The sequence below is a fragment of the Bos indicus x Bos taurus genome, chromosome 26, assembly GCF_003369695.1.
Source record: "Bos indicus x Bos taurus breed Angus x Brahman F1 hybrid chromosome 26, Bos_hybrid_MaternalHap_v2.0, whole genome shotgun sequence".
Classification (NCBI taxonomy): Eukaryota; Metazoa; Chordata; class Mammalia; order Artiodactyla; family Bovidae; genus Bos; species Bos indicus x Bos taurus.
The window spans coordinates 45525890-45597978 of record NC_040101.1 but is presented as its reverse complement, the minus strand read 5'-3'; positions in this window follow the sequence as shown (position 1 = coordinate 45597978).

Here is a 72089-nt window from a genome sequence, read left to right as displayed (position 1 = left end):
TAGCGTCAGTCATGTCAGACTCTGTGCGACCCCACAGACGGCAGCCCAAAAGGCTCCCCTGTCCCTGGGATTCTCCAGGCAAGAATAGGGGAGTGGGTAGTACTATATAACCCACAAATCCTCTGCTGCTCTTTTCTCCTTTGGCCTTCATTCTTTCCCAGCACCAGGGTCTTTTCCAATGAGTTGGCTCTTTGCATCAGATGGCCAAAGTATTGGAGCTTCAGCTTTAGCATCAACCCTTCTAATGAAAATTCAGGGTTGATTTCCTTTAGGATTGACTAGTTTGAATTCCTTGCTGTTGAAGGGGCTCTCAGGAATCTTCTCCAGCACCACAATTTGAAAGCATCAATTCTTCATTGCTCAGCCTTCTTTATGGTCCAACTCTCACATCCTCACATGCTGCTGCTGCTGCTGCTGCTAAGTCACTTCAGTCGTGTCTGACTCTGTGTGACCCCATAGACGGCAGCCCACTGGGCTCCGCCATCCCTGGGATTCTCCAGGCAAGAACACTGGAGTGGGTTGCCATTTCCTTCTCCAATGCATGAAAATGAAAAGTTAAAGTGAAGTCGCTTAGTCGTGTCTGACCCTCAGTGACCCCATGGACTCAGCCTTCCAGGCTCTTCTGTCCATGGGATTCTCCAGGCAAGAGTACTGGAGTGGAGTGCCATTGCCTTCTCCCATCCTCACATGACTACTGGAGAAATCATAACTTTCATGCCTAGGAGGCTGTAAATTTTATAGACTTATTTATAAAGAAGAATATTTAACTGTAAAGATTCCTCATTAGAAGACAATGTTCCTAAAGTAAGAGATACATGAGCCCTAGGCTGAACAGTTTCTTCCCTGTGGAAAGAAACTCCATAATAGCAAGATAATGGAGGAGGCTGGGCTCTCTCAAATAAGAGATAAAAGACCATATACTCCTTATTCTTGAAGTTAAGAAGACCTCCCTGCCTACACATGAGAGGAAAGGCTCACTCAGTTCAGTTCAGTTCAATTGCTCAGTCGTGTCTGACTCTTTGCGACCCCATGAATCTCAGCACACCAGGCCTCTCTGTCCATCACCACCTCCCAGAGTGCACTCAAACTCACATCCATCGAGTCAGTGATGCCACCCAACCATCTCATCCTCTGTATTTCCCTTCTCCTCCTGCCCCTAATCGCTCCCAGCATCAGACTCTTTTCCAATGAGTCAACTCTTTGCCTGAGGTGGCCAAAGTACTGGAGTTTCAGCTTTGGCATCATTCCTTCCAAAGAACACCCAGGGCTGATCTCCTTCAGAATGGACTGGTTGGAGCTCCTTGCAGTCCAAGGGACTCTCAGGAGTCTTCTCCAACACCACAGTTCAAAAGCATCAATTCTTCGGTGCTCAGCCTTCTTCACAGTCCAACTCTCATATCCATACATGACCACTGGAAAAACCATAGGCTTGACTAGATGGACCTTTGTTGACAAAGTAATGTCTCTGCTTTTCAATATGCTATCTAGGTTGGTCATAACTTTTCTTCCAAGGAGTAAGTGTCTTTTAATTTCATGGCTGCAGTCACCATCTGCAGTGATTGGGGGTCATAAAAGGAAGCATCACCTTATAAGTCCTGATGTAACTACCCATAGGTCTCTTTGCTAGAATCCATCTTGGCTAAAAGATGGGCATGCACATATGGGAGGACCCTGAAACATACCAAATGTGGACTGAAAGCCAGGCAAACCCAGATGAAATGTCCCATAAAACTAATTCAAACTACTATGACAGCATGACTCTTTCTCTCTCTGAGTCCAGTTATTTCTATACACATGTACTGTACTATTTTTTCTCCTAATAAATTCTTGTTTTACTATTTTCCATCATTGTGGGAATTTTTTTTCTACAAAGCCTAAGAGTCAGGGCTTTGTCACTGACCACTGGTCTAGTGGTTAGGATTCAGTGCTCTCATTGCTACAAATGACCTCAATCTCTGGCCAGGAACTGAAGCCCTACTTCAAGTTGCCACAGGCTGAGGCCCCCCAAGGTCATTCCCATTTGATCTTTTCTCTCTTACAGCATATGCTCTACAACAAACCAGTATTGAAAGTCTTTTGTATGCAATCTGGTTAGATGTCTGTCTTTAGTTTTATTTTAGAAAGTTAAAAGGAATAACATTACTAATTAAAGAAATATATATAGGTGAAGGATACAAAGTTCCCTGCTAAGTATAATTGACATCACAATTATAATTTGAAAGGTCAAAAAGCACTTTAAAATGGTTGAATCAAGTACAGAGCAATTGATCTCATATAATTATATGTATTTAGCAAATGGGATATTCCTTTTATCATTATATTAAAATCTATATTTCACTATTCAAAACTCTCTGCATTATACCCCAATTACTCTACAAATCTAAAATTGTTCTAAAGATTCAAATATATTAAATCTTTAAAAATACTTCCTGCCCAGATATTATAGTTCCTTCGCATATGACTTTATTCCTCAAGTGGAAGGCAAGGCAGAAGTCTACTGAGGAATTGAATTCATGATATCAGTCAACATCTTGGGAAGAAGTCAGTGCTTTCCAACCTGATCTATAGATTCAGCACAATTCTAATCAAAATTCAAGCATGTGATTTTGTGGATACTAACAAATGACTCTACTCTTTATGTGAAAAGTCAAAAGACCCAGAATGGCCAACACAATATTGAAGAATAAAGTTGGAAGACTGACACTACCCAGCTTCAAGATTTACCACGCAGTTTCAGTAATCAAGACAACATGGTATTGGTGAAAGAAAAGGGAAAAATATATCAATGGAACAGAGTGAAGAGCCATAAATAAACTCACACAAATATAATCAACTGATCTTTATCAAAGGAACAAAAGCTATTCAATAGAGAAAGGATAGTCTTTCTAACAAAATGTGCTGAAAGAACCAACATCCACACTCAAAATAAATCTAGACTCAGATCTTACACCTTTCACAAAATGAAAACAAAATGGATCATGGGTCTAAATGTAAAATGCAAAACTTTGCAATTCCTAGAAGATAACAGAGGATAAAAATCTAGGTGACTTTAGGTTTGGTAATGACTTTCTAGATATACCACCGAAGATATGATCCATGAAAGAAGAAATAAAAAAGCTGAATTTCACTAAAATTAAAAACTTTTGTTCTGTGAAATGCAATGTTTAGAGGATGATAATACAAACCAAATGTTGGGAGAAAGTTTTTGTAAAACATGAATGTGATAAAAGACTTGTATCCAAAATGCACAAATGACTCTTACAGTTTAACAACAAAAAATTCGATTTAAAACTTGGCAAAAAGATCTGAATAGACACCTCACCAAAGAAGAGAGATGGCAAATGAGCATATGAAGAGGTGCTTAATATTATATATCATTAAGGAATTTCAAATTAAAGCAGAAATAAGATACTATAACACACCTATTAGAAAAATGAAGTGAAAGTCGCTCAGTCCTTTCCGACTCTTTGCAACCCCACGGACTGTATTCCACCAGGTTCCTCTGTCCATGGGGATTCTCCAGGCAAGAATACTGGTGTGGGTTGCCATACCCTCCTCCAGGGGATCTTTCAACCCAGGGATTGAATCTTGGTCTCCTACATTGTGGGCAGATTCTTTACCATCTGAGCCACCAGGGAAGCCCAAGAATACTGGAGTGGGTACCTTATTCCTTCTTTAGGGGATCTTTCTGACCCAGGAATTGAACTGGGGTGCCCTATATCACAAGTGGATTCTTTCCCAGCTGAGCTACCAGGATAGCTAAAACAGAACTTTGACAACACCAAATGCTGAAGAGGATATGGAGCAACAGGAATTATCATTCATTGCAGATAGGAATGCAAAATTGTACAACCACTTTTTAAGACAGTTTGGCAGTTCCTTGCAAAATTAAACACACTTCTTTAATATCCAGCAATTGCACTCCTTGGTATTTCATCAAGTGGATTGCAAACTTGTGTCCACAGAAAAATCTGCACACAATTTATAGCAGTATTATTCATTATTGCTAAAATCTAGACATGACAAAGATGCCCCTCAGTATATAAATGAATAAGCTAATAGAACTATGTACATACAATAGAATAATATTCAACCATTAAAAACAATAAGTTAGCAGGCCTTGAAAAGACATCCAAGGATCGGGATCATAAATGCATATTGAAAAGGGACATAAGTCAATCTGAAAATGCTATGTAATGTATATTATTCCAAGGAAGAAATGGGCTACACTTTGTGTTTCAAAACTATGATTTTTAGCATACAGAAGTTTTTTGAAACTAAAGACTTGAATGAAATTATGTGAATAGAAACACTAAGGGAATGGTAAAAAGACAACTGGTGGCAAAGGGCTCAGGGAGAGGGAGGGAAGGAAGACTAAATAAATGAAGCAGAGGAGGTTTTTTGAGAGGTGAAACTGTTTGATAATGTGATAGTGGATACTGACATTATTTACTTGTCAAAATGCATAGAACTGTACAGCACAGAGTATACTTTAATGTAAGCTATTAACCTTAGCTAATAATAATGTATAAATATTGATTCACTAATTATAACAAAGGTGCCACACTGATGTAATACTTTTTCCTAATAGGAGAAACTGTGAGGAGGCAGAGAAGGTATATGGAAACTCTATGTACTTTCTGTCAATTTTTCTGGAAATCTTAAACTGCTCTATAAATAAAGAAGTTGACTGACTCATATTCTTGGAAATTTAATTTAAATGAGATCCTACACTAAAAGTGAAGGGCAAAACTATTTTATCCTGTAGAAAAATCAAATGCCATTTTGAATGTAATGTTTTTTCATTTGCCCACTCATTTATGTATTCTAACAGTGGAAACAGTGTCAGACTTTATTTTTCTGGGCTCCAAAATCACTGCAGATGGTGACTGCAGCCATGAAATTAAAAGACGCTTACTCCTTGGAAGGAAAGTTATGACCAACCTAGGTAGCATATTCAAAAGCAGAGACATTACTTTGCCAACAAAGGTCCGTCTAGTCAAGGTTGTTTTTTCCAGTGGTCATGTATGGATGTGAAGAGTTGAACTGTGAAGAAAGCTGAGCACCGAAGAATTGATGCTTTTGAACTGCGGTGTTGGAGAAGACTCTTGAGAGTCCCTTGGACTGCAAGGAGATCCAACCAGTCCATTCTGAAGGAGATCAGCCCTGGGTGTTCTTTGGAAGGAATGATGCTAAAGCTGAAACTCCAGTACTTCGGCCACCTCAGGCAAAGAGTTGACTCATTGGAAAAGGCTCTGATGCTGGGAGGGATTGGGGGCAGGAGGAGAAGGGGACGACAGAGGATGAGATGGCTGGATGGCATCACTGACTCGATAGACGTGAGTCTGAGTGAACTCCGGGAGTTGGTGATGGACAGGGAGGCCTGGCGTGCTGCGATTCATGGGGTAGCAAAGAGTCGGACGACTGAGTGACTGAACTGAACTGAACTGAATGGTATTAATTGAGCACCTAATAAGTGATATGGTATTAAATACTATGTGCTAGTCATTGAATATATTGTAGTGAAGTAGATGGAGATCTCTGCCCTCAAAATGATTATATTAAGGAATACAGGCAAGCAATCACACAATCACAATAGAACCTGCTCATAGGGGCTTCCCTGGTGGCTTATACAATAAAGAATCTGCCTGCAATGCAGGAGACTGGGACTCAATCCCTGGATCGGGAAGATCCCCTGGAGAAGGAAATGGCAACCCACTCCGTGTTCTTGCCAGGAGAATCCCATGGACAGAAGAGCCTGGTGGGCTAAAGTCCATGGGGTCGCAAAGAATCGGACACGACTGATCGACTATGGTTTTCACTTTCACTTCAGTATTGTGGAAGGGAAATAGCAAGGCACTAAGAAGATCCCAGGCTTCCTTGGTGGCTCAGAGGTTAAAGTGTCTGCCTTCAATGGGGGAGACCTGGGTTCGATCCCTGGGTCAGGAAGATCCCCTGGAGAAGGAAATGGTAACCCACTCCAGTATTCTTGCCTGGAGAATCCCATGGACGGAGAAGCCTGGTAGGCTACAGTCCAGGAGGTCGCAAAGAGTCGGACATGGCTGAGCGACTTCACTTCACTAAGAAGATGCCAGGATATGAATAATACCAGGTGTAAGCCCAGAATTGGGGTAAAAGGGAAAGATCTGGGGCGGGGAGAATTTAGTAGATGGAATTAGCAAAGAAGATAAGAGACAGGGAGAAAAATTCTAAGCCTAAGGAAGATCTGTTTCTTGAAATATTGATGTGTGTGTAAGAGAGAGAGGAAGAGAGAGATGGAGAGATGGCAAATGATGATGATTTGAGCATATTCGTATTTGAACAAATAATTCTCCATTTAAGCATGGAAACTGAATTGTACAAGGAGATCAATTAAGAGTCCATTGCAGTAATTTCTGCAAGAAGATAATGGCAGACTAAACAGATAGTAGAGGTGATGGTGATGGAAAGTAGTACACTAATCAACAAATGTTTACAAAGTATGTGCTACATAAGTCAGCAATTGGATATGGGAAGTTAGGAAGGGAAATGTATCAAGAATGGCTCCAGACTTCCCTTCTGGTTAAACTGAATAGGGGACAGTGCCCTTCAGACAGTGCCCTTCAGGGATATGGAATACATGAAAATTGAATTATGCAGGTAGAAGATAATGAGGTTTGTTTTGTTTTTCATAATGTAAGCCTGTAATGTAAGCTGGGGATAAATATTTGAGAGATATAAATGGCAAATAAAGTCATAGAAATGGATAAAATTACAATGAGATTCCCTTTTGAGATTAATTGTATGAATTGAAATGGGAAAAACCTCAAGGAATTTCAAAACTTTGGGGGAAAAAAAATGACCTTTCTGAAAATTTTACTGGAAGTCTTTTCAGACTAGAAGCAAAAATAGGAAAGCAAACAAATCTACAAGAGCAAATGCCTCAGCCAATTCTGATTTAACCATAAAGATAATTCAAAATGTTTGCATATACTGATACATTGTCTCTCAAAACATTTGCAATTGCAAAGACCCAAAAAGTGAGCTTGATTAGGAAAAAAAAAACAAAAAAATCTACTTTCAAATTGGTAGGTATATTATAAATATATTTAAAGTGTTAGTCACTCAGTCATGTCCAACTTTTTCAACCCCATGGACTGTAACCCACCAGGCTCTTCTGTCCATGGAATTCTTCAGGCAAGAACACTGAAGTGGATAGCCATCCCTTTTTTTCCAGGGATTTTCCTGGCCCAGGGATTGAACCAGGGTCTCCTGCATTGTAGACAGATTCTTTACTGTCTGAGCCACTAGGAAAACCCTATTATAAATGAATAGTTATATATAAAAGATAGTTATTATATCTATAATAGCCTCTCATATAATTAGAAATGTTGTTTCCAAATTTCAATGCATTGCATATTAGACATTTTTTTAAAAACCTTGGCAGATCCTTAAAAGAAATAAGTAGAGTGGAATGAAGTTTAGTTGAGAAAATTCCTCTGTAATTTTCTATCACAAAGCTTATCATCTGAAGTACACTGAAGCTTAATCCTGATTATAGAACTGTTTGTCACAAGATTACATTCTTAACCTTGTAACTAAAACAAATTAAATTGTACCAGATTCTCTTTTGCTGCAGTCAGTGGCAGAGGGCTGGATTTATGATGCACTATTTTCTCTACTTTTTACAAGCTTTCTTACAGGAATTAGGTGTTAGAATTTTATGGCCTCATATGGCCCCTGAAAGATAACACTAAACTGTGTACCTTTGGCCTTTTCTGTGTTCTGTGATTTCACTGAATTGTCTTTGTGATTCTTCCCTTTACAAGGTATCTCAGCAGCCAAAGACAAAAGAGAAAAGGGTGCTGAAAATGCCATTTGTAACTGATAAGTGGCCAAAGACAGGCAGTTCAGGCTTTTATTTCTCAGCAGCCAGTTTCTCAAGTTGATTTTTCATCCTTTAAACAGTCATTATAATGAAAACTAAACAAAGCTTTGAAGTATTTCATAAAGAAATTAATGTCATTGTTACAAAATCCAAGTTCCTACTGTTCCTTGAATAATGGGCCAATAAATCAAGAGGTGTTGGGGTAAGAGATTGTGCCTATATTAGGAAAGCCAGCAAATGAAGATGGCAGACTACCATTTCCTCCAAGTTATGTGGAATTCAGACTTCTTTTACACTCAAAGGAGAGGAGTTGTAGCTAGTTGTTGCAAACTTCTTGGTGCTGACCAGACCCCAGAGGGGATGTGATAGTCCTTTGTTTTTACTCCTATCCAACTATATCTGGTCAGGACATTTCTGGAAACCTCCAACAAGATAAACATTATTTTCTGTCCTAAGATTTTTATGTCTGAGTGAATGGAAAGAGTTATATCTTTAAAGTTCCGAGCCTTGAGAAAGGGCTATTAAGTATAATTCAGGTTCTAAGCAACACTCTTTTACAAAGGTGCAGAGCCACCATAACTAAGCACAGAGCACAGTGGGTGGAGCTAAAGGAATAAATACAATATGGAGTCAGGTTTGTTCTCTGTTACACCATTAGAAGGTGTGATTTTTTTCTGTTTTCCTTGATTTATAGAAGAACTTCTGAGCTAGATAATCTGTTAACCTATAAGTCACATAAAAATCAGGGATAATTCCCTCACAGTTCCCATGCATTTGTGATATCACCAGCTATTATTTTTAAAATTAAGTGGATCCTGTCAACGTGCCAAGCATGCAAGTGCTAAGTCACTTTCAGTCATGTCTGACTCTTTGTGATCCTATGGATTGTAGTCCACCCAGGCTCCTCTGTTCATGGGATTCTTCAGGCAAGAATACTGGAGTGGGTTGCCATGCCTGGCAGGCTCTTTACCACTAGCACCACTGCCAGACACTAATGATACAAAGAGGGAAGAGCTAACACCTATCCTACTCAAACTCTTCCAGAAAATTGCAGAGGAAGGTAAACTTCCAAACTCATTTTATGAGGCCACCATCACCCCAATACCAAAACCTGACAAAGATGCCACAAAAAAAGAAAACTACAGGCCAATATAACTGATGAAATAGATGCAAAAATCCTTAACAAAATTCTAGCAATCAAAATCCAACAACACATTAAAAATATCATACACCATGACCAAGTGAGCTTTATCTCAGGGATGCAAGGATTCTTCAATATCCGCAAATCAATCAATGTAATACACCACATTAACAAATTGAAAAATAAAAACCATATGATTATCTCAGTAGATGCAGAGAAAGCCTTTGACAAAATTCAACATCCATTTATGATGAGAACTCTCCAGAAAGCAGGAATAGAAGGAACATACCTCAACATAATAATCAAACCCACAGCAAACATTCTCCTCAATGGTGGAAAATTGAAAGCATTTCTTCAAAAGTCAGGAACAAGACAAGGGTGCCCACTTTCACCATTACTATTCAACATAGTTTTGGAAGTTTTGGCCACAACAATCAGAGCAGAAAAAGAAATAAAAGGAATCCAAACTGGAAAAGAAGAAGTAAAACTCTCACTGTTTGCAGATGACATGATCCTCTACATAGAAAACCCTAAAGGCTTCACCAGAAAATTACTAGAACTAATCAATGAATATAGTAAAGTTGCAGGATATAAAATCAACACACAGAAATCCCTTGCATTCCTATACACTAATACTGAGAAAATAGAAAGAGAAATTAAGGAAACAATTCCATTCACCATTGCAATGAAAAGAATAAAATACTTAGGAATGTATCTACCTAAAGAAACTGCTGCTGCTGCTGCTGCTAAGTCACTTCAATCGTGTCCGACTCTGTGCGACCACCTAGACGGCAGCCCACCAGGCTCCCCCGTCCCTGGGATTCTCCAGGCAAGAACACTGGAGTGGGTTGCCATTTCCTTCTCCAATGCATGAAAGTGAAAACATAAAGTGAAGTCGCTCAGTCGTGTCCGACTCCTAGCAACACCATGGACTGCAGCCCACCAGGCCCCTCCGTCCATGGGATTTTCCAGGCAAGAGTACTGGAGTGGGTTGCCATTGCCTTCTCTACCTAAAGAAACTAAAGACCTATATATAGAAAACTATAAAACACTGGTGAAAGAAATCAAAGAGGACACTAATAGATGGAGAAATATACCATGTTCATGGATTGGAAGAATCAATATAGTGAAAATGAGTATACTACCCAAAGCAATTTATAGATTCAATGAAATCCCTATCAAGCTACCTATGGTATTCTTTGTAAAGAGCTAGAACAAATAATTTCACAATTTGTATGGAAATACAAAAATCCTCGAATAGCCAAAGCTATCTTGAGAAAGAAAAATGGAACTGGAGGAATCAACCTGCCTGACTTCAGGCTCTACTACAAAGCCACAGTCATCAAGACAGTATGGTACTGGCACAAAGACAGAAATATAGATCAATGGAACAAAATAGAAAGCCCAGAGATAAATCCATGCACCTATGAACACCTTATCTTTGACAAAGGAGGCAAGAATATACAATGGATTAAAGACAATCTCTTTAACAAGTGGTGCTGGGAAAACTGGTCAACCACTTGTAAAAGAATGAAACTAGAACACTTTCTAACACCATACACAAAAATAAGCTCAAAATGGATTAAAGATCTAAATGTAAGACCAGAAACTATAAAACTCCTAGAGGAGAACATAGGTAAAACACTCTCTGACATACATCACAGCAGGATCCTCTATGACCCACCTCCCAGAATATTGGAAATAAAAGCAAAAATAAAAAAATTGGACCTAATTAAACTTAAAAGCTTCTACACAACAAAGGAAACCATTAGCAAGGTGAAAAGACAACCTTCAGAATGGGAGAAAATAATAGCAAATGAAGCAACTGACAAACAACTAATCTCAAAAATATACAAGCAACTCCTACAGCTCAACTCCAGAAAAATAAATGACCCAATCAAAAAATGGGCCAAAGAACTAAATAGACATTTCTCCAAAGAAGACATACAGATGGCTAACAAACACATGAAAAGATGCTCAACATCACTCATTATCAGAGAAATGCAAATCAAAACCACTATGAGGTACCATTTCACGCCAGTCAGAATGGCTGCGATCCAAAATCTACAAGCAATAAATGCTGGAGAGGGTGTGGAGAAAAGGGAACCCTCTTACACTGGTGGTGGGAATGCAAACTAGTACAGCCACTATGGAGAACAGTGTGGAGATTCCTTAAAAAACTGGAAATAGAACTGCCTTATGATCCAGCAATCCCACTGCTGGGCATACACACTGAGGAAACCAGAAGGGAAAGAGACACGTGTACCCCAATGTTCATCGCAGCACTGTTTATAATAGCCAGGACATGGAAGCAACCTAGATGTCCATCAGCAGATGAATGGATAAGAAAGCCGTGGTACATATACACAATGGAGTATTAGCCATTAAAAAGAATACATTTGAATCAGTTCTAATGAGGTGGATGAAACTGGAGCCTATTATACAGAGTGAAGTAAGCCAGAAAGAAAAACACCAATACCGTATACTAACGCATATATATGGAATTTAGAAAGATGGTAACAATAACCCTGTATACGAGACAGCAAAAGAGACGCTGATGGATAGAACAGTCTTTTGGACTCTGTGGGAGAGGGAGAGGGTGGGATGATTTGGGAGAATGGCATTGAAATATGTATAATATCATATATGAAACGAGTCCCCAGTCCAGGTTCGATGCACGATACTGGATGCTTGGGGCTGAAGCACTGGGACGACCCAGAGGGATGGTAAGGGGAGGGAGGAGGGAGGAAGGTTCAGGATGGGGAACACATGTATACCCGTGGCAGATTCATTTTGATATATGGCAAAACCAAGGCAATATTGTAAAATTAAATAAAATTAAATTAAAAAGAAAAATAAAGAGGCTTTCCAGGTTGCTCTGCTGTTTAAGAATCTTGCCAATGCAGAAGGTGCAAGAGACTGCGGGTTTGATCCCTGGGTCAGGCAGATCCCCTGGAGGAGGAAAAGGTAACCCATTCTACTATTCTTGCCTGGAAAATTACATAAACAGATGAGTCTGTCGGGCTGCAGTGTATGGGGTCACAAACAGTCAGACATGATTGAGTGGCTGAGCACACAATGACATAAAGTTATTAATAAAATGTATAGTTCTGCTGAATGTATTTGATATTATGCAGAGATGCTGTCTGAAAATCAGGATACACACAAAATTACTCTCTTCAGTAACAGGATTTGTGATGAAGTTTAAAATTCCAGATTCCCTAGAGTTGTGGAAACAAGTACTTTTTGTGATGACTCCATTATTATATGTGCAATCGACAGCCAACTACTTTAGTTGTCTGGGGTATTCAACTCTTTGGAGTTAAGAAACAGGCCCAGGTGATAGCTGCAGGGCCCTTTCAATATTTAGATTCTTTGATTCATTGCTGTCAAGATGCAACCCTACCCCAAAGCTACTTTCTGTTTATCCATATTTTATCATTCCATGAATATGATTCAGATTGTGCATTTGCGTTCCAGGTAAACATATGGGCAAAGGCAAACATACACACCACACTCTTTAAATTGTTAAATAAATAAATGACAAATCAGCCATTTTGATACTGAAAATAATGCATTACTAAAGACTGAGGTTGGAAGGAAAAATAACCTGAATATGAATTACTTTGAGATTCCCTTTGCTTTGAAAATGATCTCCAGAGGCATTGAAAATGGAAATTAAATTCTAAGGAAGTTTTAGGTGGTCTTTTTCCCTACAATAAATAAAATTATCCAAGTCATTTTGATTTCAATGATTTCATCTACTGAATCTATAAATTGCAAAATAGAGGCAAAGTGACTCTCGGTTTTCTTTAGCCAAAATTGCATACATAAAATAAATCAGAGCAATACGTACCTGTGGCAGATTCATGTTAATATATGGCAAAACCAATACAATATTGTAAAGTTAAAAAATAAAAAAAATAAAAAATAAATCGATAATTGGTCATTTTCAAGCTCTGCCTCTTACTGAATGAAGAGAGACATAAAGAGTATCAGTGTGCAATATCACATGAGCTTTGACATTGACCATGCAACTTAAAAAAAAAAGATTCAAAGATGAACAGAAACATTTAATATTTAGAATTTGTTATTTCCTAATTAGAGAGAAGAAAAAGAATCAGAGAAACCATATGAATAAAATATGTAAACACATTAAATGAAATGTAATATCCTTCTTTTCCATTCATCTTACAGCAAATGCAAAATTTATCTCAATGTTCCATGGGTTGGTTGCTTTATCTTTTTAAAAAAGTGCGTAAAATAATCATTTTTCAGGTGTTATTTTGACACGTCTTTTAATAAGTTCTAATTAAATCTCTGTTTAAAATTAATAGACAAAAATAAACCAGAAAACCTTACTCAAAACAAACAAAAATAATAAACACTGAAGGTCTTTTGAATGTCTTATAGGAAACAGTCCTGTTTTCTCTTCTAGAACTGTCATTTTTCAGAATTCTCAGATCAAAATTCCATAGGAAAGAGAACGTCCTTGATTTACCTTGATGCAAACTTACACCTAAGAGACCCATTTCTTTCATTTTGCTTTCTATTGTATCTTTTAGAGTTAATATTTACCACCCTTTCTTCTCTCATTCTTTTTTGTCTATCTCTCAATAGATGATAGATAAATATATAGATAGTTTTCTTCTAGATATTAAACACCTCTCTTCTAATCCACACTCCTGATATTATCTGGGAATTGCTTAAATATATTTGCAGCCACGATTAGAAAAATAATTAAACCTCTCCTATTTTACTAAGGGAGAAGGCAATGGTATCCAACTCCAGTACTCTTGCCTGGGAAATCCCATGGATGGAGGAGCCTACTGGGATGCAGTGCATGGAGTCGCTAAGAGTTGGACATGACTGAGCAGCTTCACTTTAACTTTTCACTTTCATGCATTGGAGAAGGAAATGGTAATCCACTCCAGTGTTCTTGCCTGGAGAATCCCAGGAACAGGGGAGCCTGGTGAGCTACCGTCTATGGGGTCGCACAGAGTCGGACATGACTGAAGCGACTTAGCAGCAGCAGCAGCAGCAGCATTTTACTGAGGACAAAGTAAAACCGGCATAAACAAATAATCATCAAATAATAGATGTTATTGACACATTTATATTCCTCAACCTGAAATATTTTCCTCTTCTAGCCTTATCCCTTGGTCCAACACCATTTAGGTATCAAATAAAATATAATTTCTCTTATATAGTTCTAAAGAAGGCTGAGCAATGAAGAACTGATGCTTTGAACTGTGAATATTCATTAGAAAGACTGATATATTCCTAGTGAAATAGGAGAATGAAAATATGGCTTAACATTCAAAAAATGAAGATCATTACATCTGGTTGTATCACTTCATTGCAAATAGATGGGGAAAGAATGTAACCACTGACAGATTTTATTTTCCCAGGCTCCAGAATCACTGCAAATGATGACTGCAGCCTTGAAATTAAAAGACACTTGCTCCTTGGAAGAAAAGCTATGACCAACCTAGACAGCATATTAAAAAGCAGAGACATTACCAACAAAGGTCCATCTAGTCAAGGCTATGGTTTTTCTAGTGTGAGTTGGACCATAAAGAAAGCTGAGTACTGAAGAACTGATGCTTTTGAACTGTTGTTGGAGAAGACTCCTGAGAGTCCCTTGGACTACAAGGAGGTCCAACCAGTCCATCCTAAAGGAGATCAGTCCTGGGTGTTCTTTGGAAGGACTTATGCTGAAGCTGAATCTCCCAGTACTTTGGCCACCTGATGCCAAGAACTGACTCATTGGAAAAGATCCAGATAATGGGAAATTTTGAAGGCAGGAGGAGAAGGGGATGACAGAGGATGAAACGGTTGGATGGCATCACTGACTCGATGAATATGAGTTTGAGCAAGTTCTGAGACATGGTAAAAGACAGAGAAACCTGGCATGCTGCAGTCCACGAGGTCAAAAAGAGTCAGACATGACTGAGGAACTGAACAACAACAATTGAAAAATCTGGCTGCAATGCAAGAGACCCGGGTTTGATCCCTGGATCAGGAAGACGACCTGAAGAAGGGGATGACTACCCAGTCTAATATTCTTGCCTCGAGAATTCCATGGACAGAGGGGCCTAGTGAGCTGTATATTCCATGGCATCACAGAGGGTTGGATGTGACTAACACTTTCATGCGACTAACACTGGAGTGGTGGTGAAATGGTGCAGGAGCCGCTGTGAGGAGATACCCCAGTCCAAGGACAGAGAAGCTCCAGCAAGACAGTAGGCACTGGAGCGACTTTGAGGAGATACATAGCAGAAGCCCCAGCAAGATGGGAGGAGGGGCAAAATCACATTTAGAATCAAATTCCATACCCACCAGAGATGCTCAGATGGCTCAAACAAACCTTGTGTGAACCAGGACCCAGAGACCCCACAGAGACTGAGAGAGAACTGTGCTTGAGTGTCTCCTGTGGTGGTATGGGTCAACAATGCACTGCCACAGAGTCAGGGGCTTTGGGTGAAGTACACCTGGGTATGGCATAAGCCCTCTTGGAGGAGTTTCCCATTAATCCCACCATAGAGCTGCTAGAACTTACACAGGACTGAGGAAATAGACTCTTGGAGGGCACAAATAGAACTTTGTGTGCATCAGAACCCAGAAGAAAGGAGCAGTGACCTAACAAAAGACTGACCCAGCCTTGCTCATGAGTGTCCAGGAGTGTCCGGCAGAGACACGGGTCAGCGGTAGTCTGCTGCAGGGTTGGGGGCACTGAGTGTAGCAGTGCATGCATGGGACCTTTTGAAGGAAGTCGCCATTACTCTCATTACCTCCACCATAGTTTGGTCTCAGGGCAAACAACATGGAGGGAACACAGCCCCACTCATCAGGAGAAAATTGGATTAAAGATTTACTGAGCATGGCCCCTCCCATCAGAAGAAGACCCAGTTTCCCCCTCAGTCAGGCTCTCCCATCAGAAAGCATCCATAAGCCTCTTATCCTCCTCCATCAGAGGGCAGATAGACTGAAAATCACAATCACAGAAAAGTAACCAATCTGATCACATGGACCTCAGCCTTCTCTAACTCAGTGAAACTATGAACCATGCCATGTAGGGCCATCCAAGATGGACAGGTCATGGTGGAGAGTTCTGACAAAACATGGTTCACTGGAAAAGGGAATGGCAGACCACTTCAGTATTCTTGCCTTGAGAACCCCATGAACAGTATGAAAAGGAAAAAAGATAGGACACTGAAAGATGAACTCTCTAGGTTGGTAAGTGCCCAATATGCTGCTGGGGATCAGTGGAGAAATCACTCCAGAAAGAATAAAGAAATGAGGCCAAAGCCAAAACAACACCCAGCTGTGGATGGGACTGGTGATAGAAGTAAAGTGCATGCTGTGGGAGCAATATTGCATAAGAACCTGGAATGTTAGGCCCATGAATCAAGGCAAATTGGAAGTGCTCAAACAGGAGGTGGCAAGAGTGAACATTGACATTTTAGGAATCAGTGAACTAAAATGGACTGGAATGGGTGAATTTAACTCAGATGACAATTATGTCTACTACTGTGAGCAAGAATCCCTTAGAAAAAATGGAGTAGCCATCATAGTCATCAAAAGAGTCCGAAATATAGTACTCGGATGCAATCTCAAAAACAGCAGAATGATCTCTAACTTTTCAAGGTAAACCATTAAATACCAGAGTAATCCAAGTCTATGCACTGACCAGTAATGCAATGCTGAAGAAGGTGAAGTTGAACCATTCTATGAAGACCTACAAGACCTTCTAGAACTAAAACCCCCAAAAGATGTCATTTTCATTATAGGGGACTGGAATGCAAAAGTAGGAAGTCAAGAAATACCTGGAGTAACAGGCAAATTTGGTCTTGGAGTACAGAATGAAACAAGGGAAAGGTTAATAGAGTTTTGCCAAGAGGACACACTGGTCATAACAAACATCCTCTTCCAGTAACGAAAGAGAAGACTACACATGGACAGCACCAAATGGACAATACTGAAATCACATTGATTCTATTCTTTATGGCCAAAGATGGAGAAGCTCTATACAGTCAGCAAAAATAAGACCAGGAGCTGACTGTGGCTTAGATCATGAACACCTTTTTGCCAAATTCAGACTTAAATTGAAGAAAGTAGGGAAAACCACTAGACCAGTCAGGTATGACTTAAATCAAATCCCTTACAATTATACAGTCAAAGTGACAAATAGATTCAAGGGATTAGATCTGATAGAGCGCCTGAAGAACGATGGTCAGAGGTTTGTGACATTGTACAGGAGACGGGGATCAAGAAAATCCCCAAGAAAAAGAAATGCATAAAGGCAAAATGGTTGTCTGAGGAGGCCTTACAAATAGCTGAGAAAAGAAGAGAAGTGAAAAGCAAAGGATAAAAGAAAAGATATACTCACTTGAACGCAGAGCTCCAAAGAATAGCAAGGAGAGATCAGAAAGCCTTCCTCAGTGATCAATACAAAGAAATAGAGGAAAACAACAGAATGCTGAAAGACTAGAGATCTTTTCAAGAAAATTAGAGATGACAAGGGAACATTTCATGTAAAGATGGGCACAATAAAGGACAGAAATTGTGTTGACCTAACAGGAAGAATTCAGTATCTCTTCTAAATATATGCTGAGTGCTGTTATTACATGTTGGTTTTTAAAAATACAAAATTAATTATGTGCTTCAAACAAATTTTTAATTTATTAGATATTTCATCTTTTTTGATCAGTCTGAAGCTTTTCAATAGATTTTACAGTAAATGCTGCATATGTACAATTTGTTAAAGTATGTGTATTTAATGAGATTTCACCCATAGCTGTTTTAGTTTCTGTCTTCAGGAACTCAGGATAAATACTAATTTATTCTCTTTTGCCCTTAGAGGCACTCAGCCAAGCAGTTAGAAAAACTATGTTCCCTTCCAGCTATGTAACTTTATAATAGGTTACTTGCTTTGTTAATTTACAGAATTACAGCATGCTATACTTTTTGACAAATTAAATCAAAAATAGCAAATGTAAAGAGAAGAAGTAGTAAATTTAAGAAGGTTAATGATACTGTACCATGGCAAAAACTTATAGAATTCATTGTTCACATGTCACATCATGAGTCACATGTCAGTATATGAATGTGTCATAACAAGTCTAACTCATAAATATATGATAAAGAATCTAGTAGTAATTCCATAAGTTAAAGAATTTGAAATCATAGAAAATTTGTCTCCCAAGAGCATTCTTCTGTCAGTCAGAGGAGTAGTTTTGGGAAATATAAAAATGAAGTCTTGTTCAAGGGTTTCAAAAAGCTTGCCCTGAATGTAAATATAATGGTTTATGATCTGAATTTCAATGTAGGCCACCTATCAAGTACAGTGGTTTGTCTGATGCCAGATGATTGTTTTTGCTGTTAAACCATAATCATCATTAGCATTTTAATTCTAATCATACAGACATAATTTATAATTTTTATTAGAATGTCCTTATAGACACAGTGGGAGAAGGCAGTGGCACCCCACTCCAGTACTCTTGCCTGGAAAATCCCATGGATGGTGGAGCCTGCTGGGATGCAGTCCATGGGGTCGCTAAAAGTCGGACATGACTGAGGGACTTAACTTTAACTTTTCACTTTGATGCATTGGAGAAGGAAATGGCAACCCACTCCAGTGTTCTTGCCTGGAGAATCCCAGGGACGGGGGAGCCTGGTGGGCTGCTGTCTATGAGGTCGCACAGAGTCAGACACGACTGAAGCGACTTAGCAGCAGCATAGACACAGTACAGGGCTTCTTTCGCTTATAACTTTGATAGTTAACTGGGAAAATGACTTACTTGACCAGTGGTATTCCTAATAGGGTCAAGGGATAAAGCTAAGGTGTTTGGTTCCATAATTATTTAAAATGCCCTCAATTCAAGATTGAGCCCATCTTTGCATGAAATGTTCCCTTGGTGTCTCTAATTTTCTTGAACAGATCTCTAGTCTTTCCCATTCTACTGTTTTCCTCTATTTCTTTGTATTGATGACTGAGGAAGGCTTTCTGATCTCTCCTTTGGAACTTTGCATTCAAATGGGTATATCTTTCCTTTTCTCCTTTGCTTTTCACTTCCCTTCTTTTCACAGCTACTTGTAAGGCCTCCTCAGAGTGCCACTTTGCTTTTTTGCATTTCTTTTTCTTGGGGATGGTCTTTATTCCTGTCTCGTACAATGTCATGAACCTCCATCCATAGTTCATCAGGCACTCTGTCTATCAAATCTAGTCCCTTAAATCTATTTCTCACTTCCACTGTATAGTCATAAGGGATTTTATTTAGGTCATACCTAAATGGTTTAGTGGTTTTCTCCACTTTGTTCAATTTCATTCTGTATTTGGCAATAAGGAGTTCATGATCTGAGCCACAGTCAGCTTCCAGTCTTGTTTTTGCTGACTGTATAGAGCTTCTCCATCTTTGGCTGCAAAGAATATAATCAATCTGATTTTGGTGTTGACCATCTGGTGATGTCCATGTGTAGAGTCTTCGTGTGGATCACAATACACTGTGGAAAATTCTGAAAGCGATAGGAATACCAGACCACCTGACGTGCCTTTTGAGAAACCTATATGCAGTTCAGGAAGCAACAGTTAGAAATGGACATGAAATAACAGAATGGTTCCAAATAGGAAAAGGAGTATGTGAAGGCTGTATATTGTCACCCTCCTTATTTAATTTATATGCAGAATACATCATGAGAAACACTGGCCTGGAAGAAGCACAAGCTGGAATCAAGATTGCCATGAGAAATATCAATAACCTCAGATATGCAGATGACACCACCCTTATGGCAGAAAGTGAAGAGGAACTAAAAAGCCTCTTGATGAAAGTGAAAGAGGAGAGTGAAAAAGTTGGCTTAAAGCTCAACATTCAGAAAACGAAGATCATGGCATCTGGTCCCATCACTTCATGGCAAATAGATGGGGAAACAGTGGAAACAGTGACTGACTTTGTTTTTTGGGGCTCCAAAATCATTGCAGATGGTGACTGTAGCCCGGAAATTAAAAGATGCTTACTCCTTGGAAGGAAAGTTATGACCAACCTAGATAGCCTATTCAAAAGCAGAGACATTACTTTGCCAAAAAAGGTCTGTCTAGTTAAGGCTATGGTTTTTCCAGTGGTCATGTATGGAAGTGAGAATTGGACTATAAAGAAAGGTGAGCGCCAAAGAATTGATGCTTTTGAACTGTGGTGTTGGAGAATACTCTTAAGAGTTCCTTGGACTGCAAGGAGATCCAACCAGTCCATCATAAAGGAGATCATTCCTGGGTGTTCATTGGAAGGACTGATGTTGAAGCTGAAACTCCAATACTTTGGCCATCTGATGTGAAGAGCTGACTCATTTGAAAAGACCCTGATGCTGGGAAAGATTGAGGGCAGGAGGAGAAGGGGACAACAGGGGATGAGATGGTTGGGTGGCATCACTGACTTGATGGACATGGGTTTGAGTGGACTTTGGGATTTGGTGATATGTAGGGAGGCCTGGCGTGCTGTGGTTCATGGGGTCGCAAAAAGTCAGACATGACTGAAGGGCTGAACTGAACTGAATAGTTCAAGATTGATCTCACTTTTTAAAATGATCAATCTGTGTCTATTACATGATACAGAATAAGGTGATCTATTAATATTCTGAAAGCAAAATGCCATGTGAATGCCCATTTTTACAGAATCCAGGAAATAATTCTCAAAAGGGTTCATAAAGTTTCAAATATGTTAGAGTTCACAAGAACTCTTTTTAAAAAGCATTTCCAGAATTGGTTCTTCTGATTTGAGGAAACCCAGAGAGTGATGAAACCTTAGAAATATAAACCAAACTATGTGAGAGCCTTATAGTACTAGCAGACTTGTAACAATGATTAAAGATTTCAGTTACAGGCCATCCTGTTAAAGTCACATACATATGATACTGCAAAACTAGTGACCTCCAGTTCATGTTTTTATAATGTGTGTTAAATGCATCATTGGTTAAATAATCAGATATTGTTTTTCATTAGCGTAACAACATGCTGTTTGTTTTACCAGACTATCAGTAGTCTTCATGTTTATTCACTTGCTCATTTTTTGAGAAAATATTTATTGAACAAGGCATGATAACTATGTCAGTCATGGTAGACAGACTCTGCTTTCTTGCTCAGAATATTGATAAAGAAATATGATTAAAAAGCAATGACAATCAACTATAGTAAATGTCACAAGGGAAATATAATTACATTATATTATTTTCTAACTGTTTCATGGAGTGATAAAGACTACTCTTGTTGCTGTTTAGTTGTTCATTCCTGTATGACTCTTTGTGAGCCCATGGACTGCAACACACCAGGTTCCCCTGTCCATCCCCACCTCCTGGAGCTTGCTGAAATTTATGTTCATCAAGTTGGTGATGCCATCCAACTATTTCATTCCCTTCTCCTCCTGCATTCAAAATTTCCCAGCATCAGGGTCTTTTCCAATGAGTCAGTTCTTGGCATCAGGTGGACAAAGTCCTGGGAGATTCAGCTTCAGCATCAGTCCTTCCAATGAACATAAAGCATTGATCACCTTTAGGATTGACTGGTTTGATCTCCCTGCAGTCCAAGGGACTCTCAAGAGTCTTCTCCAAAACTACAGTTCAAAAGCATCAATTCTTCAGTACTCAGCTTTCTTTATGGCCCAACTCTCACATCCATACATGACCACAGGAAAAACCATAGCCTTGACTAGATGGATCTTTGTTGGCAAAGTAATGCCTCTGCTTTTTAATATGCTGTCTAGGTTGGTCATAGCTTTTCTTCCAAAGAGCAAGCATCTTTTAATTTCAAGGCTGCAGTCACCATCTGCAGTGATTCTGGAGGCTTGGAAAATAAAATCTGTCACTGGTTTCCATTATTTCCCCATCTATTTGCAATGAAATGATGGGATCAGCATATTAAAACCAATACTCCAGTACTTTAGCCACCTTATGTGAAGAACTGACTCATTTGAAAAGACCCTGATGCTGGGAAAGATTGAAGGCAGGAGGAGAAGGGGATGACAGAGCATGAGATGGTTGGATGGCATCACCAACTCAATGGACATGAGTTTGAGTAAACTCTAGGAGTTGGTGATGGATAGGGAGGCCTGGTGTGCTGCAGTTCATAGGGTCACAAAGAATTGGACACCACTGAGCGACTGAATTGAACTGATGGGACCAGATGCTATGATCTTCATTTTCTGAATCTTGAGTTTGTAGCCAGTGTTTCATTCTCCTCTTTCGCTTTCATCAAGAGGCTCTTTAGTTCCTCTTTGGTTTCTGCCATAAGGGTGGTGTCATCTGCATATCTGAGGTTACTGATATTTCTCCAAGCAGTCTTTATTCCAGCTTGTGCTTCATCCAGCTCAGCATTTTTCATGATGTACTCTGTATATAGGTTAAGTAAGCAGGGTGACAGTATACAGCCTTGATGTACTCCTTTCCCAATTTAGAATCACTCTGTTTTTCCATGTCCGGTTCTCACTGTTGCTTCTTGACCTGCATATAGATTTCTCAGGAGGCAGATATGGTGGTCTGGTATTTCCATCTCTTTAAGAATTTTGGTTATCATTATGGTTATCCAGGACATTATGACCTTTTTTGTAGAAATGGCAACCCACTCCAGTACTCTTGCCTGGAAAATCCCATGGACGGAGGCACCTTGTAGGCTACAGTCCATGGGGTCACAAAGAGTCAGACACGACTGAGTGATGACACATTTGACAAGACACTTCTGTGTATTTTTGCCATCTCTTCTTAATATCTTCAGCTTCTGTTATGTCCATACCACTTCTGTCCTGTATTGTGCCCATCTTTGCATGAAATGTTGTCTTGGTGTCTCTCATTTTCTTGAAGTGATCTCTAATCTTTCCCATTCTATTGTTTTCATCTATTTCTTTGCACTGATCACTGAGAAAGGCTTTCTGATCTCTCCCTGCTATTCTTTGGAACTCTACATTCTAATGGGTATATCTTTTCTTTTCTCCTTTGCCTTTCACTTGTCTTCTTTTCACAGCTATTTGTAAGGCCCCCTTAGACAACCATTTCACTTTTTTGAATTTCTTTTCCTTGGGGATGCTCTTGATCACTGCCTCCTGTACAATGTCACTAAACTCCATCCATAGCTCTTCACGCACTCTATCAGATCTAATCCCTTGAAAATATTTGTCACTTCCATTATATAGTCAAAAGGGATTTGATTTAGGTCACAGCTGAATAGCCTAGTGGTTTTCCCTACTTTCTTCAATTTAAGTCTGAATTTTTCCATAAGGTGTTCCTGAGATTCTTCAATATTCATATAAATTGACACATCAAGATCTGGTGCAAGTGGCCGTCCTTTATTCATTCCATATTCTAATAAGTTTCGACACATTTGTTCAATGGCTTTTTGGATACCTTGGAAAGTTATCTCCTACCCCCATGAATGCTAAAGCCTCAGTTCAAGGAGTACAGAATGAATAGGATCCCAGGTATTTAAAAGAGGAATAGAATGTGCCAGTGACACTTGAACTCACTTAATCCAGGTAATACAGCACCTAACTAGAAATAGAGTTCATAAGCTATTAAGGATTTACTGTTTTTCATCAGAACAAATTAATAATCAGAATCTCTCATTTTAGTAGCATGCTACTGCTAAGTCACTTCAGTCGTGTCCGACTCTGTGCAGCCCCATAGACGGCAGCCCACCAGGCTCCCTTCCCGGGGATTCTCCAGGCAAGAGTACTGGAGTGGGGTGCCATTGCCTTCTCCGTTTAGTAGCATAGATGTTAGGAAATAGAGAGAACTAGAAACTAATGGGAAGAGCTTTTTAGAAATCAATTTAAATATGTGAAAGCCTGCCTTGACTATATCTCCAGCTGTATGGGACACTGCCAATACATTTCAGATATTGTCATTTGTTTTTAGATATTGTAAAATGATTTATAACAATTTTGGCTGCTTGTGATTTTTCTTACTTAGTAGTGCTTTCTTCCAGATTTTGAGAACATTTTATTCTTTATTATTTGATTTATGTGCGGTGGTAATCTCATCAATGCTAAGATTGGCTAATAAGTGTTTTGAAGTGCTTTTTTTTTCTTCTATCTTATGTTTCATCTATTAAAGAAAAACAATTTCCAGAAATACATAAATTTTGGACCTCTTGAAATTGCTAAATGAAATATTTCCTGAAAAACTTTGTTCTTTGTTGGATTTTCTTTAATCTCCAATGTATTTAATGTGGGTGTTCGTGTTTTTATTTTCTATACGTCTCCAACGTTTAGTGAGACATATTTATCCTAAAAATAGTTCACTTTATAATCAGAAATTCACATTTAACTGAGTATCCTGTATTTCACCTCACAATCTCATGCTAACTAAATAATATATCCTAAATATATTCATGATTAAAGCTGTTCTTCAAAAATAATTTTTTAGGGGACTTCCCTGATGGCCCAGTGTTTAAGATTCTGTGCTTCCACTGAAGAGGACACAGGTTCAATCCCCATGACAAATTAAAGCCTCATAACATGTTAAAATGCAATTCTTTTAAATTAAGAGTATATAATAATATATATAACAAAATATATGATCAGTATAAAATATAACCCTGAGCACCAGAATCCTGTTTTTTCAGAATTTCCTCAGAGATGTAGTTATTACTATTTTGTTGTTGTTCTTGTTGGTTCTCCTGGTAATAAGAATTTATCACCTGCATGGAGAGTAAATGGAGAAATTTTTTCAAAACATCTCAAAAAATTAAACATCATATAACTGTAGATTATGAATAGATGATCAAAGGGTAAGGGCAGGTTTTGGAGAAGCCAAATCAAAACCATTCACTCTTAAGGAAGTGTCTTGCTGTTCTTATTGTTCAGTTGCTAAACTGTGTCCTACTCTTTGCATCTAAATGGACTGCAGCATGCCATTGTTCCTGTCTTTCACTATCTTCTAGAGTTTGCTCAAATTCATGTCCTTTGAGTTAGTGATGCTATATAACCATCTTATCCTCTGCTACCCCTTCTCCTTTTGCCTTCAGTCTTCCTTAGCTACAGGGTCTTTTCCAATGAGTTGGCTCTTCCCATCAGGTGGCCAAAGTGTTGGAGCTTCGGCTTTAGCGTCAGTCCTTTCACTAAATATTTAGGATTTATTTCTTTTAGGATTGACTGCTTTGATGTCCTTGCAGTCCAAGGGACTCTCAAGTCTTCTGCAGCACCACATTTCAAAAGCATCAATTCTTCTGTGCTTAACCATCTTAATGGTCCAACTCACACATCTGTACATGACTATTGGAAAAACTATAGCTTTGACTATATCTTTGTCAGCAAAGTGATATCTTTGTTTTTTTAAAACACAAGTGTCTAAGCTTAAGTAAACACTAGCAGCAACAAGAGAAGCTTGAAAAAAAAAATTCTAGGGCAAATCCCCCAAGTCAATTTGGGAACAAAGAAAATATTTGGGATAACAAAATAGTGTAAAAATAATTGAAAGATGGAAGTCAATGGAATAGCACAAGCTTTATGTAGGGTATTATTAAACTTTGAGAGGGAAAAGAGTCCCATATGAAACTACCCCAAGGACAGAAAAACTCAAGAATCTCATCTGTTCACCCCTGCAACATAAGTAGGAAGCTTAACTACCACCACCTTCAGAAAACCATAGCTGTTCTACAGAAACAGCTTCCAGAAAATACCTTGGAGAGAAAAAGCAGAACATATCAGAAGTTAAAATATAGTACAGAATTCAAGAACTAGAGGACAAAATCCAAAAAAAAGTTAAAGTCTCATAAAACTCTTCTGTTTTAAAATGATAGTCCATGGTTACTTAATTACTCTTAATATTTTAGAAAGAACTCTTTCTGGAGAGAGACACCAGTTGCCAACTTGGAGAGACATATTGAGATAAGTGAACTGGAATGTGGTTCTGCTTCAAAGGCAATATCCTAGAAAGTATGTTTATCACATATTTTCAGAGAAAGGAGCTCTAAGCTATGGGGACTTTATATTTCTTTTTCCCACCATCACTGATGTGCTACTCTATACTTTTTACTTCTTAATGAAATGCATGAGTCTGTGTTGCAAAATATTGGTCAGTGTCAGGTCCAGTAGAATATCTACCTTGGATTTGGAAATTGGGGAGGCTATATTACATCCTTTTTACATGAAAAATAGTGTGTGTTACAATGATGCCCAAACCCCAGATCTTTGCAAACATGTCTTTTATTAATTGTCCACAGATGGCACTCCCCTCTTTATGAGTTTGGACTTTCTACTCAACCATGGAAATCTAGATCCCCATCCCTCCCTCCACCTCTGATTTCAGTGACCTGCCTTCACCTGGGCATAGTCTTTATGAAATTTTACCTGGAATAAGGGGTCTGACTTAGAATCTTTAAGTGTATATACATAAACACATACCTTAGAATTTCAACTCTAAAGTTTGCAGTTACAGTAAATAAAAAGAAAACATTCATCACACACGAAGATCACTTTAAATTTTAGAATCTTATGGATTTAGCTACTCAATACAATTTGTATCCTGTACCTCATGTAAACAAAGATATTTAGAAATTATAATAATTATACTCATACGTATATGCTTTGTACTCTTGCCTTCAAAATGATTGCAAATGATATATTTAACTCAGAAACTGAACTTGTTTCTTTGAACATTAAATAAATCCGTATTTGTAGATTCTAATACACCTGCTGAAAAATCTTTTGCATTAAAGATGCATATTTGATTTGTTATGCATACCTCAGATTAGTGGCTTTAACCTGATTTCCCAGCCAACAAATAATCTCAATTTTTGTATTTACAGTAGATAAATCATCCTCTGTTCTTCCCTTAAAAATACTTTACAATAAATAAAAGGTAGTTGTCTTCTGAAGCACAATCATTTGCTGCTAAAATTTAGTGTACAAAGCCTCAAATGGTGAAATGGTAGACATAAAGAACAAATGATGCTTTAATTCCTTCACCTTAAATGTTTATAAGAAAAAGTATTGCAGGCCTGATGCGGGGACGTCTTGTTTCTTTTACTGCAATCTCCAGCAAAATTATTGTTAAATGCTTGGCTAAACTGCCCCATTTACAAAATAAGTTCTTATATTACTGCAATTTCTTAGTTTGATGGAGCTATACATCCCTGGGTATGTGCTGAAACAGAGCCTATTCATGTTATTAAAGCTATATGACCAAGTTGTCAAATAGTTTGTGTCCTAACTACTACAACATCTAAGGGAATGTGCTTCTTTGAGTTTTTCTGAGTCAGGCCCTAGAATAAGAAAATGGCAATGTTGAAAATAATCTTTGAGCTCCTTATGGGTATAGACAATATTATCTGTTGTACATAGTCATGTTAGAATAAACAAAAGCAAGCCCATCCAAAGAACTTTGTAGGTATTTAAGTTTAGCTTGGGTCTCTAAAGCAAATGGATCATATTCTGCTGTAGGATACATGCATATGCTATACTCTATAATTATCTTCTATTATCTTTACTCAGATATAATTAGCATTACCACTGGAGCATTTTGTTGGCAGAACCAATAAAAAAAAAAGGGGTATAATATTTAAAGGCCAGTAAAATTCTGCACGCTTACTATTGAGAAGAATTATTTTTATTTAACCTAAAAATAAATCTATTTGTTTTGTTATCTTTAAAAATACTTTCTTACTTTCTAAAATTTTCCATAGACTAGTCAAATAAAGCCAAATCTTGTTATATTATTTGCTAAATATAAAGACGTCAATATGAATAGCATTCTCTATTTTGACTTACTAAATTTTCAAGGTATTTTATCTATATTAAGGGTCACTTGAATGTTTACTATTAACATTCCCACCTAACCATGTTTTTCTTTGAGTTAGTGATAACCCTTGTGTTGTGGATCTCTAGAAAAATATGTATATATATATGCATACACATGTACATACACAATTACATCTGAACATGACCTAAATACACCTAAACTCAGTACAGAGGAAAAAGCTTATAAGACTCAGTGTCAAAGTAGGGAATGGAAAAGATGTATCTTCTAGCAATCATGAACGAAGGAATTTTATACAAAGAATGAAGTGCTCACAAACTCTTACAAAAGATGGAGGAACAAAATTCAGGCAAAGTCATCTCCAGCTCTCAGGCTGGCCTTAGAGCTGAGGGAACATCAATGGTGAGAGGTGACTGTAATCCACGAAAATCACTGAGACTACTCTAAAACTATGTATCTGCCAAACCCTTCCATATATCCTGAGGCTTGTAGAAAGAGAATGATAACTTCTTTCTCTCTTTTGTCTTCCAAATGTCTCACTAGTACTTTCTCATTAGAGCATTTGGTTTCCAGACATCCAACCCCTTCGATACAGGAAGTATTTTGAAAGGGGTGGAGACCAAATAGTGAGGAACATCCATGGCAACATGTGTCAGATTCTCAACACCAAACTTGACAAATAGTAAGGAATAAAAACAGTAGTGTGTGATTTTATGTCCTCAGTTCTCTGATGGGTTGAAAAAAAATAAACTGTTTTTTTTGGAGTTTTTGCCTGATCAGCTAATTCTCATTATAAAACAGTTTTGGTCTACTGAAACTTTATACAATAACAATTAACTGTGGAATCAACAGCTTGCAAAATCAGTTTTGATTCTAGGTCTATCACTTAGTTTGAGAGCCACTTTTACTGTATGGTGTTTTCTTTTATCTGCATTTTCATTCTTTCCTGCTATTAATAAGTACATATTTTCTGTGTATATGCTCAATAAGTGTTTATAAAACTAAATTACAAACTAATGTTGTGGCCCTTCTACTGAGAGATAAAGGAATCAAACCTGGGGATGACAGAAACCTCAGAATGTCTCATACAAAGCTGGATTAAACACAGAGTTAAATGGGATATTTTTGAGATAATCTGAATAATTCATAATTTGCAACAATTTGCAATATCTCAGTCAAAGTGGCCTTTTTTTTTTTTTTGTCTTTCATTTAAGAAGGTCTTATTTCGGCTCTTTCTTTTACTTTGAAGAAAATATCTTCACACCTATGGCTAGAAGAGTCAATTCACACCCATTTTTAATGCAATTTTGAGAAATACATCCTTTGTTTTTCACTTTAAAATCCTTGAATTCAATAGTGTTCATGTTTTTAAGAAGCCTTATTAAAGAAAGAGGAAGTGAAGTTGTTCAGTCGTGTCCAACTCTTTGCGACCCCATGGACTGTAGCTTGCCAGGCTTCTCCATCCATGGAATTTTCCAGGCAAGAATACTGGAGTGGTTTGCCATTTCCTTCTCCAGGGGATCATCCTGACCCAGGAATCGAACCCGGGTCTCCTGGGCTGCAGGGAGACTCTTTACTGAGCCACTAGGGAAGCCTTATTAAATAAATAGTCAAAAAGTTAATAGTGATTTTGATATAAAAAATAGAAAGTGGTTTGCTCCATATCTTACTTCTATCACCCTAACTTGCTTTTATGGCATGTTATGCTATTTATTTTATTTTTTTATGGAAGTTTATTTTTAGTATAGATTATTGAATTTCAGGCAGGTGTATAGATTTGGTTTTTGCTAAGAATGACAAATTATCTTTTGCAACAGAGAAGTTCATCTGTATCTTGCTGTCAAGCGTGGTTATAATAATTATTGATGCAAATAAAGAGGAATTTAGCCTAGAAAATAAAACATAATAACGTTGCAAGCAGTTACATAAATTGAGATAGAAGTCTGAATTGGTAATGTAGCTAAAGCAGTCTTAAAAGAGATATGTTTAAATTGTGTTGATCGTTGGAATTCTCTGGAAAATAAATAACTGCATTCTAATTACCATATCTAAACCAAAATATTTGGGGGTAACTACAGGGTTTACTCATAAAAGTAGATCTTAAATTTTACTTAGAGATGAAAATCAGTCAAGACAGGGAAATTTTTCTAGTTGAACGAGAAATCTTTTGTTAATTACCACATAGCATTTAACATAAATCAATGTGAGGCATCAATAAAAGGACCATAAAACAAAGACTTTTTTAATTTTACTATTTTGATCCACCTTATATAAAACAAACTGCAAATGCATTATACTTTATTTGTTAGAAATCTACAGGATGCTTATCATTCAAAGGCAGTGTTTATCATATTCAATTTGTGGGCAGACCTAAGTATTTCTCAAACTGTTGTCAGATTAGTACCTGTATCAAAAGCATCTGCTTTCCTAATTTATTGTGTTGACTTTTTGACTCCTTCCTAGACTTATGAAATGAGAATGTGTGGGATATGTACTGAAATTCTGCACTGTCAGCAGACTGACTTTCCTTATCACACTGAAGTTGAGAATTACTGTTCTATAAAAGACTGACTATTTGGTTTCTATCAATTCAGGCATATTTGTAAATCAGCAAGATTTCGTAATAAAAGTGATAATATAAGGTAACTTTCAGATGGAAAAAAAATCCACAAATTATAGACACCTTATGTATTAGATATAAATAGATATAATACTGAAGGGAGAAGAACAAAAGTAAGTAGTACTTATTTATTCATTTATTCAAGAAATATTTATTAACCTCCCACTGAGGGCAGTGTTATAGAAAGTGGTGTTCAGCATTAAAAAGAGTACTATGCTCTTATGACACTTACAGAAAAAATTCAGATAATAAAAAAGGCAATAAAATGGGAAAGAGAAGAAAATGGAACTGAGTAAGGATCATCAAGACTGTCAGGGAGACAAGGTAGTAGAATTTAAAACAGTGATCAAAGGTGACCATGTTGAGAAAATCTTTGAATCAAAATTTGAAGAAAGTGATGGGTTTAGTCATGATGAGCATTCCAAGAAGAAGAAGCAATCCATGCAAAGCCTTATAGACTATACCTTCTTTATAGATAGCCATATCTTTTTTGATTATCACTCATTTCACCAAAGGAAAATAACTTCTGACATATATTCTCTTGATCAAAGACCCCTTTGATGCTGCTGTAGTTTTTCATTTATGTGAATTTCTTCCTGGAGGATTTCAAATACCAATTAAAGACTGATCTATCTTTCCTAGGAACAGAGCAAGGTTAAGTTATATACTCTTGCTATATACTCTGGAAATCTAAACTGCATTATAAACGGTATAATAGATGCGAACTTAGGGGTTCATTGATGAGAACAGCTGCTGCTGCTGCTAAGTCACTTCAGTCGTGTCCGACTCTGTGCAACCCCATAGACGGCAGCCCACCAGGCTCCCCCGTCCCTGGGATTCTCCAGGCAAGAGCACTGGAGTGGGTTGCCATTTCCTTCTCTAACGCAGAAAAATGAAAAGTGAAAGTGAAGTCGCTCAGTTGTGTCTGACTCTTAGCGACCCCATGGACTGCAGCCCACCAGGCTCCTCTGTCCATGGGATTTTCCAGGCAACAGTACTGGAGTGGGTTGCCATTTCCTTCTTCAATACATGAAAGTGAAAAGTGAAAGTGAAGTTGAGAACAGCAGACATAACTGTGAATTATGCACACAATGTAAATTCTTTATGATTGTCTTGCTCTTCTCTTTTTATATTTTAATATCTCTTCACATAAAGTATAGTTAGATTTTAGTGCATTAAATGTTTATATGATGACAAACCATTTTACCAATGGCCTGAGCAAAAGTAAATAGCTCTTTACCTATGGATGATATTGTGTTAATCAGAACCCATGTAAAGTATATGTTCAAATTCAGTGACAGATTTTTTTTTTTGTGACAAAATCAGATATATAAAGAATATAAGAAGCATAGTAAGATGAAGAAGAAAATAGAAGAAATATGTATCTTGAAAAATAGCATTAATTTTCACATGTCAATCCTTAAAGTTAGAATTTATTTTATTGACTCTTCATCACTATAATGAAATCAACATGTCTCCCAGGATAGTTTTTCTTAAAGATTTATAGTACTAGTAATACTCTAGTAACTATATGGAACAAACTAATTTAAGTCCATGATGAAACATTTATTCACAATCTTGATTAACAGTATCATCAACTCAGAAAAAGAATGGAAAATCTTTTCATTCTCATTTTTCAAATAAAAAAATTAGTCTCAAAAATTAAATTAAATTGTGATATAATAGTTGATTTTCAAACTGAAGTCTTTCCACTTAACAGCTGCACATTTTATGTTTGCAAACTGATTTTGATTGTGATTTATAGTAAAGGAAATATTTTATCTTGTGATAATCTGTGGTAGCCAGTCTCCAAGAAGGTACACATTTCCTTCATTTATGAAATTATGACACAACATTAAGTTTCCAATGAAGCCTGAAACAGAATCACTAACTCCTGCCATTTTCACCATCCATAGTTCTTTTCCACATTAAATAGGGATGACTTTTCTAACTGAAAGGAAATGATGAAATTGATGGAGTGTGCAGTCAAAGGTGACTCACAAATGACATCAAGGATTCTATCTTGCTTTTTCTTTTGATCATCATGCTCTGGAGGATCAGCTGTTATGTCAAAAGGAACTGAGGCTTCCTGTGAAAACTACTTGAGTGTGCCATCCTGGAAACAGATCATCCAGTCTGAGTCAAGCCATCATATGGCTCCAACTCTGGCCATCATCTTAAAAAAAAAAAAAAAATTATTGGCTGTGCTGGGCCTCTGTTGCTGCACAGGCTTTTCTCTAGTTGTGGTGAGCAGGGACTACTCTTTGTTGCAGTGTGTGGGCTTCTTATTGTGGTGATCTCTCTTGTTGTGGAGCACAGGCTGTAGGAGCGAGGGCTTCAGTAGATGCAGTACCTGGGCTCTACAGCACAGGCTCAACAGTTGTGGTGCACGAGCTTACTTGATCCCCAGCATATGGGACCTTCCTGGACCAGGGATGGAAACCGTGTCTCCTGCATTGTCAGGCAGATTCTTTACCACTAAGCCACGAGGGAAGCCACTGACCATCATCCTGATCGAACCTCATGAAAGAATCTGCATTGGATCTACCACATAAACCATTCCCAAACTCCTGACTGAATGACTCACTGTGAGTGGGTCATTTATTTTATTTTAAGCCACTATTTTGGAGGATAATTTGTTATAAAGAAATATATAACTACTATTATCTATTTGCACATATGTAAAAATGTAAATAAAGTAAACATTTCCCCAAATCAATACTTTCCCTTAAAATGTATAATTTATTTTTCAATCCTATTCTCTTATATTAAAATTATTCTGTTTATGACTCCTAAAAAGGCATTATTCCATGGGTTGATCATCATTATCATTACTATTCCACAAAGAGATTCAGTTGAATGAAGCTTCAAGTCTTGTTATAACTAGTTTAATGTTCTTGAACCATTTCCTCAGAGACCTTTTGGGTATTCACTGCTTGCCATTTATATCATTTGTTTATGAAATTGTGACATAAGATTACATTTCCAATGAAGTGCAAAACTAAAAGAAAAAAACAGTTCCTTCCTTAGGAAATATTTTATGTTGAATTGAAATGTAACTTTTAACCACTGGTTCAACTCTTTTTATGGGAATAGCACAGTAGAAAACTATTCAATTTTACATGTCAGTTATGCATGTATTCAGGTCTCCCTGGTGGCTCAGATAGTAAAGAATCTGCCTGCAATGCCGGAGATCTGGGTTCAATCCCTGGGTTGGGAAGTTCCCCTGAAGAAGGGAAGGACTAGCCATTCCGGTATTCTGGCATGGAGAATTCCATGGACAGAGGAGCCTGGAATGTACTTAATTACTCTTCTGCTTTCCTTGAGATGTCTTTACAAGAACTGACTTCAGAAGTCTTCCTTTCCTTGGTCCACATATTTTGGAGTTATCTTTGTTGATTTTCTTTTTTATTTTTTTATAGTGTATCTTAGATGATAAAGATATTCTCTGGTAGCTCGGCTTGAAAAGAATCTACCTGCAATGCAGGAGACCCCGGTTCAATTCCTGGATTAGGAAGATCCTGTGAAGAAAGGATAGGATACCCACTCCAGTATTCCTGGGCTTCCCTGGTGGCTCAGATGGTAAAGAATCTGCCTGCAGTGTGGGAGACCTGGATTCGATCCCTGGGTTTGGAAGATCCCCTAGAGAAGGAAATGGCAACCCATTCCAGTACTCTTGCCTGGAAAATCCCATGGGCAGAGGAGCCTGGTAGGCTACAGTCCATGGGGTTGCAAAGAGTCAGACACGACTAAGCGACTTTACTTTATTTTACTTTACAGGAGAAGGAAACAGCTACCCACTCTAGTAATCTTGCCTGGAGAGTTCCATAGACAGTGGAACCTGGCAGGCTACAGTGCACTGAGTTATGAAGAGTTGGACACAACTGAGTGACTTTCACTTCACTTCTTAGATGATAAAAGATTGGCAAAAATCATGCTAGAATTAGAATTTTAATATGAATCCCAATCATATGAATGCCTTCTGAGGCAATTTTCTTCATTATAAAGTGGCTTGAAATGGCAACCCACTCCAGTACTCTTGCCTGGAAAATCCCATGGATGCAGACGCCTGGTAGGCTACAGTCACAGGGTCTACAGTCATGTGGTCACAAAGGGTTGAACACTACGGAGTGACTTCACTTTTCTTTCATGCTGCTGACTAATATTAAATTATGGCAAATCAGTAATTGTAGCCATACTTTTTTCCCATATTAGAAATCATCATGTACTTTCCTGGTAGTCCAGTGATTAAGAATCTGCCTGCCAACGAAGGGGACAAGGGTTTGATCCTGGTCTGGGAAGATCTTATATGCCTCAGGGCAACTAAGCCTGCGTGCTGCAACTGCTGAAGCCCATGCACCCTAGAGCCTGTGCTCTGCAACAGGAGAAGCCACTTCAGTATGAAACCCAGGCACCACAACAAGAGAGAACTACCTACTTGCTGCAAAAAGAGAAAGCCCTGGTGCAGCAAAGAAGAATCAGCACAGCCAAAATGAATAGATTAACTGAATAATTAATTAAATTAAAAATCAATGATCAATTAATGGTACCCTTTTCGTTTACTTGAACACTATCTTTTTAGCCTAGTTTTACGTTTTTTTGTCAAGCAAGTGACTAGTGTCAATTACAACTCCTGAGCAATGAGAATTTACTATTGTAGAGACAAAATGATATTGTGGTTAAACACTTGCACTCTGATGTCAGACTTCTTGAGTTGAATCCTTAGTCTTCCATCAAGAAGTAGCGTTAAGTGTTGGGGAATTACTTATATGTGTTTTATATGTGTACAATGAGAATAATAATAGCTGCCTCTTGGTATTGTTACAAAGTTTCTACATTTTTTAAAAGCAGTTTGTCATCATCTTTCATCTTAAAAAAGGTCATGGGATTGGTTCCCATTCAAGTGAGCTTAAGAAAGAAATATACCAAATGCAGTCTGTCAAATGTAAAGTACATTTGATATTTGGCCTTATCATGTTTCTCGCTCAACTCACCTTATAAAATAGCTAGTAATTACTTAATTTATGTTAATAATAGACACTACTGAATGTTCTATATGTGTTACTTACTTTAAAATTCAATCTTGTAAGAAACTCATTATTCCCATTTTCTAGATAAGGACATTAAAACTTAAAAAATTTAAATCACCTTAAAGATGACTTTTAAAGGACAGTTCAACAAACTCAGTATAATTTGTAAATTGTCTAGATTATCCAGAAGATCAGCTACTGATAACCTGAGACTCAGTTTGAAGATAATGAAAAGTTAACCCAGAACTACTGGGAAAGTCAGAGAAAGCCTGTTCCAGTTCATGCTAGGGATCCTCCCAGCTCTTGGTCTGGAACCCCTGCATTTTCTAGGTAAACCTAGGGTGGTTAAAAAATCTCTTCTCTATTTATCTTCAGTGATATCACTTCAAAATACTTGGGGTGAAGAAGCAGAATAAATTTTGAAAGAAATAAAAAAAGGAAATCTTGTTGAAAAATGCAGGTCAGATTATCCAGATAATCTTATTGAAAAAAAATTACACATTAATAAGAAACTTTCAGATTAAAATATTATTAGGTTGTGTATCTGAATGATGGACTACTGTGGTTACTTACTATTCTCAGAGAGACCATTTGCTTTTTATTTATAGAAACTTGGCCATCATCCCTTTTTGGAATTTACTGAATTCATTCCCCCTTCGAGTGTCAGCCTGCATCCAGTAATTGATCCATGTGGGAACACAAATGCTTGAGTCTTTTCCCAATTTGGGACAGCTTTGAAGGGTTATTCCATCTTAACAATTATCCATCTGTAGCATTAGTTCAGACTTTCCACAGATACCCTCTCACTGCTTTACTTATCCTCTGCCCACTCTTTCCTTCATTTCCTTTCTGCAGATGTTAATCATAAGACATTGCTAATAGATCTTTGGCATGCTAATCATATCAGAATTCATTTCCCAGAGATCCCAAGCTGACTAGAGCATGGTTATTAGTAAAGTATATTTTCTCTCTAAGCAAACCTTTCACCAAACAAGTTTTATTATCAAATATTTTACAGGCCATGAGCTAAGTGGTATAGATTTGGAGCAGTACTTCACTGAAATACTTTATTTTGTTGTTTCATTTTGATTTTCAGTGGTTTTTTTTTTTTTTTTTTTTAACATGTCAAACTAGCTTAATTGACTTAGAGCATTAGACTTAAAGGAGTTTAATGCTTCTTTAACTTCTTGGTACACTGAAGGCTGTTTCTGCTTCTAATTTTTGCAAATTCCAGATAATCTTTCTTCATAAATTGTTTTCTTGATAATTTCTAACTTTGGATTTCAGCCACCCGTAACAGAGAGTTTTGAAATATATATCATGTTTGTATAATAGAGAGATTTGGAAAGACAATATTAATATCTATCTCCTATAGAAAATTTAGATATTACAAATCCAATTTAGTTTATATTTCTTTTTATTTGGAATTTCAATTATATATAAATCTAAGCCTTTTGGCAGAGGCTAAAATTCATTTCTTGCTTTTGAATTTATGTTTAGCTTTAAAAAAATCCCTTGTGATCTGATCTTTCCTAATTCTTAACAACTTATTCCCACTGTTATAAATACCAAGCCACCATAAGAAGAAGAATTTGCTTTCTGCTCATTTTTTAAAATTTCATGTTAATAAGAAACAGAATTGGATTTTAATGACTCAACATAAGCAGAAGGCAAAGGCACAATCTTCTAATCTTGTAATATGAAGGCTAATTACGTGGAAGGTGATGGCCAGATGTCCCCTCTTCCCATTAGGCACAGAACAAGGATAAGGAAGCTTAAGCCTAACATGAGGGATTCAGAAAATCACACTCAGAAAATCATTAAGCATCTAGGCTATTCTCAGAGATGACTGCACTGAAACTTCACAGAAAGAGGAAAAAACAATCCTTTGCTGCAAACCCTTATTTAAATGAAATCCTACATTCAAGGCAAGACAAATGAAAAAGAATTGACATATAGAAAAATGTGTGTGGATTGCCGAGTAGAAGGGCTACTGAATTTTTCTAAGTATTGTTCATAATATATTACATTGGTTCAAATTTTAATGAATCATGATTGTTGCATTACTATTTATTCAATTTTATACTAGGGAAAGGAATAGAAGTACTTCGGATTTTTCCGACACTTGTAATGTAATGTTCAATTTCAGCGCTTATTTGAAAATAAAATAATGGAGTCTAAATTACCTTCTGGATATAAAGCAAAAGAGACTATTTTCTAGACACTGTATGAGAGGGCTTCCCTGGTTGTCCAGTGTTTAAGAATCCACCTTGCAATGAAAGGGACACCGGTTCTCACCCTGGTCTGGGAATATCCCGCAAGGAGTGGACCAAGTCCATACTGCACAACTACTGAGATGCAGCTCTAGAGCCCACGAGCTGCAATTACTGAGTCCACTTGGTGCAGTGACTGAAACCCTGCACCTAGAGCCTGTGCTCCACAAGAGAAGCCACTACAATAAGACGACCACAATAAAAAGTAGCCCCTGCTTGCCGCAACTAGAGAAAGCCTATGTGCAGTAATGAAAACCCACTACAGCCAAAAAATAAAATAAATAAATAAGTCTTCTAAAAAAGAAACCATATGAAAAAATATTGCCAGAAACGATGATGAAAGGAAGTATATAACACCTAAAGGGTTAAAATCAATGATGAACAATGAGTTTGTTTCAATACATAATCAATACAAAACACTCAGTAGAAAAATTGGCAATAAAAAAGGTAAATTACTTGACAGATTGGTAAATTTATAGGTAATATTAAAATGTACTTGGGAGAAAATATTTGCAAACAAAGTGACCAATGAGGGATTGCTGTTGTTCAGTCACTAAGTCATGTCCGACTCTTTGCAACCCATGGACTGCAGCATACCATGCTCCCCTGTCCTTCACTGTTTCCTGGAGTTTGCTCAAATCCATGCCCATTGAGTCAGTGATGCTATATAACTGTTTGATCTTCTGCTGTCCTTTTGCCTTTGTACTTTCTCCTTTTGCCTTCAGTCTTTACTAACATCGGGGTTTTTTTGAACTAGTCAACTCTTTTCATTAGGTGGCCAAAGTATTGGAGTTTCAGCATCAGTCCTTCCAATGAATATTCAGAGTCAATTTCCTTTAGGATTGACTGGTTTGAGCTCCTTGCTGTCCAACGGATTCTCAAGAGTCTTCTCCAGCAGCACAATTTGAAAGCAAAAATTCTTCAGTGCCCAGCCTTCTTTATGGTCCTAGTCTCATATCCATCTTTGACTATATGAACCTTTGTCAGCAAAGCAATGTTTCTGTTAAAGAACGTTTAGTCTCCAAGATATTCAAGCAGCTCAATATCAAGAAAAAAAAAAAAAAAACAAATCAAAGAATGGGTGAAGACCTAAATAGACATTTCTCCAAAGAAGATGGCCCAAAAGCAAAAAATACATAAAAATATGTTCAGCATCATTAATGTTGTTGTTGTTCTTAAATTACCAAGTTGTGTCTGACTCCAAGACCCCATGGACTGCAGCATGCCAGGCTTCCCCGTCCCTCTCCATCTCCTGGAGTTTGCCCAAGTTCATGTCCATTGAGTCAATGATGGCATCCAACCATCTGAACATCTGTTGCCCTCTTCTTCAGCCTTCAAGCTTTCCCAGCACCAGTGTCTTTTCTAATGAGTTGGCTTTTCGCATCAGGTGGCCAAAATATTGGAGCTTCAACTTCAGCATCAGTTCTTCCAAAGAGTATTCAGGGTTGATTTCCTTTAGGATTGACTGGTTTGATATCCTTGCAGTCCAAGGGACTCTCAAGAGTCTTCTCCAACACTACAGTTCAAAAACAACAGTCTGCCTTCTTTATCATCCAGCTGTCACATCTGTACATGACTACTGCAAAGATCATAGCCTTAACTATATGGACCTTTGTTTGGAAATGTGATGTGTTTGATTTTTAACACACTGTCTAGGTTTGTCAAGTTTTTATGTCAAGAAGCAATTGTCTCCTAATTTCAAGCCTGCAGTTGCCATCCACAGTGATTTTAGATACCAAGAAAAGGAAATCTGTCACTGCTTCCACCTTTTCCTCTTCCATTTGCCATGAAGTGATGGGACCAGATGCCATGATCTTATTTTTTTTAAATATTCAGTTCTATGCTGGCTTTTTCACTCTCCTCCTTCATCTTCATCAAGAGGCTCTTCAGTTCCTCTTTGCTTTCTGCTGTAAGGGTGGTGTCATCTGAATATCCAAAGTTATTGGTATTTCTCGCAGCAGTCTTGATTCCAGCTTGTAATTCATCCAGCCTGACATTTCTCATGATATACTCGGTATATAAATTAAGTAAACAGGATGACAACATATGGCCTTGACATACTGCTGCAAGGAGATCAAACCAGTCGATCTTAAAGGAAATCAGTCCTGAATATACATGGGAAAGACTGATACTGAATCTGAAGCTCCAATACTTCGGCCACCTGATTCAAAGAACTGCTGCTAAGTCACTTCAGTCGTGTCCGACTCTGTGCAACCCCATAGATGGCAGCCCACCAGGCTCCCCCATCCCTGGGATTCTCCATGCAAGAACACTGCTGTGGTTTGCCATTTCCTTCTCCAATGTATGAAAGTGAAAAGTGAAAGTGAAGTCACTCATTCATATCCGACTCTTAGAGACCCCATGGACTGCAGCCTACCAGGCTCCTCCATCCACGGGATTTTCCAAGCAAGAATATTGGAGTGGGGTGCCATTGCCTTCTCTGCAAAAAACTGACTCATTGGAAAAGACCCTGATGCTGGGAAAGATTAAAGGCAGGAGGAGAAGAGGACGATAGAGGATGAGATGGTTGGATGGCATCACTGACTCAATGGACATGAATTTGAGCAAGCTCCAGGAGTTGGTGATGGGCATGGAAGCATGGCATGCTTCGGTCTATTGGGTCTCAAAGAGTCAGACACTACTGAGCAACTGAACTGAACTGATCTTAAAACATGTGGCTTCAATGGTCATTTTCAGCTAAGAAAAATAAGAAGGAGGTGTGGAGATTTGGAGCATAGGATATTTATATTGCCCAAGCTTAGAGATGGTGTATCTTCCTATTTTATCAAAGCATGTCTATGATGCAGCAGCAGTAGCTCCCCTGAGGGTTTGCATAAATTCAATTGTAAAAGCTTCATTCCAGAACTACTGAATCAAAGTCTGCATTTTAATATGATCCCAGTAATAATAGAAGCACGCCGGCTGCAACGGACCTCACAGAAGCGTGGCCAAGAGGAGCTACCCCACGTCTGAAGTCAGGGGCCACAGCCGAGAGTGCCAGGCTGTGACAGCACAGGAGCTACCCCACATCCGAGGTCAGGAGCAGCGGCCAGGAGGAGCTACCCCACGTCCAAGGCCAGGGGCGGCTGCCGAGAGGAGGAACTCCACGTCCAAGGAGCGGTGGCTGCATGGGCGCAAGAGGGCTGAGAGGAGCTACTCGCTATTCAAGGTCAGGAGGGGTGGCTGTGAGGAGATACCCCTTGTCTAAGGTAAGGAGCAGTGGCTGCACTTTGCTGGAGCAGCCGTGAAGAGATACCCCACGTCCAAGGTAAGAGAAACCCAAGTAAGACAGCAGGTGTTGCAAGAGGGCATCAAAGGGCAGACACACTGAAACCATAATCACAGAAAACTAGTCAATCTAATTGCACAGACCACAGCCTTGTCTCAATCACTGAAACTAAGCCATGCCGTGTGGGGCCACCCAAGATGGGCCAGTCATGGTGGAGAGGTCTGACAGAATGTGGTCCACTGGAGAAGGGAATGGCAAACCACTTCAGTATTCTTGCCATGAGAACCCCATGAACAGTATGAAAAGGCAAAAAGATAGGACACTGAAAGAGGAACTCCCCAGGTTGGTAGGTACCCAATATGCTACTGGAGATCAGTGGAGAAATAACTCAGAAAGAATGAAGGGATGGAGCCAAAACAAAAACAATACACAATTGTGGATGTGACTGGTGATAGAGGCAAGGTCTGATGCTGTAAGAACAATAATGCATAGAAACCTGGAATGTCAGGTCCATGAATCAAGGCAAATTGGAAGTGGTCAAATAGGAGATGGCAAGAGTGAACGTTGACATTATAGGAATCAGCGAACTAAAATGGACTGGAATGGGTGAATTTAACTCAGATGACCATTATATCTACTACTGCGGGCAGGAATCCCTCAGAAGAAATGGAATAGCCATCATGGTCAACAAAAGAGTCTGAAATGCAGTACTTGGATGCAATCTCAAAAACGACAGAATGATCTCTGTTTGTTTCCAAGGCAAACCATTCAATATCACAATAATCCAAATCTATGCCCCAAACAGTAATGCTGAAGAAGCTGAAGTTGAATGGTTCTATGAAGATCTACAAGACCTTTTAGAACTAACACCCAGAAAAAGATGTCCTTTTCATTATAGAGGACTGGAATGCAAAAGTAGGAAGTCAAGAAACACCTGGAGTAACAGGCAAATTTGGCCTTGGAATACAGAATGAAGCAGGGAAAATACAGTTTTGCCAAGAGAATTCACTGGTCATAGCAAACACCCTCTTCCAACAACACAAGAGAAGACTTTACATATGGACATCACCACATGGTCAACACCGAAATCGGATGATTCTATTCTTTGCAGCCAAAGATGGAGAAGCTCTATACAGTCAGCAAAAACAAGACCAGGAGCTGACTGTGGCTGAGATCATGAACTCCTTATTGCCAAATTCAGACTTAAATTGAAGAAAGTAGGGAAAATCACTAGACCATTCAGATGTGACCTAAATGAAATCCCTCATGATTATACAGTGGAAGTGAGAAATAGATTTAAGGGACTAGATCTGATAGAATGCCTGATGAACTATGGATGGAGGTTCGTGACATTGTACAGGAGACAGGGATCAAGACCATCCCTGTGGGAAAGAAATGCAAAAAAGCCAAATGGCTGTCTGAGGAGGCCTTAAAAAAGCTGTGAAAAGAGAAGCGAAAAGCAAAGGATAAAAGGAAAGATATAAGCATCTGAATGCAGAGTTCCAAAGAATATCAAGGAGAAATAAGAAAACCTTCCTCAGTGATCAATGCAAAGAAATAGAGGAAAACAACAGAATGGGAAAGACTAGAGATCTCTTCAAGAAAATTAGAGATACCAAGGGAATATTTCATGCAAAGATGGGCTTAATAAAGGACAGAAAGGGTATGGACCTAACAGAAGCAGAAGATATTAAGAAGAGGTGACAAGAATACACAGAAGAACCATACAAAAAAGATCTTCATGACCCAGATAATCACGATGGTGTGATCACTCACCTAGAGCCTGACATCCTGGAATGTGAAGTCAAGTGGGCCTTAGATAGTGTCACTATGAACAAAGCTAGTGGAGGTGATAGTATTCCAGTTGAGCTATGCCAAATCCTGAAAGATGATGCTGTGAAAGTGCTGCACTCAATATGCCAGAAAATTGGAAAACTCAGCAGTGGCCACAGGACTGGAAAAGGTCAGTTTTCATTCCAATCCCAAAGAAAGACAATGCCAAAGAATGCTCAGACTACCGCACAATTGCACTCGTTTCACATGCTAGTAAAGTAATGCTCAAAATTCTCCAAGCCAGGCTTCAGCAATACGTGAACCGTGAACTTCCAGATGTTCAAGCTGGTTTTAGAAAAGGCAGAGGAACTGGAGATCAAATTGCCAACATCTGCTGGATCATAGAAAAAGCAAGAGAGTTCAAGAAAAACATCTATTTTTGCTTTATTGACTATGCCAAAGCCTTTGAGTGTGTGGATCACAATAAACTGTGGAAAATTCTGAAAGAGATGGGAATACCAGACCACCTGACCTGCCTCTTGAGAAACCTATATGCAGGTCAGGAAGCAACAGTTAGAAGTGGACATGGAACAACAGAATGGTTCCAAATAGGAAAAGGAGTACATCAAGGCTGTATATTGTCACCCTGCTTATTTAACTTACATGCAGAGTACATCATGAGAAACGCTGGGCTGGAAGATGCACAGCTGGAATCAAGATTGCCGGGAGAAATATCAGTAACCTCAGATATGCAGATGACACTACCCTTATGGCAGAAAGTGAAGAGGAACTAAAAAACCTCTTGATGAAAGTGAAAGAGGAGAGTGAAAAAGTTGGCTTAAAACTCAACATTCAAAAAACTAAGATCATGGCATCTGGTCCCATCACTTCATGGGAAATAGATGGGGAAATAGTGGAAACAGTGTCAGACTTTATTTTTTGGGGCTCCAAAATCACTGCAGATGGTGATTGCAGCCATGAAATTAAGAGATGCTTACTCCTTGGAAGGAAAGTTATGACCAACCTAGATAGCATATTCAAAAGCAGAGACATTACTTTGTCCACAAAGATCTGTCTAGTCAAGACTATGGTTTTCCAGAGGTCATGTATGGATGTGAGAATTGTACTATAAAGAAAGCTGAACACAGAAGAATTGATGCTTTGACATGTGGTGTTGGAGAAGACTCTTGAGAGTCCCTTGGACTGCAAGGAGATCCAACCAGTCCATTCTAAAGGAGATCAGCCCTGGGATTTCTTTGGAAGGAATGATGCTAAAGCTGAAAGTCCAGTACTTTGGCCACCTCATGCGAAGAGTTGACTCATTGGAAAAGACTCTGATGCTGGGAGGGATTGGGGGCAGGAGCAGAAGGGGATGGCAGAGGATGAGATGGCTGGATGGCATCACTGACTCAATGGACGTGAAGTTGAGTGAACTTCAGGAGTTGGTGATAGACAGGGAGGCCTGGAGTGCTGCAACTCATGGGGTCACAAATAGTCAGACACGACTGAGTGATTGAACTGAACTGAACTGAACTGCAAGTTTGCTTACTTTCAACATTTAAAGAAAACTTTTGTAACAATCATGGTTCATTTATTATTTAACATACTCATATATTGTGGATATTCTTAATCAAAGGCTAGGATAATTCTAATTTTGAATATAAATCACATGAGCCATTTGTTTGTAAAATAAAATTTAGTGAATTGATTTTTGGTCAAACTAAATATTTTATTTAACTGCCTGGCTATTTTTGTAAGTGGTTATCCCACCACTTGGCCATGTGAAAGAAAAACCAATGATCAAAAAGTTTAGAAAATTCAAACTAAAAGGACTACTCTATTTCAGTGCCCCACTTCACCCATAATTTTATAAGGAATTCAGCTTCAAATTAGAATTGCCTTTAATTTCTAAAATAATTTTATTTGCACATGTTGACATCTGAAAAATATCTTATAAAAAATAAATAAAAGTGATTTCCCATAGAGCAAAAGGGTGAACACCATTCTTTTCTGGTCCATTTTAAATGTGTCACCATTTCTTGGAAATAATAAGGTAGTAAAACTTTACTACAGTAAGGGTGTAAAGGGTATCCTATCAAAGGCTTTTCACCCACCCCCCACCTTTGTATTGTGGTAGTTATTTGGAATCATTAGGAAAGACTCATTTTAGGATAAAGAGCATATATGTGTATATGAATCAGCCAATAAGTGCTTTTTATTGTAAATATCCTTTCCTTATCCCAGGTTTTATGACAAGGTAAGACAGTAGACTTGTAAACATAAATATTCAATTCCATCATGATATCTGGGTCTCTGAAAAGCTTTCTTTATAATAGAAGATATATTTCAGTGGTAAAGCTTGTATGTTTACAAAGCATTTCATCAGCAATGACAGGAAAATGGAATAGAAAATTTCTAGATGAAACTTGCATATTAAGAGTGTGATTGCATTCAAAATGATGAAGCTGACAGTGTATAGGAAGTTATTCACCAACAATGAAATTATATTATCTATCAGCAAAGAAGAGAAACTGACAAATCTGAAATGAATTGATGCATAATTCTTGGCCTCCTAGGAAAACACAAGTTACCTGGGAAAAAAACAGTAGCTATATATTTAATTCAATATTAAATAATGGAATGAAAACTTGTGAAAAGAGACTGCAGTTTTTGTTCAAAAGAATCAGTTCTACTAAAGCAGATTAGACACACAAAGAAAACTGAGGCAGTCATATTTTTTAAAAAAGACCCAGAAGCCATTGAAAACATGCAGAAAATGACCCTAACCACGCCCGTCAGTTGTATAAGTGAAGTCGTTCAGTCGTGTCTGACTCTTTGGAACCCCATGGACCTCCTACCATGGAGTCTGGTAGGAGGAGCCTACCAGACTCCTCCTTCATTGGAATTTTCAGGCAAGAGTACTGGAGTGGGTTGCCATTTCCTCCTCCAGGAGATCTTCCCAACCCAGGGATTGAACCTGGGTCTCCTGCATTGCAGGCAGACGGTTTACCGTCTGAGCCACTAGGGAAGCCCTCAGATATTTAGTATAGAGAAAATCAAAATAGAGGACTTGCAGGATATGTTCTATGGGCAAATGTTACAAAAAATAAAGCCAAGAATATACATTTGGAAAAATTAAGTTTTAAAATTTAAATTTACTTTGAAACATAAACCATGCATACTCTTCTTAGAGAGCTTTCCCAGGGCTAAGACTTGTTTCTCAGTGAACTCAGGAGAGGTAAGCAAAAGAGATTCAAGCAGCTGAGAATCTTGTCTTAAGCTTCAATTGCAAGTAAAGGTTTCTTGACTCAGGATATGTATGTGTGTGTGTGTGTGTGTGTTAGTGGCTCAGTTGTGTCCAAATCTTTGGGACCCCATAAACTGCAGCTCACCAGGATCCTTTTAACAGTGCCTTTGTTTGAGCATACTGATTAGAAGGTTATCTAGTGAAAGAAGACATTTAGAAAAGGCTGTTTTGCCAATGTTTCCAAAGTAATAAAGAGATCAAAGTGGTACAGATCTCATTGGAAATTCTATTCACTTATAACTGCTATTCTGCTTTAATCATCTTGTCCTTAAGGGCAGAGGGGTCAAGTGAGTTTCTGAAAATTTGGTACTTAGCTAAAGGTGCAAACTTATGCTAAAGTTAATTTTTTCCTTTGAATAATTAAATCTCCCTTTTTCATACCAGGAGGTTTTTATCTCTGATATGCTCAAGAGTGATAATTTTTCAGTTAATTAAAAAGTTAATCTAGAAAATCACAACTCTCAGTACATAAATACATATTTTATTTTAAATTTAAACAAACACAGATATACACAAATACAAAAATACTATTTGATGTACTGCTAAGGCCAGTCTAGGGCTGTTAAGTCCCCAGTTGGAATGCTACATGATTTTACATTATCTAGTGTCGCTCATCATTTATAAATTAATTTTTTAAAATAGAGTAAGAAACAAAAGATTATTGCAAAGCAATCTGAGGGAAAAAAATCATCTAGAATTTTGTTTGTCTCCAACCTCTAATATTTTACAACAAAATCAGCCATACTTCAGTCAATAGATTTTTTTTTCTATTTGTCTTTATTGAGTAAGCTCAAAACATTGCATTAAGTTTTCATAGAACAACTCTTTCCAGTGTTACATGTGTGTGATTTGCACAAAATAATCAAATTACATAATTTCAAATAGTTTGTGTAACTGGCTTAGTGACCAAGATAGTTTGAATATTCATTAGTAAACATTACCTTACCTCTCCCTCCTACTGTGAACATAGCCTGCTTCTATATTCCATTGAGACTGGGCTTGGGTATAGGACATGATTTGGTCAATGAGATGTTAGTGGATGTGATTTCAGTATAGGCTTGACATACGCTTGCTCTCTTGTCCTTCTGTCATCACATCGAGAATAACATGCCTTGTGTAGCTGCTTCTGCCAGAAAAATGAGAAAAGATTTGAGTAGAGCCACCCTTATGAACCCACAAATGCATAAAGTGTATAAGAAATACTACTGCTGTATACCACTGAGTTTTGAGGAATTTGTCAGCACTAGTAGATGGAAAGTAGAGAAATAAACTCAAATGACTATAAGGAAGCATTCTATTCAGCTTGTTAAAGCATATATATATATATATATGCTTTAACAAGCTGAATATATATATTAATTTGGACTTCCCTGGTGGCTCAGACAGTAAAAAATCTGCCTGCAATGCAAAAGACCTCCATCCAATCCCTGGGTCTGGAAGATCCCCTGGAGAAGGGAATGGCTACCCACCCCAGTGTTCTTGCCTGGAGAAATCCATGGACAGAGAAGCCTGGAGGGCTTCAGTCCACAGAGTTGCAAAAAGTTGGAAAAAAACTGAGAGACTAAGCATACCTGCAAGCACATCATGGAATTAAAAAAAAAAAAAAAAAAACTAAGAGAAATTTATTTCTATTTATCTCAGGCCTTTGTATCCTTTGCTTGCATAACTCTTCTGCTGCTGCTGCTGCTGCTAAGTCGCTTCAGTTGTGTCTGACTCTGTGGGACCCCATAGACGGCAGCCCACCAGGCCCCGCAGTCCCTGGGATTCTCTAGGCAAGAACACTGGAGTGGGTTGCCATTTCCTCCTCCAGTGCATGAAAGTGAAAAGTGAAAAGTGAAAGTGAAGTCGCTCAGTTGTGTCCAACTCTTAGCGACCCCATGGACTGCAGCCTACCACGCTCCTCTGTCCATGGGATTTTCCAGGCAAGAGTACTGGAGTGGGGTGCCATATAACTCTTCTAATAAAAAGTAATTTGGCCAGAAGTGTTTACCATCATAGTGGGTCTTTAGATTGGGTCTAAAGTGTGGCTCAGCTGGTAAAGAATCCTCCTGCAATGCTGTAGACCTGGGTTGGGAAGATTCCCTGGAGAAGGGAAAGGCTACCCACTCCAGTATTCTGGCCTGGAGAATTCCATGGACTGTATAGTCCATGGGGTCACAAAGAATTGTACATGACTAAGAGACTTTCACTTTCACTTTCAAAAATACAGGACACACATATGATGATACAATGTTATTTGAAAGTTAATGAAAAGAAAACACTTTAATTTTTTTTTTTTTTGCTACAGCCATTATTGGTAAAGTCTGTCACTGGAGTTGCCTTCTCAAAATCTTAGGGAGCTTGGGATCTTTGTTGAAAATAGCCACATAATCTTTCTCTGTAAAATTTTTATAAAAGTATGTGTGAAGAGATGCAAGAACTCAGATATTGTAGGATATTATTTTAGCCTTGAGACAACACAGCATATCCATAAAAAGTCACAGTTTTTTTTTTTCTATAGTTCATCTAATGTGATATTAAGACACCATTGCCCATTTTGCTTTTTCTATGGATAAGTACTAGAAAGATATAAATATATATTAATTATGACCAAATATTAACATTCATTCAATATGCTTATGATTCATATTAAAGTAATGTATTCATTTAGTTATGGCCCTTTTGTTCAATTTAAAGACAATTTTAAAGAACAATATTTTGAGGAAAATTGGAAGTCTTCATGTTTTTCTGTCTCAAATATAAATGTTAAATATGTAAGAAAATACAAAATTCAGGATATTGACCTGAAACCAACTGCCAAATATTTCTCTAGAAATAACAGATTTACTTGGGATCGACAGAGAATTGCGATTTGGGGTCTGCAACCATGAACAGGCATGTTCTCTATGTAAGAACATGCAAGTTCTCACATAGAGGGGTAAAGGAAGTTAAGAGGGACATAGCAAACACAGAGTCCATGCCTTTTTGTTGGGTGAGTCCTTGCTAGGAAAGGACTGTCTTTTTCCTACTGAGCGCTGTTATCCTCACAGAGCATAGGATCCCCTTCTTGTCTCTCAATTATATTTAATTGAGGTTTGTGTTTATTACATTACATTTCCCCTTTCTGATCAAGGTCTTTCTCTGAAGCATCACTGGTCAACAGGAATGTCAATGTCAGGAAAGACCTTTCCTGAATGTAATGTCTCACATAGGAAGGAAACCTATTAAGGCCACGTTTGAAAAATAAGGAGGGGTAAGAGGGAAAACTCTTAGGTCCTCTTTATCTAAAGTTCATCTGTTATTAAGATCCCAGACACTAGAGACAGTCTGAATTGTTATGTCATCAGCAAAGTTTTGGCGACAAACTTCCAACAGCCTATTCGGGATATATTGGGAGAGCTGTCTTATCAAATGTCATCTGCTTCAACTCTGGGAAATCTTTACTTTCAGGTCACCGGATAATGGACAAGTCCAATCAGGGTTCTGTGCTTTCCTCAGGTGTGCCATGTAAATACAAGGGTCTATCCCTTGGAGTTTAACGTCACAAGGATTGATTAGCAGTACCTGAGAGGAGCATTTCTAGTGAGGTTAAAGAGAGTTCCTCTGGAGGTATTATTATTATTTTTTTTAACTAGAAAAAACCTCCAAGTTGCAAACTGTGATGATTAAGGTCTTCATCTCTTGAGAGCATACAACAGAAAGGTTACTCTATGAAAGCAAAGTTATTTTTAACAGAAGCAATTAGACTTCTGCAATATTGGAGTATCTCACCTTTATCACCTGTGGGTCAGAAGAAGCAGGAACCAAATGCACTGGGCATCCTGTGATTATCGCAAAGGGTGAAAGTTCATGAGTTCCAAAAAGGGTGGATCTGAGATTAAGAAGGACCAGCAGCAATAATTCTGGTGATGGCTCATCAGTAAAGAATCCACATGAAATGCACAAGATGTGAGTTTGACCCTTGGGTCAGGAAGATACTCTAGGGAAGGAAATTGCAGCTCACTCCAGTATTCTTGCTGGAAAATCCCATGAATGGAGGAGCCTGAAGGACTACAGTCCATGGGGTCACAAAACAGTAAGACACAACTAAACAACAGCACATTTTGCCAGCTGAGTGTTAATAACTGAGACCAAATGATTGAGTCTTACTGTGTCTGAGTAAATCAGAGGATTGAGGTTGGTAAACACAAAGTATTGTAAAACGGCAAGACTTCTCAGTAAAACAGGATCCTCAATCACGGTACAGTTTGAGAAGACTTCCCCAGTTGGAGAAAATCTTTTCCAAGACAACTTTAGCTACAAAGGATACAGTAGCCTGGCTACAAAGGAAGGCTTCAGTCCAGTGTGAAAATATACACACCATGACTAAAATATATTTATATGCTTAGATGTAGGAAGTTGTAAGGAATTTATTTGCTAGACCTCTAAAGGTTCATTAGGCAAGTATCTTGTTAGAGCTTTTTAGCAACTATTCCGTTTTCATCTTCAATTTCATCATATTCTTTCAACTTCATTAAGAGTGTTTTATCAATTGAATATACAACATTGGTTTATTCTACCTTATATTGGGAATATATTCCTTGCTGCTGCTGCTAAGCCGCTTCAGTCATGTCCAACTCTGTGCGACCCCAGAGACTGCAGCCCTCAAGGCTCCCCCATCCCTGGGATTCTCCAGGCAAGAACACTGGAGTGGGTTGCCATTTCCTTCTCCCGTGCCTGAAAGGGAAAAGTGGAAGTGAAGTCACTCAGTCGTGTCCGACTCTTAGCGACCCCATGGACTGCAGCTTACCAGGCTCCTCTGTCCATGGGATTTTCCAGGCAAGAGTACTGGAATGGGGTGCCATTGCCTTCTCTGAATATATTCCTTAGGCAACTTATTTTTCTTTGTTTAAAAGCACAGGTATCGTTGTACATGAAATGGCAAGTGGTATCCTAACATTACTTTATGGTTCTTTGTTTTCCGACAGATGAACTAAAACTATATCTTTGTGGAGAATATCTCATCAATATTCAAGAGATCAGATCAGTTGCTCAGTCATGTCTGACTCTTTGCGACCTCATGAACCGCAGCACGCCAGGCCTCCCTGTCCATCACCAACTCCCGGAGTTCACTCAGACTCACGTCCATGGAGTCAGTGAGGCCATCCAGCCATCTCATCCTCTGTTGTCTCCTTCTCCTCTTGCCCCCAATCCCTCCAAGCATCAGAGTCTTTTCCAGTGAGTCAACTCTTCGCAGGAGGTGGCCAAAGTACTGGAGTTTCAGCTTTAGCATCTTTCCTTCCAAAGAAATCCCAGGGCTGATCTCCTTCAGAAAGGACTAGTTGGATCTCCTTGCAGTCCAAGGGACTCTCAAGAGTCTTCTCCAACACCACAGTTCAAAAGCATCAATTCTTTGGCACTCAGCCTTCTTCACAGTCCAACTCTCACATCCATACATGACCACAGGAAAAACCATAGCCTTGACTAGACGAACCTTTGTTGGCAAAGTAATGTCTCTGCTTTTGAATATGCTATCTAGGTTGGTCATAACTTTCCTTCCAAGGAGTAAACATCTTTTAAATTCATGGCTGCAGTCACGATCTGCAGTGATTTTGGGGCCCAGAAAAATAAAGTCTGACACTGTTTCCACTCTTTCCCCATCTATTTCCCATGAAGTGATGGGAACGGATGCCGTGATCTTCATTTTCTGAATGTTGAGCTTTAAACCAACTTTTTCACTTATCACTTTCACTTTCATCAAGAGGCTTTTGAGTTCCTCTTCACTTTCTGCCATAAGGGTGGTGTCATCTGCATATCTGAGGTTATTGATATTTCTCCAGGCAATCTTGATTCCAGCTTGTGCTTCTTCCAGTCCAGCATTTCTCATGATGTACTCTGCATATAGGTTAAATAAACAGGGTGACAATATACAGCCTTGATGTACTCCTTTTCCTATTTGGAACCAGTCTGTTGTTCCATGTCCAGTTCTAACTATTGCTTCCTGACCAGCATATAGGTTTCTCAAGAGGCAGGTCAGGTGGTCTGGTATTCCCAACTCTTTCAGAATTTTCCAGAGTTTATTGTGATCCACAGAGTCAAAGGCTTTGGCATAGTCAATAAAGTAGAAATAGATGTTTTTCTGGAACTGTCTTGCTTTTTCCATGATCCAGCTGATGTTGGCAATTTGATCTCTGGTTCCTCTGCCTTTTCTAAAACCAGCTTGAACATCAGGAAGTTCACGGTTCACATATTGCTGAATCCTGGCTTGGAGAATTTTGAGCATTACTTTACTAGCGTGTGAGATGAGTGCAATTGTGTGGTAGTTTGAGCATTCTTTGGCATTGCCTTTCTTTGGGATTGGAATGAAAACTGATCTTTTCCAGTCCTGTGGCCACTGCTGAGTTTTCCAATTTTCTGGCATATTGAGTGCAGCACTTGCACAGCATCATCTTTCAGGATTTGAAATAGCTCAACTGGAATTCTATCACTTCTACTAGCTTTGTTCGTAGTGATGCTTTCTAAGGCCCACTTGACTTCACATTCCAGAATGTCTGGTTCTAGGTGAGTGGTCACACCATCGTGATTATCTGGGTCATGAAGATCTTTTTTGTACAGTTCTTCTGCGTATTCTTGCCACCTCTTCTTAATATCTTCTGCTTCTGTCAGGTCCATACCATTTCTGTCCTTTATCAAGCCCATCTTTGCATGAAATGTTCCCTTGGTATCTCTGATTTTCTTGAAGAGATCTCTAGTCTTTCCCATTCTGTTGTTTTCCTCTATTTCTTTGCATTGATCGCTGAGGAAAGCTTTCTTATTTCTTCTTGCTATTCTTTGGAACTCTTTATTCAGATGTTTATATCTTTCCTTTTCTCCTTTGCTTTTTGCTTCTCTTCTTTTCACAGCTATTTGTAAGGCCTCCCCAGACAGCCATTTTGCTTTTTTGTATTTCTTTTCCATGGGGATGGTCTTGATCCCTGTCTCCTGTACAATGTAATGAACCTCATTCCATAGTTCATCAGGCACTCTGTTAGATCTAGGCCCTTAAATCTATTTCTCACTTCCACTGTATAATCATGAGGGCTTTGATTTAGGTCATACCTGAATGGTCTAATGGTTTTCCCTACTTTCTTCAATTTAAGTCTGAATTTGGCAATAAGGAGTTCATGGTCTGAGCCACAGTCAGCTCCTGGTCTTGGTTTTGCTGACTGTATAGAGCTTCTCCATCTTTGGCTGCAAAGAATATAATCAATCTGATTTTGGTGTTGACCATCTGGTGATGTCCATGTATAGAGTCTTCTCTTGTGTTGTTGGAAGAGGGTGTTTGTTATGACCAGTGCATTTTCTTGGCAAAACTCTATTAGTCTTTGCCCTGCTTCATTCTGTATTCCAAGGCCAAATTTACCTGTTACTCCAGGTGTTTCTTGACTTCCTACTTTTGCATTCCAGTCCCCTATAATGAAAGGGACATCTGTTTTGGGTGTTACTTCTATAACGTCTTGTAGGTCTTCATAGAACCTTTCAACTTCAGATTCTTCAGCATTACTGGTTAGGGCATAGACTTGGGATTACTGTTATATTGAATGGTTTGCCTTGGAAACGAACAGAGATCATTCTGTCGTTTTTGAGATTGCATCCAAATACTGCATTTCGGACTCTTGTTGACCATGATGGCTACTCCACTTCTTCTGAGGGATTCCTGCCTGCAGTAGTAGATATAATGGTCATCTGAGTTAAATTCACCCATTCCAGTCCATTTGAGTTCGCTGATTCCTAGAATGTTGACATTCTCTCTTGCCATCTCTTATTTGACTACTTCCAATTTGCTTTGATTCATGGACCTGACATTCCAGGTTCCTATGCAATATTGCTCTTTACAGCGTTGGACCTTGCTTCTATCACCAGTCACATCCATAGCTGGGGAAATGTTTTTGCTTTGGCTCCATCCCTTCATTCTTTCTGGAGTTATTTCTCCACTGATCTCCAGTAGCATATTGGGCACCTACTGACCTAGGGAGTTCCTCTTTCAGTATCCTATCATTTTGCCTTTTCATACTGTTCACGGGATTCTCAAGGCAAGAATACTGAAGTGGTTTGCCATTTCCTTCTCCAGTGGACCACATTCTGTCAGATCTCTCCACCATGACCCGCCTGTCTTGGGTTGCCCCACGGGCATGGCTTAGTTTCATTGAGTTAGACAAGGCTGTGGTCCTAGTGTGATTAGATTGAATAGTTTCCTGTGAGTTTGGTTTCAGTGTGTCTGCCGTCTGATGCCCTCTTGCAACACCTACCATCTTACTTGGGTTTCTCTTACCTTGGGTGTGGGGTATCTCTTCACGGCTGCTCCAGCAAAGCACAGCTGCTGCTCCTTTCCTTGGACGAGGAGTATCTCCTCACCACCGCCCTTCGTGACCTTCAACGTGGGATAGCTCCTCTACGCCCTCCTGCTCCGCCCAGCCACAGCTCCTTTGACGTGGGGTTGCTCCTCCCACCCGCTGCCCCTGGCCTCCGGCGTGGGGGCGTGGGGGTAGGTCCTCTCGGTGGTCGCCCCTGACCTCGGAGGCAGGGTAGCTCCTCTCAGCTGCCGCCACTGACCTTGGAATTGGGTAGCTCTTCTCCGCCATTCCTGCGCTGTTGCAGCCTGGCACTCTCCGCTGCTGCCCATGACCTCAGACGTGGGGTAACTCCTCTTGGCTGCCGCCCTTTGGGCATGGGGTCCTCCCGGCTTCTGCCCCTGACCTCGGACGTGGGTAGCTCCCCTCGGCCACGCTTAGTGTGCCGGTGGCAGCCGCCCGCACTTATTCTGATGCTTATTATGCCTTAAATGGACAAACTCAGATTATGAAGCATAGAATTATGTGCCAAGTATGAGTGCCAGAGTCTTTTGGTATAGTGGATATTCCTTCAATATGTATGATTGATGAATTTTAGTGCATTATGTCTAATGACACCAGTATTGTTTTCTTGGTAGTCATTAGTTATTTGCTTTGCTCTATTATATAATATTTGGAGAAGGAAATGGCAACCCACTCCAGTGTTCTTTCCTGGAGAATCCCAGGGATGGGGGAGCCTGGTGGGCTGCCATCTATGGGGTCGCACAGAGTCAGACATGACTCAAGCGAGTTAGCAGCAGCAGCAGAATTATATAATATTGTGGGAGAATGTCTACATATATGATTCATTACTATTCTATTATACACATTAAATTTTGTATTCTGGAATGTTTCTAACAATAGAGTTGTGATTCCTTTTGTCTCTTAAAGCTATCAAGTTTGAGGGCATAGAAAACATAAAAATATTGTGTGCTTGGGATTTTTAAAAAATTAATAAAGGATAGACATTCCCATAGAAAGCCAGAATGACAGGTGTTAAAGAGCCCATATCTTGGCATCAACAGATCTGACTTTCAGTCTTAGATCCACTACTGACTAACAGAGAGACTGGGGAAGATATTTCATGTCTTTGAATAACTTCCTTTCTGTGAAGTGGTAATGAAAATAACTCACCTCCTTTTTATGATAATTACACAATAATATAAAAAAGTGTAAAAATAGCTGTGAATTCTGAAGACTTTTTTTGGTTAAATGATTGGTTAAATGTTCTACAAAATAAACATTTTTCAACATAATCCACAACAGTGCACTCCTGTATCTTTGAGAGGATAATTCATTACTTAGCTCTTTATATTACCTACTGTTCTTTTGTGAAACTTTTGATTTCTCAAGGTTGGTTTTGAATTAGAATCACAGACTTGTGGCTTGCATTTATTGAGTGTCTTGCAGCCCATGATTAAAGTGAGTACTAGAGAGTGACAAGCACAGAAAATCTACTCCTTATGTTGGCTCTATGTTCTGGCAATTTACAGCACCAATGGATGATCTCTTAGTCCTGGTTAGAAACTACTATTCATAATCCTTATCAGTTGAAGTGTTAAAAGGATCAGTATTTGTAAAACACTTTTAAAATCCCAGTCTAAAGCTATTTTATGAGTATCAACAAAATCATTGCAGGAGTTTAATTTGCAATTCCACTGGAAAGGATATACAAGGACTCTATTATTAAATAAAAGTGTTAGATGACCCAGCTTAGTTTGATCTTAAGTGCCTACTGATTAATGTAAATTTCATTCTTATAATGTTTATTGATGGAGGCTTTTACACTACACACTGCACAAACAGAACTGGGATAATAAAACTGGACATTGAACCAGAGTGTTCAAAGCAGTGATGGGCAAAATTCTCTAAAAGGATTTCTGTGAGAAATTGCAAACAGAAGTCTGTTATTCCTAAAGTTAACCTTTAAAAGGGAAATTATACCATAGCACGAGTTTATCTAGTCTTGAGACTTGAATAAACTTTCAAATGTACATATACTTATAATGCTCCATTCCGTATCATTCACACAAAGCTTTATTCTTTTTTTTTTAATTTCTATGTGATAAGTAAATACAAATCATTTTATATGGAAAACAAAAGAGTAAATGAAAAGAGTAAGTGAAACAAGAAGGGAGATAATATTGCAGATGTACTAAAGAGAGTGATTTTTATTTATAAAAACCAAGACTGATTTAAAATAAATCACGAAAATGAAAACTGTAGAAACATTAATTAGGCTAGAAGGGAATTTCATTATGTACACTGCAAGCCATGTGAAGTGATCAAAACCATCTCATATAGTTGGTGGTTGGAAATAAAAACTAAATTTTATGTGAGGATATTATGTAAATAAGAGATAGTAAACATTATGTGAAAATATATTCAATTTTATATTACAAAGAAGAAATTTTAAAAATAAGAATACACTTGAAAGACATAAAATAGAACAGTATAAAAGCAGAAGTCCCACACCCCATCCCATTACTCCTCAATCTTATCCAATGACTTACTAGATTTTGAGTGCATTATTGTGATTAAAAAAAAAAAAGAAAGTTAAAGACCCCTTAACCATTACTGCATCAGAAATTTAAGTCCAAGTGAACTCATGGAAAAGCATATATTTTCAGGCAAGGACAAATATGAAAAATAAACAACATAATTACAATACCTCAAAAACAGGTGAATATAATGAGTATTTAACTGAAAATCCATAGGTTTTTATTTAGATTCATATCTACTCATATTTTAGTGATGTTTATTTTTCTGGGCTCCAAAATCACTGCAGATGGTGACTGCAGCCATGAAATTAAAAGATGCTTACTCTTTGGAAGAAAAGTTATGACCAACATAAATAGCATATTCAAAAGCAGAGACATTACTTTGCCAATAAAGGTCCATCTAGTCAAGGCTATGGTTTTTCCAGTGGTCAGGTATGGATGTGAGAGTTGGACTGTGAAGACAGCTGAGCACTGAAGAATTGATGCTTTTGAACTGTGGTGTTGGAGAAGACTCTTGAGAGTCCCTTGGACTGCAAGGAGATCCAACCAGTCCATTCTAAAGGAGATCAGCCCTGGGATTTCTTTGGAAGGAATGATGCTAAAGCTGAAACTCCAGTACTTTGGCCACCTTATGAGAAGAGTTAACTCATTGGAAAAGACTCTGATGCTGGGAGGGATTGGGGGCAAGAGGAAAAGGGGACGACAGAGGATGAGATGGCTGGATGGTATCACTTACTCAATGGACGTGAGTCTGAGTGAACTCCAGGAGTTGGTGATGGACAGGGAGGCCTGGAGTGCTGTGATTCATGGGGTCACAAAGAGTCGGACACGACTGAGCGACTGAACTGAACTGAACTGAGACTGTTCTTTAATAGTTCAACCTCAGACTTTTTGTAGGTAAAATAGAAATGATAATTGCTGTATTATCAGAGTAGCAGGATTGATGTGAGAATGCAATACAATAATAAGTGGGAAATTACTTTGGAAAGAAAATGATAATATTTACATGATCTAGATAAGGCTACATGATAAATTCTCTGTAGAATACATGGGAACTCTGTAGTATCTATGTAACTTTTCTATAATTCTACATAGGTTTCTGATCATCAGATTCCATTTTATACTCAGTTGATTTAGGCAGGAATTTTAGGCCAAAGGAAATATTTGAGAAATATGTTTGCTACACTCTACATGCAAAGATTGGATTGTGTTCTCAAGACAAACTCTTGGAAACTTTGTGGTTACTTTGTCTCTTTCTTTTTGTTTACCTGCAGGGGATTTTGTAATTTTATCCTATCAGTACATACCAACTTTTCAATTGACTTTTTTTTTTTTTTTTAATTAGGAACAAACATAGGTCCAAGCTATTTCTCAATAGCCTCTTATCCCTATTGATCAGAGGGCAGACAAAATGAACACCAAAATACAGAAAATTAACCAAACTTATCACATGGACCACAGCCTTGTCTAACTCAACGAAACTATGAGCCATACCATGTAGGGCCACCCAAATGGATGGGTCATGGTGGAAAGTTCTGACAAAACGTGGTCCACTGGAAAAGGGAATGGCAAACCACTTCAGTATTCTTGCCTTGAAAACCCTATGAACAGTATGAAAAGCAAACAAGATAGGACAGTGAAAGATGAACTCCCAAGGTCAGTAGGTGCCCAATATGCTACTGGAGATGAGTGCACAAATAACTCCAGAACGAATGAAAAGATGGAGCCAAAACAACAACAACACCCAGTTGTGGATGTGACTGTTGATGAAAGTAAAGTCTGATGCTATAAAGAGCAATATTGCATAGGAATCTGGAATGTTAGGTCCATGAATCAAGGCAAATTGGAAGTGGTCAAAAAGGAGATGGCAGGAGTGAACATCAACATTTAAGGAATCAGTGAACTAAAATGGTCCAGAATAGGGGATTTAATTCAGATGACCATTATATCTACTACTGTGGGCAGGAATCCCTTAGAAGAAATGGAGTAGCCATTAGAGTCAACAAGAGAGTCCAAAATGCAGTACTTGGATGCAATCTCAAAAATGACAGAATGATCTCTGTTCCTTTCAAAGGCAAACCATTCAATATCACAGTAATCCAAGGCTATGCCCCTACCAGTAATGCTGAATAAGCTGAATTTCAATGGATCCATGAAGACCTATAAGATCTTCTAGAACTAACACCCCCAAAAAATGTCCTTTCCATTATAGGGGACTGGAATGAAAAAGTAGGAAGTCAAGAAAAACCTGGAATAACAGGCAAATTTGGCCTTGGACAACAAAACAAAGTTGATCAAAGGCTAACAGAGTTTTGCCAAAAGAACACACTGGTCATAGAGAATACCCATTTCCAACAACACAAGACAAGGTTCTACATAAGGACATCACCAGATGGCCAATACCAAAATAAGATTGATTCTATTCTTTGCAGCCAAAGATGGAGAAGCTCTATACAGTTAGCAAAAACAAGACCAGAAGCTGACTGTGGCTCAGATCATGAACACCTTATTGCCAAATTCAGACTGAAATTGAAGAAAGTAGGGAAAACCACTAGACCATTCAGGTATGACCTAAATCAAACCCCTAGAGGTTATACAGTGGAAGTGACAAATAGATTCAAGGGATTAGATCTGATAGACAGAGTGCCTGAGGAACTATGGTCAGAGGTTCAGAACTTTTCATAGGAGGCAGTGATCAATATCATTCCCAGGAAAAAGAAATGCAAAAGGGAAATGGTTGTCTGAGGAGGCCTTACAAATAGAAGAGAAAAGAAAATAAGCTAAGGCAAAAGAGAAAAGAAAAGATATACCCATTTGAATGCAGAGTTCCAAAGAATAGCAAGGAGAGATAAGAAAGCCTTCCTCATTGATCAGTGCAAAGAAATAGAGGAAAACAATAGAATGGGAAAGACCAGAGATCTCTTCAAGAAAATTAGAGATACCAAGGGGACATTTCATAAAGATGGGCACAATAAAGTACAATAATGGTACGGAACTAATAGAAGTAGAAGATATTTTAAAAAGGTGGCAAGAATACACAGAAAAACTACACAAAAAAGATCTCCAGTTGAGCTATTACAAATCCCAAAAGATGATGCTGTGAAAGTTGCACAGTCAATATGCCAGCAAATTTGGAAAAGTCAGCTTTGGCCACAGGACTGGAAAAGGTCAGTTTTCATTCCAATCCCAAAGAAGGACAATTCCAAAGAATTCTCAGACTACAGGACAATGGCACTCTTCTCACACACTACTAAAGTAATGCTGAAAATTCTCCAAGCCAGACTCAACTGGAATTCTATCCACCTCTACTAGTTTTGTTCATAGTGATGCTTCCTAAGGCCCACTTTGCATTCTAAGATGTCTGGTTCTAGGTGAGTGATCACACCATCATGGTTATCTTGGTCATGGAGATCTTTTTTGTATAGTTTTTCTGTGTATACTGTATGTGAACCTTGAACTTCCAGATGTTCAAACTGGATTTAGAAAAGGCAGAGGAACCAGAGATCAAATTGCCAACCTCTGTTGGATCATCGGAAAAGCAAGAGAATTCAAGAAAAATATCTATTTCTGCCTTATTGACTATCCCAAAGCTAGCTGTGTAGAACACAACAAACTGTGGAACATTCTTAAAGAGATGTGAATACCAGACCACCTGACCTGCCTCCTGAGAAATCATATGCAGGTCAGGAAGGAACAGTTTGAACTGGACATGGAACAACAGACTAGTTCCAATAGGGAAAGGAGTATGCCAAGGCTGTATATTCTCACACTGTTTATTTAAATTATATGCAGAGTATATCATGAGAAACACTGGAGTGGATGAAGCACAAGCTGGAATCAAGATTACCAGTAGAAATATGTATAATCTCCTATATGCATATAACACCACCCTTATGGCAGAAAGCAAAAATGAACTAAAGATCCTCTTGATGAAAGTAAGAAAGTTGAGTTAAAGCTCAACATTCAGAAAACCAAGATAATGGCATCTGGCCCCATCACTTCATTGCAAGTAGATGGGGAAACAGTGGAAACACTGACAAACTTTACTTTTGGGCTCCAAAATAACTGCAGATATTGAATGCAGCCATGATATTAATAGATACTATCTCCTTGGAACAAAAGTTATGACCAACTTTGCCAACAAAGGTACATCTAGTCAAAGCTATGGTTTTTCCACTAGTCGTGTATGGATGTGAGAGTTGGACTATGAAGAAAACTGAGTGCCAAATAATTTTGATGTTTTTGAACTTTTTGTTGGAGAAGACTCTCGAGAGTCCTTTGGACTGCAAGGAGATCCAACCAGTCCATCCTAAAGGAAATCAGTCCTGAATGTTCATTGATGAAGCTGTTCAGTTCAGTTCAGTTCAGTTCAGTCTCTCAGTCATGTCTGATTCTTTGCAGCCCCATGAATAGCAGCACGCCAGGCCTCCCTGTCCATCACCAACTCCTGGAGTTCACTCAGACTCAGGTCCATCAAGTCAGTGATGCCATTCAGCCATCTCATCCTCTGTCATCCCCTTCTCCTCCTGCCCCCAAACCCTCCCAGCATTAGAGTCTTTTCCAACGAGTCAACTCTTTGCATGAGATGGCCAAAGTACTGGAGTTTCAGCTTTAGCATCATTCATTCCAAAGAAATCCCAGGGCTGATCTCCTTTAGAATGGACTGGTTGGATCTCCTTGCAGTCCAAGGGATACTCAAGAGTCTTCTCCAACACTGAAGCTCCAATAATTTGGCCACCTGATGTGAAGAATTGACTCATTGGAAAAGACCCTGATCCTAGAAGAGATTGAAGGCATGAACAGAAGGGGACCACAGAGGATGAGATGGTTGGATGGTATCACTGACTCAATGGACATAAGTTTGAGTAAACTCAGGGAGTTGCTAATGGACAGGGAAGCCAGGCTTGCTTCAGTCCATGGGGTTGCAAAGAGTTGGACAGGACTGTGCAACTGAACTGAACTGCTTTATTGAGTATCCCAAAGCCTTAGACTGTGTGGATCACAGTCTAAGTGATGGGAATACCATACCACATGACTTGCCTCCTGAGAAATCTATATGAAGATCAAGAGGCAACAGTTATATGGAAAAGCAGACTGGATTCAAATCAGGAAAGGAGAACATGAAGGCTGTATATTGGCACTCTGCTTATTTAACTTATATGCAGAGTACATTATTTGAAATGCTGGGGTGGATAAAACAAGTTGGAATCAAGATTGCCAGGAGAAATATCAATAACCTCAGATAGGCAGACACCACCCTTATTGCAGAAAGAGAAGAACTAAAGATCCGCTTGATGAAATTGAAAGAGCAGAGTGAAAATGTCAGCTTAAGACTCAACATTCAGAAAACTAAGATCATGGAATATGGTCCCATCACTTCATGGCAAATAGATGGGGAAACAATGGAAACAGTGAGATACTTTATTTTCTTGGGCTCCAAAATCACTGCCAATGGTGACTGTAGCCATGAGTTTAAAAGACTCCTTAAAAAACTGGAAATAGAACTGCCTTATGATCCAGCAATCCCATTGCTGGGCATACACACTGAGGAAATGAAAATTGAAAGAGACACATGTACCCCAATGTTCATCGCAGCACTGTTTATAATAGCCAGGACATGGAAGCAACCTAGATGCCCATCAGCAGATGAATGGGTAAGAAAGCTGTGGTACACATACACAATGGAGTGTTACTCAGCCATTAAAAGGAATACATTTGAATCAGTTCTAATGAGGTGGATGAAACTGGAGCCTATTATACAGAGTGAAGTAAGCCAGAAGGAAAAACACCAATACAGTATACTAACGCATATATATGGAATTTAGAAAGATGCTAACAACAACCCTGTATACGAGACAGCAAAAGAGACACTGATGTATAGAACAGTCTTTTTGACTCTGTGGGAGAGGGAGAGGGTGGGAAGATTTGGGAGAATGGCATTGAAATATGTATAATATCATATATGAAATGAGTCGCCAGTCCAGGTTCAATGCACAATACTGGATGCTTGGGGCTGGTGCGCTGGGACAACCCAGAGGGATGGTATGGGGAGGGAGGAGGGAGGAGGGTTCAGGATGGGGAACACATGTGTATCTGTGGTGGATTCATTTCGATATATGGCAAAACCAATACAATATTGTAAAGTTAAAAAACAAAATAAAATTAAAAAACAAACAAACAAAAAATAAATAAATAAAGGACTCTTACTCCTAGGAAGAAGAGCTATGATCAACCTAGACATCTTATTAATAAACAGAGACATTACTTTGCCAACAAAGATCCAAAAGCCATAGTTTTTGGTCAAAGCTATGGCTTTTCCAGTAGTATGTACAGATGTGAGATTTGGACTATAAAGAAAGCTAAGTGCTGAAGAACTGGTGCTTTTGAACTGTGGTGTTGAGAAGACTCTTGAGAGTCCTTGGACAGCAAGGAGATCCAACCAGTCAATCCTAAAAGAAAACAGTCCTGAATATTCATTGGAAGAACAGATGCTGAAGCTGAAATTCCAATACTTTGGCTACCTGATGGGAAAAACTGACTCATTGGTAAAAACCCTCATGCTGGGAAAGATCTAAGTTGGGAGGGGAAGGGGAGGACAGAAGATGACATGGTTGAATGGGATCACCGACTCAATGGACATAAGTTTGAGTAAGCTCTGGAAGTTGGTGATGGACAGAGTCCTGGCGTGCTGCAGTCCATGGGATCGCAAAGAGTTGAACATGACTGAGCGACTGAACTAAACTAAACTGATTTCTGAATAGTTATTTGTGGATATGTTTCTCTCTTTTTTCAATATCTCTTTGGGCTGCTCCAGATTCTTTTATCTTTTTATAAAGGAGATACTCATTATTTGTGATTGTTCTTTCTTCTTTATATACCTTTTTTTTTTTTTTATCAGTGTATCAACCTCACTTTATTTTGTTTTTAATTTTATTTTTAAACTTTACAAATTGTATTAGTTTTGCCAAATATCAAAATGAATCTGCCACAGGTATACATGTGTTCCCCATCCTGAACCCTCCTCCCTCCTCCCTCCCCATACCATCCCTCTGGGTTGTCCCAGTGCACTAACCCCAAGCATCCAGTATCGTGCATCAAACCTGGACTGGCAACTCGTTTCATACATGATATTATACATGTTTCAATGCCATTCTCCCAAATCTTCCCACCCTCTCCCTCTGCAACAGAATCCATAAGACTGTTCTATACATCAGTGTCTCTTTTGCTGTCTCATACACACTTGTAAAAGAATGAAACTAGAACACTTTCTAACACCATACACAAAAATAAACTCAAAATGGATTAAAGATCTAAACATAAGACCAGAAACTATAAAACTCCTAGAGGAGAACATAGGCAAAACACTCTCCGACATACATCACACCAGGATCCTCTATGACCCACCTCCCAGAATATTGGAAATAAAAGCAAAAATAAACAAATGGGACCTAATTAAACTTAAAAGCTTCTGCACATCAAAGGAAACTATTAACAAGGTGAAAAGGCAGCCTTCAGAATGGGAGAAAATAATAGCAAATGAAGCAACTGACAAACAACTAATCTCAAAAATATACAAGCAACTCCTACAGCTCAACTCCAGAAAAATAAATGACCCAATCAAAAAATGGGCCAAAGAACTAAATAGACATTTCTCCAAAGAAGACATACAGATGGCTAACAAACACATGAAAAGATGCTCAACATCACTCATTATCAGAGAAATGCAAATCAAAACCACTATGACGTACCATTTCACACCAGTCAGAATGGCTGCGATCCAAAAGTATACAAGCAATAAATGCTGGAGAGGGTGTGGAGAAAAGGGAACCCTCTTACACTGTTGGTGGGAATGCAAACTAGTACAGCCACTATGGAGAAAGTGTGGAGATTCCTTAAAAAACGAAATAGAATTGCCTTATGATCCAGCAATCCCACTGCTGGGCATACACACTGAGGAAACCAGAAGGGAAAGAGACACGTGTACCCCAATGTTCATCGCAGCACTGTTTATAATAGCCAGGACATGGAAGCAACCTAGATGCCCATCAGCAGATGAATGGATAAGAAAGCAGTGGTACATATACACAATGGAGTATTACTCAGCCATTAAAAAGAATACATTTGAATCAGTTCTAATGAGGTGGATGAAACTGGAGCCTATTATACAGAGTGAAGTAAGCCAGAAAGAAAAACACCAATACAGTATACTAACGCATATATATGGAATTTAGAAAGATGCTAACAATAACCCTGTGTATATACCTCTTTTTAAAATAAACTCATTTGAATGAGATCGAGGGCATTCCTTGCAAGGTATATGAGATTATTTTCTGAACAAATATTTTAAATTTGGATTATTCTAGAAGCCAGCAGTTTACAAATGAGTGAAATAGTCTTAATTTAAAATAAATGTCAGCTTTCCATCCATATTAGAAATTTAAAAGTCTTCATTGAATTAGAGTGTTCACCAATCCTCCTTACAATAATGCAGCCTGTAAGTCTAGTTATTATTTTTCTATTAGTGATAGAGATTTTGATATAGAGAAATATATTTTTACTATAGAAATCATTGTTTAAGAAAAAACAATAAGTGAAAATTGATATTTCACATCAGCTGCTGGTTAGCTAATAAGGAATTTTGAAGAATATTTTGAACTGATATGCACATTGCACTTTCTTAAGAGGGCAGTCTTTATTTATTTAATATGAGCACATTTTTGCTTTCCTGAAATAGAAGCCTAGTGATGCCAAACTGCCTGCTATTTCAAAAAAAGATAAGGAATATTATTATTTTTTTAATTGCAATTCAATGTGAATAATCCAAGTGTTAAAAATATGCCCTCCACTTATTTTGAAACACCTTGAAGGCCAAGCAAAATATTCATTTACATCAGTTATAGCCCTTAGAGCAACAATTTTCAGCCTTTGTTACTGAATATAGATTATATGAAACAAATCACCATGCCATCACTTAACATCGGCAGTTCAACTGTTTAAGAAACAAGTGTTTAATAGAGTCATGGGCATAATGGTCCAGCCCATGAGCTACCAATGTTCACAGTTCACCAACCCACAACCAGTCAGCATTCAGTTGTATCTATGAAGAAATATATGAAATGACTCATTGGGACAATATTGTTCACAGTAAAGTTGTAAATGAAAATATTGAGTTCTTTGCAACCCATTGCCTCTTGTTAATCTGTCCTATCATGTTACAAGTTGTTTTCTTGTCATAAATAGAAAAAAGATATTGTGCAAAATCAGTTTCCAAATTCATTTAAACTCATATTAATATGAAACATTAAATTTAATCAGATGATGTGACTGATTCATTCCTCTAGATTTCTTGCAAAAAACAAAAATGTATTATTCTCCAATTAAAATAAATTAATTAAAATAATTTGTACTGAAAACCTATTTCCATACAAAAGTACATGACTCTATTTTTCATCAGAGCTTCATATTTTAAACAAGTTATTAATATGCAATATACATCAAATGGGAGAACAATTATAACTGTACATCTTGACTTTATACCCATGTAGCCAGCATCCAGATTACCAGAGGCACAGAAATCTTCAGTCACTTTTCTATACCTAGGAACACCTCTATCTTGATTTTAACACTTCTTATGCTGCTTTTGATTATTATATTAATGGAGTCATATCTTAGTTATTTTAATCATTTTGAGTGATTCAAGTATGATGTAAGTAGAAGCATTGCACAGTTGTTGCTCCATACATGATCAATACATTGCATTGTCTTTTTCACATGAGCCATACTACTGAGTTTGTAGTAACATAAAATTATAGTTTTAATTGGCATTTTCCTGTTCACTAGTGAAATTGGTCATCTTTCCATATGTTTACTGGACATTTTGTAAAATGTTTACTGGACATCTTTTGTAAAAATTGTTCATCTTTTATTATTTCCTACTTGCATTTTTGTATTTGTATTAATATTCATATTTTAATTACATACAATGACACTTATTTCTTTATAAAGTTATACTATTTAATTCAATAACCTAAAACACAATAATTTATTATATTAGTAATAGTGGCCCACTCTTTACTCCCATGAAAAAGGCTAGAAACCATTAGTGGTTTATTTTTCCTTTTAAAATTACAGTTCTCAGAATTATTTATCCATATCTGGAGTCTCTAGAAGCAAAATTATGAAAAAGAGAAAACTAGAACTAGAGTATCAGTTCAGTTCAGTTGTTCAGTCGTGTCCGACTCTTTGAGACCCCATGAACCACAGCATGCCAGGCCTCCCTGTCTATCACCAACTTCCGGAGTCCACCCAAACCCATATCCATTGAGTCATTGATTCCATCCAACCATCTCATCCTCTGTCATCCCCTTCTCCTCCTGCCCTCAATCTTTCCCAGCATCAGGGTCTTTTCAGATGAGTCAGCTCTTCACATCAGGTGGCCAAAGTATTGGAGTTTCAGCTTCAACATCAGTCCTACCAATGAACACCCAGGACTGATCTCCTTTAGGATGGACTGGTTGGATATCCTTGCAGTCCAAGGGACTCTCAAGAGTCTTCTCCGACACCACAGTTCAAAAACATCAATTCTTCTGTGAACTAGAGTTTAATGAATATTAATTTATAGTTTCAATTTTAATTTATAAGATATTTGAGTGGCAGTTTAAAGACAGCTTCTTAAGGATTGGGGACATAGTCATTCACAAATTCTTGTCCAAGCTATGAGCAGATTACTTAAACCAATTCAATCACCATTAGAACTAAACTAATATTCTGTATAGAAATCAAAGAAAAATTATTAAATACTCTTCAAATCTAACCCCAAATGGTATTATAAAAACAGAATCCTGAATTAAATGAACTAAATTAAGTCTCTTCTGTAGCTTTTATTTTTGTCACTTGAATTTCCCATAGTCCCAAATAATCTGTGTCCTGAAAGAGAGAGAGATAAGGTTAGGGAGGCATTGACTGCAGCACTGCATTGATTTCCTATGAACAAATTGCTTGTGATGGTTTGTGATGATGAGTTATGTTCTGTTCAAAGAAGTCCTGCTTCCCTCTAATTTTTCTTGAGGGTTGATAAATCTCCATTGCTTCAGTCCCTGCACTGATTACTGAATGTCTTTTAACCTGTCTCTGGCTCAAAACTCAGGTTGTATATGAGAAAAGACAAAGCATCCAATGTGGAAAAGAAGAAACAAAGAGTGAATATTAGTCACTCTTTTTCACATTAAAGAGCAAGGTTAGTCACAGGTTTTCTGAGTCATTAAAACTAATTAGTTTTGAGATAGCAACTAGCTACTTTGAGACATGTAAAAAGAAAGACTACATAGAAAAAATTTTAGAATCTTACTCATACTAATGCAGATTCAGTTGTTTAAAAAAATCACACTTATCTAGGATTTAGCAATCATTTCTTGTTTATGACTAGTGTTCTGTTGTTTGTTCTTTGATGATTTACTTTTTAAAAAGAATTTTCAAAAGTATTTTAGGTTTCAGAAAAATTAAAAATACAGAAATTCCTCATGCATTCCCTAACTCACACACTCATTGCCTCACCAATTATCAACTCACAAGACTGGCATATTTATCACAATTGATGACACTACACTGACACAGTATAATCACCCAAAGGCTGTAGTTCCCTTAGGATTCACTATCAGTATTATAGATGTTTAAAAACATATCCATCATTATAACATCAAACAGAATATTTTCACTAATCTAAAATCCTCTGTGCTTCACCTATTCTTGGCAAAGAATCTACCTGCCAATGCAGAGCAGAAGTTCTTCATTTTAATAGAATCCAGTTGATCAATTATTTCTTTCATAGGTCATGCTTTTGGTGCTGCATTTGAAAAGTCAAACTCGAGCTCACCTAGTTTTTTTTCCAGTGTTACCTTCCAGGAGTTTTAGCTTTTTGCACTTGAGGCTAAAGATCCATGATAATAACATACATATATGTTAAGTTGATTTGACACAATGAAACTTATTTGCAACATATTATCTATCTTGTTTTATTTATTCAAAGCCCTGGAAATACCTTAAATTGTAATTTGTATTGATGCTTGAAATTTTGAATGGTTTTCCAAATACTGTAAGTAGTTGCTAGGTAGAATGTCTCCAGAAACATTCTCACCTTCTCAATTTTTTCATTTACCTCTTTCATCTTTCCATATTACAATTATGTGCCACTATTTATTCTAGACAGGAATATCGTGTTTTCAAATTTGTAGCTATTTTTTTTATTTTTTATTTTATTTTTTAACTTTACAATATTGTATTGGTTTTGCCATATATCAACATGAATCCGCCACAGGTATACACGTGTTCCCCATCCTGAACCCTCCTCCCTCCTCCCTCCCCGTACCATCCCTCTGGGTCGTCCAGTGAAAGAGACACTGATGTATAGAAAATTTGCAGCTATTTTTAAATGACTGTATCATTAGAAAACAAATAAGTTGTCAGTACTCATTCTATTTAATTTTGAACAATAGTATTTTTAATTAAAATAATTCCTATATAATGGGGGAAAATGTTTGGACGGACACGACTAAGCGACTGATCTGATCTGAAGTGTATTTTTGCATATTATTCATATTTCAATCTCCTTTCTTTAGTGGAGGTGAGGTAATCTCTTATTCTGGAAGATGTCCCCAATTTCCATTGCTGCTGCTGCTACTGTCACTTCAGTCGTGTCCAACTCTGTGCAACCGCACAAACGGCAGCCCACCAGGCTCCCCCGTCCCTGGGATTCTTCAGGCAAGAACACTGGAGTGGGTTGCCATTTCCTTCTCCAATGCATGAAAGTGGAAAGTGAAAGTGAAGTCGCTCAGTTGTGCCCGACTCCTAGTGACCCCATGGACTGCAGCCTACCAGGCTCCTCCGTCCATGGGATTTTCCAGGCAAGAGTATTGGAGTGGGGTGCCATTGCCTTCTGTTAATTCCACTTCGATTTTAATAAATTGGCAAACCTGAAATGGTGTCATTCTAAGCTATCTGTTAGCAAACTTTAATTACAAACCCTGTGCTACTTAATACTAATCAAAACTTTAGGTCATAGATAAACATAAGGATTACTCAAGTGGTCTGAAGTCCTTCATTATCTGTATGTAAGTAGTTTACCTTGTATCTTTGCATTATTCCATATCACAACTCCTGTATTTAAGAATTAAGCTTTTTGTTCCCTAGATTTATTAAGTTGTGTTTTGCTGTTACATAAAAGACATACACTGGAGAATATAATGACAAATACCATGTTATTTTGGTTTGTGTATTTATGGTAAGAAATGTCATTGTCATATCTTTTAATTGTATAGCTCTTTAATAGAAATAAAGAAACATTTTACTTTAGGTTCTAGTAAAAGTAAGTTTTGCTTCTCCTGAGGAAGTTTCATTTTTATTTATTTATTTACTTTTTGTTTTTACACTTTGGATCTTGTAAATCAATGTGTTTATTTTTTTAGAGCAGCTATGAAATACAAAGTCAAAATTTTTATGTAAAGTTGACAAGTTACAGGATTTCCTGACATGTACCTTGAGGCTTAAATTTTATTACTATCTTCATCTGAATCTGATACTCTCACCTTTACATTTTTTGTGTCTCTCAAATCTCACCTACAAATAAAAATTTTAAATCTTGTTTTATTTTTCTTTTGTAAAACTCACAAAATAATTTTTTAAATAAGGAAGAAGGTAAAAAATAAATGTATAAGCTGTTTGTACTCATCTATCTATTTAAAAATCAAACAATCAAAAAATTGTAACTCAGTCATTTCAAATCCCACCAGGAAGAGTTTTAAATAATTTAGTTACTGTGCCTTGAAATTTGTTGATATAGAACATGGAGCACAATAGCAGTCTCAGAAGTGATTTAATAGACCATTGATGTAACCCAGGAAAAAGTGGTTTTCCATGTTTTCAAATTATGATTTCTTTGGTAGTATAGACTGAGACACAAAAGAAAGCAGTGAGTACTGAGTGAAGAGACTACTCAAATTTGATTATTGTTCATATGTTTATCAAAACATACTCTGTGCTCAGTTACACAGTTGTGTCTGACTTTAGCAACCCCATGGACTATAGCCCTCCAGGTTCCTGTCTATGCAATTTTCCAACCAGAGCACTGGAGTGGGTTGCCATTTTCTACTCCAAAACATACTCTAATGCACCCTTATTTAGTTAATCTAAAGCAGCACTGTCAAACAGGAATGTAATGTGAACCGCAGACATAATTTTCTGGTAGCCACATTAAAGCAAGTAAGAGTTTACATTCTTTGTCTATTTCTTTTTTTCCCCCTTTGAGCTCTGTGGAGAAGGCAATGGCACCCCCACTCCAGTACTCTTGCCTGGAAAACCCCATGGACTGAGGGCCCTGGTAGGCTGCAGTCCAGGGGGTTGATAGAAGTCAGACACGACCGAGTGACTTCACTTTCACTTTTCACTTTCATGCATTGGAGAAGGAAATGGCAACCCACTCCAGTGTTCTTGCCTGGAGAATCCCAGGGACGGGGGAGCCTGGTGGGCTGCCATCTATGGGGTCGCACAGCGTTGGACACGACTGAAGTGACTTAGCAGTAGCAGTTGAGCTCTGTAAGTCTTGCTTTATGTGTTTTTAAGGTATGTTATTTGCTGTATAACATTTAAGATTGGCATATTTTCTTGGTAAATTGCTCTTTATTTATTTTTGTTTCTTTGTTCCTCTGCTGCTTTCTTTCATTGTGATTTGATGATTTTGGTAGTGATATGCTTTGATTCATTTTTTTTTATAGTTTGCATATCTACTATAAGTTTTGCATTGTTGTTACATGGGATAAAAGCATGGTTCTTTTGATAAGCTTGTACTAAAATCTTGATTTTTCAAATTTCTATTAACTCTATCATTTTACCTAACTTGGTTTATGTTTCTTTAACAGTAGGAAAAAAAATGCTTTTCTTTCTTTCCTTCTTTTCACAAATATGCTCTGAATGCCTTATATGTTCAAGGGATATTTCCTTCTCTTCATTAATATTACCTATATATTAGTTTTAACTGTATTGCATTGCTGGTGGACTGTTTGCATATTGTGCAGCAAGTTTACAGTTCATCTTTAGCCCAAGTTGAACCCTCAGCCTTTTATTTTTTTTAATTCTCTGTGTGCTTAGTCACTCAGTCATGTCCAACTCTTTGCAACCCCTGGACTGTAGCCTGCCAGGCTCCTTGACCAGTGGGGATTCTCTAGGCAAGAATACTGGAGTGGGTTGCCATGCCCTCCTCCAGGGCATCTTCCCAACCCAGGAAACAAACCAA